This window comes from Pinus tabuliformis, chromosome 1_2 (genome assembly GCF_031772625.1).
Source record: "Pinus tabuliformis cultivar Carrire ecotype Pingquan chromosome 1_2, CPIR1, whole genome shotgun sequence".
Taxonomy (NCBI): Eukaryota; Viridiplantae; Streptophyta; class Pinopsida; order Pinales; family Pinaceae; genus Pinus; species Pinus tabuliformis.
In genome coordinates, this window is record NC_142298.1 from 569,999,626 (window position 1) to 570,071,714 (window position 72,089).

At 35.7% G+C, this 72,089-nt stretch overlaps 1 protein-coding gene across 1 annotated transcript; it reads right to left on the reverse strand.

The window, feature by feature from the left end:
* Positions 1–24,194: 24,194 nt before the first annotated feature.
* On the reverse strand, positions 24,195–24,632 carry LOC149206880 (uncharacterized). The gene has a single exon (XM_089397818.1). The coding sequence runs from the start codon at positions 24,630–24,632 to the stop codon at positions 24,195–24,197; it is 438 nt and encodes a 145-aa protein (XP_089253944.1).
* Positions 24,633–72,089: the final 47,457 nt, after the last annotated feature.

Here is a 72,089-nt window from a genome sequence, read left to right on the forward strand (position 1 = left end):
GGACCAAAGAGGGTGCATGGCGCAAGTCCAAAGGATGGATAGAAGAGATTCAAGCCTTCAGAGTGTTCTCATCCATTCAAAGGTTTTGGGAGGTGCATGGCGCATTGGGGAAGGCTGAAGTGTTAAATTTAAGGCCTTAAGGGTGTGCTCATGTGCTCTTTGCCTCAATGGATTTTCTTTGAAACCAAAATTTGTCTATGTCTGGGAGATAGGACAAGGGGTGATCATGATGAGTTTAAACATAAAACTATGTGTGACTCATATGAAATCATTGAGAAAACTTAGACAATCTTGAACAATGATAAATATACATAAATACACCACTTCTTACACATTCCCCAATTACAACGAGTGCAATGTGTGCGACTACAACCCAAAAGTGTTGTTTTACTACAACAAAGATGTTATGACCATGGAATGCAATTAGAGATGTTCTAATAAATACAACGACACTTGAGAAAATTCAGGAACACTTGAAACACATATCATAACATGAGACAACACTTGATGATCAAGGCGACACTAGATACAACAATGATAGTAGGCTCCAAAATTCGAATGTAGTGAAATTTTGGAGGGTGTTGTTGCAGTGAAAACTAACTAAAAAACTTGAGAATTTGAGTTGGGAAATTCTCATCATTATGGAAACTAAATTTTTGAAGTGGTATATATATATATATATATATATATATATATATATATATATAGATAGATAGGTTTTTGAAATTGTTCAATCAAATCTTTTAACTTCGTGTCAATTTGAGATTAATTATCTTCCTACTTGTTGCTATTGTTTTGTACTTTACATATATATAATTTTTTCTCGCATTTATGGTTCTATCTCTAGTTGGGTGCATGACATCTAAAATTCCATCCTTTACATAGAATGGTGGAAACTTTTTCTGAGGGGGAGTATACTTTGAGCTTGGTTTCTTAAAGTGGGACTAAGGAGCTTATTGAGAGGCAAACACTTTTTCTTTAGCAATTTTGGCCTTTAATTGTGCTTACTCTATGCCCTTGATATATTTACTAAGTTTATTTCTTATGTTTTCTTTCAATCTTGATATGGAAATTTGTAGGAGATAATCATATGGTAAATCAAGCATGTGAGTAGCCAATGCATGTGAATCATTAAAAAAAAAATCATCTACAAGGCCCAACATTTGTAATTGATTGAGTTTATAGAAAACTCCCTTTCCTTGATGTTTTGAAATATTAAAAAATAACTTCTTAAATGAATCAACATTTGTAATTGGTTGAGTTTGGAAAAAAATCCTTTTCCTTGATATTTTGAAATATTTTAAAAATACCTTCTTAAATGAATCCTAGACTATTGATTGGGCATTTGAGTGGCACCACAAGAACCAATTACACATTTATTTCTATAAGTGAAATGATCATTTTTTTCCTTTTCTTTTTCATCGTACATTTGTTGTAACTAAAAATAAATTTTTAGTCTATTTATCCATATTGTTCTCTCTTTATCATCTTGTCTCTAAAATCTCAATACAACATTTTTTAGCTTGTGTGTAAATCCATCAAGGGATGAAAAATTAGATGAATTTTTTGGCAACAAAAAAGGGGGAGTAAGCCTCGAGGGTTAGGTCAATTGGTTGAGTCCTCTTTGTTAAAACCCTTTGCTATTGAGAGGTCACAGGTTCAATTCTCTCGACACTCTTAGGGTCAGATTCATGGTTGAGCCAATAGAGAGTGGTCACTTTCGGTGGATCTACCTGGTAAAAATATTTTTTGGATGCAGCCTTCACCGATCACATTCATGTAAGCCTTTTATGAAAGGAAATTATCCTTAGCATGTGCATGAATCCTACGGTTCCATATCAATTTGTTTTTGTGTGAGATGAGGGGTTCCCAGTATTGACTCTAGTAATTTCCATCCCATTCTCACAAAGGACAACAAATCACAAGAAGGATGGATGATGTGAGGGACCATGAAAAGGTGTTATGGTTCAAAGGTATCATTATTTGGTTGCATCATCTACTTCCCACCTCTTCCAAGGATGTTTCTGTATTAGTTATTTTTTTGGAGGTGGTGGTGTTTTTTCTAACTTGCTCTCCTTTGCAACCAACAAATTTTACCTATCTTCTCCAAATAGTGTTTTTTTCTACATGTTATGGGCCAAAAGGAATTCCATTGAAGCACTTTGTTGTTACGCCCATGGACAACAATATCATATATGGAAAGACCACAAAAGTAAAGAAGGAGATTAGGGAAAGCATAAACCAAATGGAAATCATTTTTTCTCAGTTTAAAACTCACTAGGTTGTGAGACCATATGGACGCATTGCTGGAGATCATGCCAAAACATAGGAACACAATCTAATTTCTTTGGGAGGAAATTCACAAAGTGAAATCCCAACTAGCCTCAATTCAGGATTTCAACAAGGAGGAGATCATTCCATGCCAACAAGGTCCAAATTTCATCTACGATCTTTGCATAATATGTGGCACTAGGACTCCCAATCCCGAATCTAGTAGCTTCAACTGAAAATATAATTGTTATTAATGATTAGCTTTCATGCCTTCTATATCAATTTTTCTTATGTTTGCTAAAAGTCATTTTAGGCATCTTTTACAAATCATATACTTATAGGAACCTATGGGTCTATGTAATAGAATCTTGGTATAGAAGAGTTAACAAGATTAGAATTTCTATGAATTATATAGGTGAAAGTTGCTCTTCTAACTCTAGATGTAATTGGGAATTCCTTGGGTAGTGATTTTGCTAATATAAAAATTTATAATTATCGTTAAAAAAAAGTTTCTTTGATATTTAATTCACTAAGATTTTTAATTCATTTAACTTATCACTTAACTCTTTAGTAGATAAAGTATTGCTTGTTTTATATTTTTGTATTGTCTGTGGTTGCTAACGAATTTCTTGAAGTTTCTGACTTCCTCATGGAGAAATAACCTTATTACAAAGGTAATGGAGCCTTAAGAAGGTATAGGAAAGTGCGAACTAGTGGAGAACTATTTTTCTAGGATCTTAGAAATAATGTGAACTATGTGGGTGAGATTTTGATTTATGAGGAAAATAGGTTTGATAGCATGGGAATTACTTTTTAGTGAATTGAACCTCCACACAACTTGCACATAGCCCACACTCATGCTATCACACATTTACTATGTTGACTCTGCATATGTCTCCTCATGAGCCTTTAATCAAGTCATTACATAACTACCACACACTCCATTTGCTTATATCATCACATAACCACAAAATCTCTAAAATGGTTATGGAAGTGTAAGACTTGCAAAATTATTCAAGCGATGTGCTGAAGGGTGTGAAGGCATGGCTTACATGTACCTAATAGCCTCATACCTAAGAGCCATTGATCAATGTTCACAGCCTGATCAATGAATAATGCTAGGCATCAAGCTATCATTGTTCAACTGCACATCACTGTCACTGCACAATGTATACCAATGCTTCGAGATCAAACTGCTATTGTCGCCATTGTATATCAACTCTGAATTACCATTGTACATCACAACTGAATCACTGTATTGGATACCATTGCATGTCACTGAAATGTTCTACTCACAAATGAATAAGCATCAAGGCTCATATGCAAACAACCATATCATACTTTACTCTATTGTACCAACCTCCTTCTAAAGTTGCAATCATCTAGAATTGTTGTCAAATAATGGCACAAACCAAGGTGCCTCTGGTCATCCCAATGACTTGCAATCAATGCTCTCAAACTTTTTCCTCAAAGACATACAAGCATACATGTAAACATTGTTGCTCAGTTGGTCAAGCCCTGCTATCCATTCTTACGTCAATATGTTGTGCACTTGGATAATAATGCCTTCAACACTTGTTGTCCTGCAAGGTTACAATTGCGTTACTATACACAAACCCTAGGTCATACTATAAGACAAACCCTAGGTCATTATTGTCATATGTCTATGTGCTTCAATCTATAGGTCAAATCAATCAGTCATACCAAAGTTAAGGTGTCAACTTAATGTCAATGTCTTATCTAGCTGTCAGATCAATGATAATGCACAATGTCATATGGTATATTAGTCAAGTGTATTTAAAGTCAAGACACTTTGTAAATTCATTGTTCCAATTGATGTATCATAATTAAGTCTTATTCAACAGGTTAAGTCAAGGTTAAGGTGTCAACTCGAATCTAGATATTATTGTCATATCATAATAAGGTCAAAATAAAACATTAAGGTATTGTGTTTGGTCAAAGTCAAGACTAATATCAAGTAACTACATGCACTTACATGTTAACAATTTAGTGGTTATGTATTTGTTTCACTAATATAACAACTTTAGGTCAATTTTAATTGTTTTCCCCTTACCATTGTATAAGGAATTACAATCTCATTAATGTTATCAAATTCTAGGATAGTCACATAGTCTTGTTTACAACTACCTTGTTGTCCATGTCAATGTTGTTACTGTCATAATTAAGTTAAGACAATAGCAATGTATTATTATAACGAATCAAGTTAAAGCTATGCATCTCATCATAGTACTTGTCAGGTTAAGTTATTAAACAATTTTCATGTTGCGAGTCAAGTTCATTAGGTGCTTAACTGTTACATTCAATTTTCTTAATGGATGCTAACACATTGTCGTAGATTAAACACAGTAATTTTGTCACATCCTCAATGATTAAGAACAATGTTTTGCTCAAATAAAAATTTCTAAGTCATGTTAAGTAACGAATTCTTTAGAAGAACAAAAATATTCCTAGTCACCAATTATTTCATTAGTTATATCAAGTCAAAGGATTGCCAATAATTTTGTCTAGCTGTAAAAAACTGTTAGTCAATTTCACTTGTTGTCCATTACGTTTATTGTCAATGTTGTCATTGTAAATCAAATGAGTCAAATCAAAGCAAGCAACTTAACATTTTCATGGTGAGGCATTAATGTTATATCTATGAATTCATATTTTCATGGCTCACTATGCTATGCTGAAGGTGTTGTTGTAACAGAGCATAACACCACTGCTTAGGGCACAAATTTGTGCTTCAAAAAGGTCTAGGTATAGTAGCGAATATCAACCAAATGAAAAGAGTTTTAAGGGATTTCACAAAAAAACCAAAATAATTTATGTTTAAACCTCCAAATCAACAAGAACCCATAGAAAAACTACCCTGAACCCTTCACAAAAGAAGTTGTTGTCTTCACATGGGCTGAAGGTTTAAATGGGAGGATAGAAGGTTGTAATATCCAATACAAATTAATAGTGAACTTACTTGGAGGTCATGAGAAAGAAATAATTTTGTGTCCAGTCAATAGGAGCTTCACTACCCTAGCTTCCTTAGGAGAACCAAACCTTGAAACTGCCTCAGAAGACCAAGTTCGATTTCAGAGAAATTCTAAAGATATACCAAGTATTATTCATGCTTTTAGGAGGACATAATAGATCTTAGTTTTAGTGTGTGGAAGGGGTTCATACTTGACCATTGGAAGAGTTAGAATCTTAAGAAACCATATTTTTACTATTAAATAATTATTATCTTATTTAATAAAAGCAATAATTACTTACCTTTGTTCCTAAGCTAACCTAGTTAAGAAGGGATTTTAGTTTTAAGGGTGAAATGGGTGAATTATCATTTAATACTATACAAAAATAATATAATTTCATTAATATTAATAAATAATAATATTTGTGTTAAGGATCTTGCCTAAAAATATTTTCAATTCCACTAGAAATTTGAAATCAAAGATTGACTTAGTGCATATGGTCCTATTGTGAAGTCAATGATTGGTTTATTGTCTTTGGTTATTGAATTTATGTAACTTATACATGGTGATATTACGGTGATAAAAAATTTCATATATTTAGTACTGTAGGAGGAGGTGTCATGTTACTACCCCTTAGGGTATTAGCCCAGAATCTGGGGTCATCTACTTCAATTGTGAATATCTCCCAAACTAGGAGGCCTCTTAGGGCATACCAAATATCAACAAAAAAATATTTTCGAGGAGAATATAATGAAATATATTTCTGACCCAAACACGAGGATTTAACCTAACAAATTCCCTCAACAAAGTCGAGGTACATCCCCAGTCCAGGGAACCCAAACCCTACGACTTGGGTTTTCAACCATCCAACAATATAGTTGTTATCTTGATGTAATCTGACAATTACTAAGAAGCGTTCATTAGCCATTTGACATCAATGAATTTTTTTGTGGTCAAAGTCAAACCCAGTCAACTCCATGGGTTGGCATCAATGACAACACCATCCAAAAATCTCCCCCTTTGTAATTGATGGAAACACATGTACTCCTCCTGTGAGTAAACCCCACCCCCCCCTGACATCATGCTTCACCTCCTTCTCAAGATTTCAATTCCTTCTCAAGTTTTTCTCTCCCCTTTGGCATCAATAGCAAAGAGTTACTCCCTCTGACAATTTGCTTGCTTCATGTGGACCTATTCTCTACTCGTGCTCCCCCTGATTAGAAGACTTCTTGTAATAGTCTATTATTGAAAATCCCTATGGACTTGTAATCCTACATGTGCTCCCCTTGACATGTTATGCATCATATATATTGCCTTTGGTGAGTATGATAACCTGTTATTAATGTCGATACTTTGATGATCGATCATTGCAGACCTGTATCCTATGACTGTTCATCTCCCCTTAAACATGTTATAGATTTGACATATTTGACTTGAAGCTGCCATTTTATCCATGCTGTTTGTTTGTCAATGGTAGTGGCGAGCCAAACCATTCGCAATAGTGAGTCACCTAATAGACCATCTTGACTTTAGTCATTATCTGAAGCAACTGCTAATTCCTCATGATCTTTTATGAATCCTGAAAGCATTTCTGTTCGGACTTTCTTGTCTTTCTGCACTTCTTGTTGATCCTGCACCTGTTCTTCATGTATTTATTCATCTTGTACCTATTTCCTCTTCCAAACCTTCTTATTATCGTCATCAATATTCATGATTGGTTCCATTTTGTTCCTACAGTGACGAGCTACATGTCCATAATTGTGACACTTGTAATATTCCATATCTGAATCGTACCTACATTCTTGAGCTATGTGTCCATGATTATGACATTTAAACAATTCAATGTCATCTATAGAAGATGCCATTTGGTATCTGTCTCAAGAACTTGCAAACTTTCTTCTGGGGTTTTGTAGATAATAATTTTACTGGCCAAAAAATTCATAATCCCTAACCATATGTCCATAGTTAACACACAAAGAAATAACCATTAAATACATGTGAATACATGAATGGTTCATTAAGATGCAATGGTCCTGATAGTTGTACATGTCAACAACTTTATAATTACTGGTCATATGTCCACAATTAGCACACAAAAACAATAAGTGTTAAATAAACGAACATACCTGGAATATTTTTCATTCATCTTTGGAGGTGGTGTTGTAGTATGTTGTCATCCTTTGTTCTTGATTGCTTTAGTCTCATTCTTCAGAGTTACAATGTTCTTCTTTGGTTCAGTCATCTTCTTAATCTCACTGTGTGAAGATGTGGAGATTGTACCTGCATCAATTGGAACCTTACCTGTTATTTTTTCCAATTCATTATAAGTCTTGTCCATAACTTGTAAATGGTCCATGTATTTGAGCTTGTTGATCTCATTAAGTGCTACATCAAGTTATTCTTTCTTTTGAGCAAGATCTTCTTGAAACCATCTTTTCAAGGTCTCCCTTATTTTTTCTACTTCTTCAACATGTAGCTTGATAAGAGAAGCCTTTTCAACTTCTCTGTTGAGTACCTGTATCTATTCCTTTTTCTTATTAATATCAATCCTGAGCTTGCTTAGTTTAGCTGAAGAGGTTTCTAGTTCCTTTTTCTTTTGGTCAATTGTGGATATGTATCTTTGATCAAATTCCTTCCTTTCAATTTCTGCTTCCTGCATATGTTGTTTGAGCCTGCAAATCTCTACAAAGGTTGTGTCAAGTTCTTGTTTCTTTTGTTGGACTTCTCTCTTGAGGTCTTGTGGCTCTATATTCTTTACTTATTCCAATTGAGTTATAAGTCTGTTAATCATCTTCTTAGACTCTTCATTTTCCTTGACGAGTTATTTTATTGTCTTCAATTCTGCTTCAAAAAGTGTTGTCTTTTCCTTTTGACTTTTGAGTTCCTTTATCACCTTGATCACTTTCTTCTGAAACTTTATCTTACTCATTTCTCCAATTTCTTCATCATAATCAGAAGGATCCAAATTTTCAATAACATATTGACCTGAGTGCTATGTTGAATAGATATTATGAAGCTTTTCCCAAAGAGCTTTAGCTTTTGTCATTGACAAACTTTTGTTTTCACAAAATTTGGCAAAACATTCAAAATTACATTTATGGCCTTTGAATTGTACCTTTTAGATTTGTCAGTAGATGTGTCTCCAAAAACAACTGATTCCCATACTCCATGTGCATGCAAATGTACTTCCATCCTAGATTCCCATATCCAGTAATTATCTACATCAAAATCAGGGGTTGGTACACAATATTCACTTTCTTTAGATTTTGTTGTACCTATACCTTCTTTTGAAATCATTGCAACCTGCTTCTTTGACTTTCTCATCTCTATGCTTTGAAAACTACCTTCTAGTTGTTAAGTTGTTATTGAAGGAACCAAGCTTTGATACAAATTGTTGGAAATAATGAGAGGGGGGGGTGAATTCATATTTCTTAGAAATTAACATTTTTTAATATTTTTCATAGCACTAGTTAAAATTTTGCTATTATTATTGTTTTCTTCAGATAATAATCCATAATAGATAACACCATATAACAATACATAAAGATAAAGCAATGGACACAAATATTTTTAGGTGGAAAACCCCCTTTGGGTCAAAAACCACATGAACACCTCTCTAGTAATTGTCTTCTTCTCTCTTTAAAAGAAATATTAATTACATCAATATTTCAGCTACAACTGAGGGATGCATCAACCCCCTAATTCATAAGCCACAACCTATAGGATGCTATTAAACCCTAATAACCCGCTACAACCAGAAGGCACCCCAACACCTTGTAGATTAGGCCACAACCTGATGAGTTCCCAGACACTCTGTTTACCAGCTGCTATCGGAAAGGATGCTTCACTACCCTGTTAGTTTATCAACCACAACTGAATGTATGCCACAATGCCTTGTACAATCCACAAATTTCCCTAGCACCACCCTTCTTCCTTGAAGTGTTCTAAGGCCACAACCTGAAGGTGATTCCAATCACCTTCCTTGATGAGCTAGAAGACCATGTTTTTCAATTTCCAAATTGGATCCCCTGTACTCTGAATCAATGTAGAATAGCTATAAGGAATATGTAGAATAGATATTGAATATTGGTAGCCATAGATCATTGTTCACAACCTGATCACTGCATAATGCTACACATCAAGCTATCACTGTTCAAGTGCACATCACTGTCACTGCACACTATATACCAATGTTGCCAAATCAAACTGCTATCGCTGATCACTCTTAATTGCCACTGTACATCCTAACTGAATCACTCTATTGTTTGCCACTTCATGTCACTGCACTACTCTGCTCATGAATGAATAAGTATCAAGGCTCTTATGCAGACAACCATATCACACTTTACTTTACTGTACCAACCTCCTTCTAAAGCTGCAGTCATATGGAACTACTATCAAATAATGGCACAAACCAAGGTGCCTCTGGTCATCCCAATGACCTGCAATCAGTGCTCTCAAAAGATGTCTTTGAAGAGCTATCAACATACATGTAAACATTGTTGCTTAGCTGGTTAAGCTCTTCTACCCATTCTTACGTCAATATGTTGTACACTTGGATAATAATGCCTTAAACACTTGATGTCGTGCAAGGTTACAATTGCATTACTATACACAAACCCTAGGTCATACTATAAGACAAACCCTAGGTCATTACTTTCATATGTCCATGTGCTTCAATCTATAGGTTAGGTCAATCAGTCATACCAAAGTTAAGGTGTAAATTTAATGTCAATGTCTTATCTAGCTATCAGATCAACGATAATGCACAATGCCATATGGTATCTTAATCAAGTGTATTTAAAGTCAAGACACTTTATAAGCTCATTGTTCCAATCAGTGCATCATAATTAAGTCTTATTCAATAAGTTAAGTCAAGGTTAAGGTGTCAACTCGAATCTAGATATTGTTGTCATATCATAATAAGGTCAAAATCAAACATTAAGGTATTGTGTTGGGTCAAACTCAACACTACTATCAAGTAGCTACATATGCTTACGTGTTAATAATTCAATGATTAAGTAGTTGTTTCACTAATGTAACAAGTTGAGGTCAATTTTAATTTTTGTTCCCTTATCACTGTATAAGGAATTACAGTCTCATTACTATCATCAAATTCTAGGATAGTCACATAGTCTTGTTTACAACTACCTTGTTGTCCATGTCAATGTTGTTACTGTCATAATTAAGTTAAGACAATAGCAATGTATTACTGTCACAAATTAAGTCAAATAGATGCATCTCGTCATAGTACTTTTCATGTTAAGGTATTAATCAATTGTCATGTTTCTAGTCAAGTACATTAGGTGCTTAACTATTTCATTCAATTTACTTAATGCATGCTAACACAATCTCATAGATTAGACACGATACTTTTGTCACATCCTCAGTGATTAAGAGCAATGTTTTGCTCAAATAAAAACTGCTAAGTCATGTTAAGTAACATATTCTTCTGAAGAACACAAATCTGCCCAATCACCAATTATTTCATCAGTTATATCAAGTCAAAGGATTATCAATAATTTTGTCTAGCTATCAAAGACTGTTAGTCAATTTGACTTGCTCTCCATTACATTTATTGTCAACGTTGTCATTTTCAATCAAATGATTCAAATCAAAGCAAGCAACTTAACATTGTCATGGTGAGGCATTAATGTTAGATCTATGAATTCATATTTTCATGGTTCACTATGTTATGCCAAAGGTGTTGTTGTAATAGAGCATAACACCACTCATTAGGGCATACATTTGTGCTTCAAAAAGGTCTAGGTACATTAGCAAAGATTAGCCAAATGAAAAGAGTTTTAAGGGATGTCACAAAACAACCAAAATACATTACGTTTAAACCTGCAAATCAATAGGAAACCATAGAGAAAATACCCTTAATACTTCATAAAATATCTCACTTTCTTCATAGGGGCTGAAGGTTTAAATGGGAGGACGGAAGGTTGTAATATCCAATACAAATTAAGAGTGAACTTACCTTGAGGCTGAGAGAAAGAAATACTTTTGTGTCCAGTCAATAGGATCTTCATTTCTCTAGCTTCCTTAGGAGGATTGATCCTTGAAATTTCCTTAGAAGGCCGAGTTCTACTTCAGAGAAATTCTAAAGATATACTAAGTATCATTCATGCTTTTAGGAGGATGTAAGAGATCTTATTTATAGTGTGTCGGAGGGCTTCATACTTGACCATTGGAGGAGTTATAATCTTAAGACACCATATTTTTACTATTAAATAATTATAATCTTTTTTAATAAAAACAATAATTACTTACCTATGTTCCTAAGCTAACCTAGTTAAGAAGAGATTTTAGTTTTAAGGGTGCAATGGGTGAATGATCATTTTAATACTATACCAAAATAATATAATTTCATTAATATTAATAAATAATAATAATTAACCTTTAAGAACCTTATTTAATATTTGTGTTGAGGATCTTGCCTAAAAATATTTTCGGTTCCATTAGAAATTTGAAATCAATGATTGACTTAGTGCATATGGTCCTATTGTGAAGTAAATGATTGGTTTATTATCTTTGGTTCTTGGAGTTATGGAAATTATATGTGGTGAGGTTACAGTGATACACAATTTCATATATTGACAACCGTAGGAGGAGGTGTCATGTTATTACCCCTTGGGGTTTTAGCCCAGAAAATGGGGTCATCAATTTGAATTGTAAATATCTCCCAAACTAGAAGGCCTCTCAGGGTGTACCAAATATCAACCAAAACACATTTTCGAGGAGAATATAATGACATAGATCTCTGACCCAAACTCAATGATTTGACCTCCCAAAAACCCTCAAAAAAGTCGGGGTACATCCTTAGTCCAGTGAACCCAAACACTAGGACTTGGGTTTTCAACCATCCAATAGTATAATTGCTATCTTGATGTAATCCAACAATTACTAAGAAGCATTCATTAACCATTTGACATCAATGAATGGTGTTTTTGGTCAAATTCAAACCCATTCAACTCCATGGGTTGACATCAATGACAACACCATCCAACAACATTCCATCTCTGACTTAAGATTCCATGCACTCCACGTACATCCACTTCATTGTATTGAAATTTTTTAATTACTCATGTTAACTATATTAGTCCCAATCCTACTATGCACATAGAATATTCTTAGTATGCATGTAGGAAGCTCTACAAGAGCTAATATTAACTAGGGTGAATATTACTATCAAACCAATATCCTTCTAGAGGATCTCTCTAGAAGATGTTTTTATTTATTTAAATCACCTTTATGAAGAGATTGAAGCATTCAAGTTTGTTTGTTGTAGCTTAGTGCAAAATTCATGTGAGTTTTGTGTGTGTGCTGCTTTAGTTGTAGATGAGAATTATTGTCTCCTTTGTCCATTAGGCTGGTATGAGGGCAAGTTCTAAAGAAAGGTTACAACAATCCTTCATTAGTCATGTGAAGGGTTTCTACTATTGATGATTCAAGTTAGAGTTTCTTTTGAAAAGGTTGCCACAAGAGAGAATTGGCATCAGGTGTACTAGTTGTAACTGATGCCATATCCATCAAAGGAATAAGGAGAATCATTGCGAGCTATGAGCTATCATGATTTGTGAGGTGACCTAGCTCAATTATTAGATTAGCCCAAGTTTATAGGAATAAAGGAGTGGAGTGATCATAAAAGACTTTAACAAAGAACAAGGCATCCTATATTTATTTATGCAAGATTAATTTCCTTGTTTTGCATGGTATTATACAATTTTGACTTTTTAGAAAATTATCAAGCATTGATTTGTTATTGAGTATTTTTTGAGATTATATGGTTTGGGATATTTTTGTTTTTGTTTTTTTTTTTAATATTGCATAAAAACTTAAAACATGGGCAATCAAGGATTAAAAAAAGAAAAAAGAAAAGAAAGGAAAGTTAAAGAATATAGAGAGATTAAAGAAAAAAGATAAAATATTTTTTCTAAAGTTTGTTATTAATTCACGTAATTTTCTATGAATTTGTCTTCTTTTCCTCATTGGTCTTGGAGAAGGGAATGAGCTCCCTTAATAATTATCAACATGGATTTTTTCAACAATTCTTATCTGCCACCACCTCCTAGTTCCTCTAGTAAAAATTATGATTTTTGGAACATTAAGATGAGAACTAGAATAAGTGTAGAAGGTATATGTTGGCATTATGACACAGGTGTGGCGCTATGGCATAAGTGTTGTCCTTGATGGCAACTCACTCAAGTGGCAAATCACAGTTCAGGCTCTCAAAATGATAGAAAATGAGATACCCGCAGGTGTGCCGAACAAAAGCCGCGGACCCGCAGGTGCTTCGAACAAGAGGTGCGAACATACCCGCAGGTTCTCCGAACAAAAAGTGCGGACGTCAAATTCACACACTTTCATGCAGAGAAGCGCGCGCACGTGGGAAATTTTATGATTGATCCATGGTATTTAGTCTGACGTTTTTGATCCTATGGTTTTGGTCCGTGGTTTTTGTTTCTAAAGTATTGAACCCCGGTTTTGGGTCCCTTGTATTGGCTTTCTATGGTTTTGGTCCATGGTTTGAGTAAGGGCTTGTCTATAAAAAGGAAAGGAGATCATTTGGCTGAGCACTCATGTGTTGAATATCTTAAGGAGAGCAAGATCTGAAATTCTGGTGATTGGTTGGTGAGTGATAGCTGGATCTGAATCAAGGAGAAACCTGAGCTTTATAAGGCGGATCTACTGATGGGTCGAGATCTCCTTGGCGCATGATCAGATCTGTAAATTTGATAGTCTGGGGTATACTTGAAGTCTGAAAAACTCTATAACCGCAGGACCGCAGGTGCGACACGGTGCAGGTGCAGAGATCCGCAGGCCAGTGAAGGAGAAAGTGCGGAGATCCGCAGGTATATCAAGGAAAAGGTGTGGAGGTTCGCAGGTTTTGCACACCGCAGGTGCGAAGTTCGCAGGACTGACACAGTGTGGGCGCGGAGACCCACAGATTAGACTCAGAGAAGTCGCGGATGTGCGCAGGTTTCTATTGGTGAAGTTGTGGACTTTTCTTGAAATATGTTTTAACTGCTTCTTTCTGTTACTATTGTGTTCTGGGTTTTGAATTAGTGTCTGGTTACTGGTACTGTGTTCTGAGAATTTATTGATTCCGTAGTTGCACAAGGAAGTTGATTAATTGCAGTTTGATTGATATTCATGGATCCAGTCTGAAAATTCATGAAACGTAGTCCTTGAGAGAAAAGAGAAGGTTGTATCCTTCTACAGGTTGAAGCCTGTGTGCTGGTATAAGACTGCACCAGTACAGAAGCATTGTAAAAAGAAGTTTCTAATTGAAATAAGATAGAGACATATTGCAGCAGGTGGTTTTCACCCACATTGGATTTCCACCTTCTATCTTGTGTTCTTTGGTGTGATTGGTTGCTCTATTTTTCTTGTTCCTGTTTACTGTTATACAGTTCTGACACTCATATTAATGATCCACATCTGAAGAATATATTAAATTATAACTCTGGAAGGTATACACAAGTTTCATTAGTCAGAACTGCAAATATTTGTATAAATTGAAAAAAGTTTGATAATACTGATTCACCCCCCCCCTCTCAGTATTATTTCCAACAGTATATGGGACGTTGTCTTGAATGGGTTTGAAGAACCCTCAAATCAAGTAGTCTATGGGGCCATTATTCAAGATCAAAAGGATTGGCTCATGGAACACAAGAAGGATGATGCAACTACATTGTTTCTTATTCAACAATACTTGGATGATAATATTCTTCCCAAAATTGCAATAGAAACTAGGTCCAAGGAGGCTTGGTATTATGGAAATGGCATACATGGAAAGGTGGGGGGGGACATCAATCAAAATCAAGCTAATTCATATAGAATTGCAATTGATGATGAAGTGACTATTGTAATAGGAGAAGTAGAAGGTATTATTGACATTGAAAAAATAATTAGAGAAGTTGTGGAAGAGTTGTTAAAGTAGTCAATGATAATGAAAAATGGAGACTACTTTTGTCCTAAACACTATAAAGAAGTTTGTTGTGGAATAAAAATGCATGTACAAGATGTAGAGCATGAATATGGTAAAGAAAGTGAAATCCCCTATACAAATTCACATGTGAATGATGAAATTGAAGTTGTATATGAAATTAAAATGACCTTCATAGCAATAGAAAAATGTGAGGAGAATCTAGTTGCAAATAATGTTGAATTAGCATTTCTTGAAGAATGAATTGCAAAGCCCAAGTATGATGAAGATGAAAGTGGCTATGAAAAATTTGTCATAATTGTAGTAGAAGAATGAAAGCAAAAATGAATGCAACTATCAGGGTTGTTGAAGTTGTTGCTATAATGGAAGAGGAGATGAAAGAAAATGAAGATTTTTTTTTTTTTATATCTTACAAAGGTTCACATAAATGTTCAATTAATAGTAGTTGAAGTACAAAAACTTGCATAATAAGCAGCAGATGACCAGAGTATAGATAAAATTTGAAGAAGAAAAATAGGATAATGATGCTGAAGTTTTTTGGACAACTATGTGTTCTCAATGAAATGTCCAACATTTCGAGTGAACACTTCACCCTAAATATGGGTGAAGTGTTCACCCAAAAAATTAGACATATCATTAAGAACACACAATTGTCTAGCAATCTTCAGCATCATCATCAAATTATGAATTGTTGTGTTGGAAATAATACTGAGAGGGGGGTGAATTAGTATTATCTGATCAATAATTTTTATTTTCTCAACCAGATTTATATACGCTACTTTTGTAAAGTGAACTAGCGTGTACACGCAACTATGATTAGAGAAACTAGCATACACCCAGAAAACTTATGATTTAGAAAATTTATCATGTGTTGATCTTTAACCCTTGCATCAGTAACTTATTAAATAGAGCAGTAAAAATAGAATAAACCATCACACATAAGAAACACACATGAACATCAAGATTTAAGGTGGAAACCCAATGTGGGTGAAAACCACCTGTTGCTGTCGTCTCTGTCTTCTTTTAATAATAAGAAAATATGTTTACAATCTTCTACTAGTGCAGAATCATACTAGTATGTAGGCACCCACCTGCAGAAGGCTACAACCTTCTCTCATTTTCCAACTTCTACTGGAAGGGAGCTGCAACCCCTAGCTCTTGTACTAGCCAATGTGATTACTAGTATGTAGGCGCCAACCTATAGAAGGCTATACCTTCTCTCTTCCTCCAGGGATCACGTTTCATAAATTTTCAGACTGGATGCTCCTGGTACACAACAATACACGTGAAGGCCTCATTTCATCAAAGTTTCATACTGGACCTATCAGAAACTTTGAAACTCAAACTACATCAACCAACAATAGGTTAACCTGAACAATAAGATCACTGTCACTAGAACACTATACTGAACCTAGAAACCTACATCATCATTCAGAATCAGCTTGCATCAGAATGTACATGCTACTTTACTGAACCCAACCTGCGTGTATACAATACTTCCTGTAATCAAACCTGCGTATACCTTCAAAACTACTGAAACATTAAACTTCTGAATCAATTCTGTACCCACCAACAATATACTGACCATCTACTGTCTATTTACAGAGCTTTACATAGGCAACAACATAGATCACCCTTCTCATTTATACAATCAGTCAATCAGATTCCAAACTCCTTATGCATTCAGTTTTACATTCAGATCTAAGAAGACTTCATTGACAAATAGCAGTAAAATAGCAGCACTAATCTGATAGATCAGTCATCCTTGAGTATCAAGATTTTCTTTTGCATATGCTACTTGGAAGAGCCAAACCAGCGTGTATACACGCCTTCACAAAAGCGAACCAGCATACAGATCTGCAAATACTTACTTATAACTTCGATGAAATTCCCGACTTCAGACATACCCAGATCATCATATATAAAGGATAAAACATGTGTTAGCAATCATATCTAGCCCATCCATTATCAGATCACATAATGATAAGTCATTATGATCCTGATCCATCATTAGATCTCATCTATCATCTAAATCTCAGGTGCATATTTAGTCTAGATCAAGCAAAGCATCAGAAACCCATAACATTCATATTTTCTTTTGATCTAACACTTCATAAGATATTCATTACTTGTGCACTTATCCCTTTGATCTTCTCCTCCTTATATACTCAGATCCTTTATCAATACCTCAGACCAAAACCACTTAGGACCGGTAACTTGGACCAAATACCTAGGGTCAATACCTCGGACCAAATACCTTTGACCAAATACCTCGGACCAAAACCTTGGTTTCCAACATGTACGCTCTTTTCCTCCTGTGGGAGTGCATGTATACGTATACGCTCTTTTCGTTTTGTGGACCAGCGTGTATACAATGTTTTGACTAAGTGGACTTGTGTATACTTCTTAAACTGCTTTACATCAACCTTTTCCTTTACCTTCTTTATTCTGATCAATAGACCTTAGTTCCATCTTCCTGTTCTTCTATACCAATGCCTTGTTACCTCTAAATAGACCTATTACACTGTAATTTGCCATATTAATTTTGAAATGTTTCCTTTGAACTGCCCTGCATTTTGTCACATCTGTAAACACAATTGCCATGCATTCTATCACATCTGATATCTCTCCTATAGATTCATCTAGTTACCATATACAAGTGAGTTGTTCTGCTACAAGTGGATTTCCATCAAGTACAACACATGCATCATAATGTCAACAAAATCTACATGCTAAAAAGGAAAAGTAGTTTTGCATATTATAATGTTTGGAGAAAAATAAAGAAAAAACTTGTAGAGAAAAGAACTAAGGACAAGTTGCATCAACATACAAAAGTAAAGGAAGTAAACTAAGAGTGTTGTAAGTCTAGTTGAGACTTATACCAATAGGCCATCGTGTTATGAATTTTGTAAGCTCATAGAGGCATTATTGATGATTAACAATAGTAATTAAAGAGGAGTGTTGAAATTTTATACCATGTTAACTATTAGACTCTTAGTTCTGCTCTGCATGTAGAAGCATGCACATGTAGAAGAGTCTCAATATGCACATAGAAAGATCTAGAAGAGTTAAGATTATCTAAAGCGATTATTATTAGCAAACCAAGATACCCTTAGAGGATATCTCTAGAAGAAGTTTTTGTTGAGTTATATGTATTCTCTCAAGTAATTCAAACATATGAATTTCGTAAGCCACAACTCACTTGTGTAATTCATGTGGTCGTTTATTTACTTATTTTCAATGTTTCTCTACGATAGTAGATTTTGTTTGTGTCCTCTATTCAACAAAGTGGTAATAAATTAGATTTTCTGAGTGCATGGATAGGTGAGAAAATGTGAATTAGTGAGAAATGGGGTTCTAGTTGGATATGATACATACTAGAAGGGACCTAATTTATGTATATTTAATATAAGTTAAAATTATTATTCAAGTGACATTACCTCACAATGAAAATCAACCAACATTTATATACAACCATAAGTGAAAAGTCGTAACTGATTTGCATTAACTTTTTCTAATTATAATTATTATTGAGAACTAAAATTTATTTATTTTGGTATATTACAAATAACTTGTTGCTATCTAAGTCATAAGTAGGTATAATAGTTTTTCTGGTTGAACATATATTGATGGTTGGGTGGTAGAATTCTCTTGAACGAACACACGTCTTGTGGTGATGTTGCTTGTGAGTTGCATACATTTGATATTTTTGGAAATGGTTGTAAAGTTTATACTTATTTTTAAAGTAAAATAATATATGTGAATTTCAGTGCAAAATAGAAAAAAAATAATAACATTGATGAAATATATAATGGTTGGGAAAATTAATTCAACGTAAACTACATCAATATCTTCTATCTTCTTCAGTATAATAAGAAAAAATACACGAAGAAAATAGAAAAATGCACAAACAAGATAAACCAAAGGAGAAACAATATAACCAAAGGAAAAACAATATTTCATTTCTACAATGTAAACCACCCAAATTTATTTTAAAAATATTTATGTAATATTAGATAGATAAATATTATGAAAATTACATCAAGTCATAATTATCTTAGACTTTAGATATAATAAAGGAATTTATAAATTATTGATAATTCTTGCTTAGTTCCTCCTCCACATGTTGAAAAGTGTAACTAGGTCCGATCTTCATAATGACATGTAACTGTGACTCTTGTAAATGATGTAATGAAGAAAAATAAAATATTGTTGCAAGCCTTGCTTCATGGGTTTCATGAGCAAGTGATTTTAGTTTAGATGGCTCCCATTGAGAGACTTAGGATTTGTCAAAGAGTCAATGTCATGTATAAAGATATGTCAAATGTAATATAGTAAAATATTCCTCCAATTACAAGCGCACAATCCTCTTCCTATGTCGGCCTCAAGATGAATAAGGGAACTCATGTCAGCTCACATAATCGAGACACATCGGTTCATGATCTCATGTCGGCTTATATATTTGGACATACCACTATATATACAAGGGCAGTGTCTTCACATAAAGACACAGTTCATATTTTTTGATCTCTTTTAAGTTTTAGAATATCTACACAAGTTGAAGGGATTAAGGATAAAGGGTTATCTTCATAAGATCTCAACTGCGACATCTAGGAGAGATGATAAGAAGATAATCACCATTGTTCTAAATGCACTAACTAGTGAACAAGGTAACAAATGTCCACGGGGATAAGAAAGTTACCTCATTCGATAACTTGTGGTTTCTATGCAAGATAGAAGAAGTCATGTTGAGGGAAAAAGTGTTGAAGATTAAAGGACACAAACATTTGTAGGAAGCAAAGGTAAATTTGGAAAATTTGGTCCTCAAAAAAGAAAGAAGAGCATAGCTAAGATTCAATGTTATGGATGTAAAAATTATGAACATTATAGGAAATATTATCCTAAAGGGACAATATCAAAAGAAAGAGAAGAAGCCCATCTCATCGAAGAAGTGGAGGAAGCTGAAGAGAAGAAGTTCAAGGAAAGAGGAAGTAAGAGATCTCTACTATGCTGAGATAGTCTCCCTCATAAAATGTCTTGACATAGATTCTAAATATTATGTTATATGATATGGATATAATACATAATAAGATGCATCATGGCATCATGGAAGCATTAGAAACAAGAGCTCATGACATCACCATAGGAAACATGAATGATGTCTAGAACAAAATCCTTGGCAGTAAAATATGAAGGATATAGCTCTTGGGAACCTCATTGAAAACTTAAGGAAAGGAATAAGTCATCCAAGACAAGGCTCATCATACATCGAGTCAAAAAGGAAACATCTACTGGATAGGGATATACAAGATCCTCAAGATTCTCTGATGGAATCCTCATCAGAGGGTTCACCGATCTAGAAAGGAAGCAAGTGTTTCATTAGGAACTCCAACTTATGGAATTCATGGGATGATGGTATGATGACATGAGAGATGTAGCAGATAAAGGGGTTGAAGATATTTTCAATCAAGGAAGCTACTAAAGAAGCCTAGATGACCTAAAGGTAAATGAGGTATGTATATTTGTATTTAATATTATAATGTCATGTCATATGGTTGCAGGTAACATGGATCACTACTTCTATCTTGAGAAGCATGATCAAAGAAAAAATGATCTCCTCCACTGAAAGGATGCAGGAAGGCATAGGTCACACTAGATGGAATCAACATAATATGTCCTCATATGAAGTATGAGATGATTGAATACAATTAAGGAACTTTGATTAGAAGCTTTTGGAATGAAATGTGTGAAAAGAAGGAAGAGATTGTGAGGTATGCAACCATGGTAAAGGCAATCAACATCCAGAAGACCAAGAAACATTTGACTAGGAAATCTCCTAGAAAGATATGAAGACTCTAATGGAAGTCTGAAAAATATGGAGACCCTTGACAATGGATATCTTTAGGAGATGTGTCAACATGTATGCAGGATGTTGATATCTAAAGGAAGATGTCATGATGAAATACGATCACAAAGTTAATTTTGATCTGTGTTCATTTCTTATTTTTGAAAAAATATCTAGATGGGCTTATGCAGGACTGCTAAAGGGAATAATTGCGGATGACTTCCAAAAGGACCATATAGAAGGATCTAAGATCCTTCCGAAAATATGGCATGAAGAAAGTAGCATGACATGAAGCAAGGCCAGATGAATATTGATGGATCACTTTTTGATGAAAGGAATGATGACATCACTGACTCATGGATGAAAGTGATGGATGGTTCGTGCCTTATGAAAGAAGCCACAAAATATGAAGACTCCTGGACAAAGAAATTCATGACATTGAAGGAAGGATCTCTTCAAGAAATTGGTCGAGGAGCTGTTGTAGGTCCCTAATCAAGAGGGAGTATGGAAGAAAGTTTCTTACTTGGAATAAACTTGGAAATTCCTAAGCTAAGAGGGAGATTAGGTACATTCCTTCTGTAGGAATGAGTACATTCCATTATTGGAATTGATATGTCCTCCCTAATTGAGAGGGAGAGATAGACACATCATTCTAGTCTTGATCCGGATTTAAGCAGGAACGCAATAGATTACAGAGATAACCATAAATACAGAGATGCGATAACCATAAAAACAGAGATGCAGCGAAAATAATACTTCATTTCATTAATGGAGAATACTAAAATATGCTTACAAATAGAAATAACCCAGCTAGGGCGATGGTAGCTTATCTCTGAGAAGAGATGTGTCGGCTACATGCCTCTGAACTGTTTCGAACTATTTTTACAATGAGGCTCGAAGGCCTATTTATTATTCAGAAACAATGGAAAACCCTTCACATTCCAAAACCTAACCCTAGAAGATGAAACACCAAATTGTGGGCCCAGTTTTGGGGTGAGTTGGACAGCCAACTTCCCGGGGTCACGAATTGGTCGTATTATCTCCGTTTGACGCACATGAGAGCCCGTTGGAAAGATCTCTCCGAGGAATACAACAGAAAAGACGATTTTTATCAGAAAAATCTCTGGCGGTGGATTTCCCAAAAAATGTCGTTTAGGGCCTCAAAACGGCTCCGGAAGTTTAGGACCCGAAAAACTGCTAAAAATAGTAAACTGCGCTATAATTAAGGAAAGTGAAAAACTAAAAGAGACAGTTGTGGGGGTCCAAATGGGATAGGTGGGTGGCCACCAACATCCACCTGGATCAAGTCTTCACCTGGGAAGACAGAATGGGGGATTGGGTATCATCTGGTATTCGATACTCTTTGAGGATGAGATAGGGCATCCAAGATAAGAGTATTTGTGAACCGCTATTCTTTGAGGATTGGGTATCCAAGATAAGAATATTCCAAAGAAGGTCATACTCTGTGAACACTTGGGTGGAGTATGTGCCTTGAGAGACAATGATTATGGTCTTTATGAATCATTGTTCTCTCCAACATTGTGCTTTGATCATGTGGATATAGATGTTACTCAAGGCCTTGCTATGTGACAATGTTGGTTGATATGATGCTAGACAGATGGGTTACCAATCTGATTCTTCTTATGATAAATTATTCAGATTGAGAATGACCAAGTACCATTATGAATACCTCCCTAGTTAAGAGGGAGTGTTGAAAAGTGTAACTAGGTTCGGTCTTCATAATGGCATGTAATTGTGCCTCTTGTAAATGTTTTTTTCCCCTAGGAAAAATCATAATTTTATTAATAATAAGAAAATTACATTTTGTAGATGCTGAAATGCATATCCATAAGCAGGTCAAAAGCTGTTGTCCAAAAGAAAGAAACCGGAAAGAAAATGACCAAAAAGAAAATAATATACAGTTAGGGAGAAAATTTAGACTTTTCTCCCCTTTTTCTTCTCGACCCTTCGCCACTCCCCTTGAGTCAACAAGGACGAAACAAGTGCAAGTGAAGTGTCCTCCACTAAACGAGGATTATCCTTGTCTGAATCTGAGTGGTCTGAAGTGTGATGTCTTTTGGCTCCACTAGTGTCCATTGTATCTGGTATCTTCTCCGACAAAGAGTCCATCAGATCTTGTGATACTAATTCCTCGGTTTCTGGTTCCTTGTGTGGCTGATTGTTCTCTTTGGGAATGGGGTGTTCCTTACCCTCTTCTTCCTCCTCATCAGGGTCATCCGGGTTTGGTGGGGGAAATTACCATCCCTTGGGCTGTTTTCCTACTTTCTTCTTCTTACGCATATCTTTCTTGGCTTCTGGGTATGTATTTTGAAGATGTCCTATTTGGCGGCAAATTCTGCACTTGAATGCAGTATTTTCGTAATCTAGAATCTGTGTCCAACACCTCTATTTATACTTTAGATGTATTTGATCTGGTAGTCCTTTGCTGAGATCTACTTCCACACATATGCGTGCAAATGTGTGAATTTTTTCCTTCGTTCTTTCTGTGTCCATTTTAATGAATCGCCCAATAGTGTTGCCTATACCAGAGAGGACTTGTTGGCTCCAAAAATGTAATGGAAGGTTATGTAGGCGAACCCAGACCAACATCCTAGATACTACCATTGTATTTGGATCAAATTCTGGGAACCATGGAGTAATGAAGAGACCCGTGGATCCCATGAACCATGGTCCTTCCCTCATAATGATATCCCTTTCCTCTGTTGTACAAAATTTAACAATAAAGAACCCTTTAGAGCAGAGATGAATGTCACATGAATTGGTCCAGGTTCTGAAGACCCAAAGGAAAAGGTCCATAGATTTGGGCCAAAAACAGTTGAATCTGCAGATTAATGCTTGTTTTTCAAAAGATGAACAGTACTCATCTGTCTCTAGTGTATCCATATTTAATTTTGGGGTAAAACTCAGTTGTTCCACAATGTATGGGGCAGGTGTTGTGCCAGCTTGTTTTGTTGTTGTAGCTGGTTTTTTTCCTTCGAGAATGTTCTTGAAGGATAACCCTGCACTTTTTTGCTTTTGATGTGTTTCTGGAATTTTTGTTGTGCTGCTTCCTATGCCACTGCCTGGAGGATTTATTTTGCGATGGTCTGCCGCGCCTCCCCTCAGCCTCAGGTTGAGAGTGATGGTAGACTCAGGTAAGATTTTGTAGTTCCAGAAGAGATTTGTAGTCTTGGAGTACTCTGCCTCCAAAGATCAAAACCTGTGAATCTGTAGGATAACCAGTATGCTGGAAGATACTGTTCTTCAAGAGCTGTACAGATGTGGTTACCTGTACCCAAACTAGATGTGTCCTCCCCGAAGGGGTTTTAATAAAAACTTGAAAAGGAAGAGGGTTTACCAGCGATTTAGGTTCTGGTTCTAGCTGAGTGTAAATTTGCCCATCCGCTTCAGATTCTCCGCACATCGTTTTATTCCCAGAGATTTCCTTCAGGGTTAACTGCAAACGCTGAGAAAAAGCTGAGTGGCCGAGTTCTGGTTCTGGCTGAGTTTCTCTAGCTGCTCTGTTAGGCAAATGTCTGAATGGAGGTCGCGATAGGCCCAAAGTTACCCAAATCGCCCCCTTATCCATTAATCCCCGAATTGCGGACTATGGATCTCCATTTGAGACTGCTCTCATACTTACTTTTCGTGCTTCTTTCATCATTATGGTTTCCACAGACTCCTTCCTGTTATCCATAAAACTCAGAGGGTATGTGTCAGAAGGTGGGATTTTGGGTCGATAGGCTTTGAACCATTTGTAACTGAAGGAGCCACACCGGGATCTGCGTTCTTGTTGCCCTTCCAGGAATGTCATCTGTTCCGCCGGTGACTCTATTTCCTCAAGACCATTCTTCCAGTTCCTCGGAATGGTGTCTTTATGGGCTTGCTTCCATAAAACCGCCGTCAAATCCACACCAGCGTTGACTATAGTTGAAACCATCATCTTTCTGAGGACATTGGACATCTCCTCTCGCCTCTTGTTGGCCTTCTTGTGAGTTCCCAACTTCTTCTTTGCAACTTTAAGAGCACATTTATCCTTCCCCACCTTTAGCAGCACAGTGATCCACTTCTCGTAAGGGGCAAAACCGACTACTTCTCTTATCAACTTCCTCACGAAATCTGTCCGTTTTTTCCTCTTCCCTTTGTTGGTGGAAGGGCGAGGAGCGAGCTCGCGCTTAGTGACTACATGCCCTCTGCTAAGGCCTACAAAAATCCCTGATTTTGATTGCGCATGCGCCATGGTTGAACCCTCCTCCCTAATTCTCCCCAACTAGTTATTCTCGTCGCTTTTTTTACTTGTTTTATGGTAGCATGCCTCTTGTAAATGATGTAATGAAGAAAAATAAAATTATTATTGTAAGCCTTGATTCATGGGTTTCATGAGCAAGTGATTTTATTTTAGATGGATCCCATTGAGAGCCTTAGGGTTTTTCAAAGAGTCAATGTCATGTATAAAGATATGTCAAATGTAATATGGTAAAATATCCCTCCAGCGACAAGCACATAGTCCTCTTCTTATGTCGGCCTCAAGATGAATAAATGAATTCATGTCAACTCACATAATGGAGACACATCGGTTCACAATCTCATGTCGGCTTATATATTTGGACACACCACTATATATACAAGGGAAAGCTCTTTGCATAAAGACACAATTTAGATTTTCGGATCTCTATGAAGTTTTAGATGGGTGTTATAGAGAGTAGTTCAGATCTCTAGAACAAACTTCACATGTCTCTTATTTTATTTTTTTGGTGGAGAAGGCAAAAAGGAATTCGGATAGGATTCAGATGGGTGTAGTAAATGGGTCAGATGTAATCACATTCAAAGGGAATACATATCCCTCTATATTTCGGATGGATAAGACAACAAGACAGTTTCGGATCTCCACATAAATGTCTCTCTATATTTCAGACAATATAGGTGACTAAATGTTGAAGGGAATCAGATCCCTCTAGAATCATGGATCAAAGTGGCAACAAGTCTAAGGTGGCAACGAGACAGAAGCTCGGATCATATTGGCAGTGAAGAGGTTAAAATGAATCAATCGAAGGAAGATAAAAGGACAACTAGATGCTACCTTACAGTGATATGTACCTTTGTCACAGTGTCATATCAAAGTGGACTAAGGTGTCATATCTCTGTGATAAGAGGCTTGTACAGGAAACAATGTCAAGGTGGTGATGAAGATCTCGATATCAAAGCAATAATCAAGATCTCAGTGGAAGAATAGTCAAGAAGAATTTTGACAAGAGAATGTGTGTCTTGGTCTTGAAGTGGCTACTAGGACAAGGATCTTGGTCTTGGTATTCATCAAATAGAATCTCTATAAGAAGAATTTGTGTGGGGTTTCCTGTCAAAGAGTGAGAGGCTTTGGCCTTGGCTCATAGCCTACATGTTATGTCTCTTGTGTACTTATGTTCATGCATTAATTACTATTTGATGAACAAGAACACTAATAATCTAACATGAAGAAGATCCTAATCTAAACAAGTAAAAAGAATTCACAAGCAGCCATTAATAAAAGAGAAATCACCTAATTCTTATGCCTTAGGTTTCTCAACACCACACACTCATAATTATTTGTATTGTCATAATTATGTGTGTTTTCAAAATAGATGCAACTCCCAAAAAAAAATTACCATTATCTTAAATTCATATGGTTATGGAAGTCAAAGTAAGTGGTCATTAATTAATGATTAAAAAGGGGAAGGAAGGTATATGTAGGGATGAAATTTTACGAGTAAATTGCTTGTTATAAGCTGATTTTCATTTTAAATACAATAAAAAATTTCTTTAGCTACTAACAATATGTGTTAAAATGAATATTAGAATTACAGAAACCAATTGGTGCTTCAAATTTGAAATTCCTACCCTGGGTGTATGGTTTGTTAATTAAAAATAAAAAAACTTTCCATTTCATGGCAGTGGCTCCTTTCAAATATAGTAAAAATTTTCTTTAGCTATCAACATTATGTGTTAAAATGAATATTAGAACTATAAAAACAACGGGTGCGTCAAATTTGAAATTCCTACCTGGGTGTATGCATTGTTAATTTAAAAAAAAAAAACAAAAAAGCTTTTTCATTTCATGGCAATGGCTCCTTTCAAATATAGTAAAAAAATTATTTAGTTATCAACATTATGTGTTAAAATTAATATTAGATTTACAGAAACCAACAAGTGCTTCAACTTTTAAATTCCTACCTTGGATGTATGTGATATTAATTAAAAATAAATAAATAAAATTACATTTCATGGCAGTGGCTCGACTCACATTGACTCACATAAACTTTACAAGGTTTATTTTTTTATCAATATTTTCAGGTCCCTGATATATCACATGGGAGGTTTCTAGGACCCTCTATTTTGATTGTTTTTGTGTGGGTAAGGATGGAATCAATTATAATTAAATAATGATTTATTAGTAAGTGCATATATATAAGGAAAGGTATTATTTTCTTTTCAGATATTTTTTTTTTTATAAGCTTGGTAGGACCTTTTTCATTCATTTTCATAAAAAACAGGCACGTTACATCCATATCCATATGGTTAAGTGGCCTCAACCTACCCATTGGGAAACTAGGTCTGTTGGCCACTTTACTCTATTATAAGTCGTCCAAAAACAAAAGAGTTTGATACTGTCTATCATAGCTATATATGTCTAATTATCCTTAATTCTCCTAGTGATTGGATAACTAAGACATAATATCAAAGTCTGCAGAGCCTTCATCTATACAGAGAAAAAATAAAAAAGTCAAACTATGCAAATCATACTACTACTCATCGGACGAGTCCACAGGTGTTGGGTCTTTCGCACTATAACCTAGCAATTTCATCTGAGGGATATGTGGAATATGGTTCTCTATGCAGCTGAGGCGGGCATTCTGTTGCTGAATCTGGAATTGTATGAACTTAAATTCCTTATGAATTTCTTGGAGTTCGGGATCAGTCTTGGAGGGACCAACTGAAGGAGTCACCAAGGCTCTAGCCACAATATTCTTCATCAACTAGTAAAGATAAAAAATTTGTTTGTATTGAGAGGACCGACCTATGGAATGTCCAGGGTCTGGCATCAGGTCTCGCCATTCCTCCACATTCAAATCCATGCTTGCTTCTTGTTGGTTTAAATCTTCTTCCCACCCAGAGATTAATTGTCGGATATGAGGTTACGTATCAGTTTGATAGGCCTGATAGCGTCTTGAATAAGGCTAGAGGTGGATTTATGACCCCATCCCCTAGTTGGACGTGCCTAGGGTTGGTTTCCTCCGCGCCTCTAACCAACACTCTAATTCCTCCCCTGACCTCCCCTTGACAAGGTGTCTCTGCCAAAGGATGGACACACCATATTGCAACTCTGCCAACCATGAAGGTGAAAGGAAAACTTGGAATCAAATGCTAATACCTCTAGCTTAAAGCGAGAAACTAGTGTAGGGTCTTGGCGTAAACAATGATAATTAAAACCTGTAGAATTTCCATAGTAGAATACCACATAACTATAAGCTTTAAGGCTATAAACCATATTTTTTCCCATGATTATGAGTTGAGTATGCTTGAGACAGGCCGAACATAGCAACCCATGGCTTTTTGAGCCTTCTTGAAGCAAAACCCAGAATCCATTCGGGTGTATCCTTTCTCAGGAGACCCCTCTTCTTAAAGGGAAACAAGTACATAAAAAATACTAGATAATGGAAAAAATCACCCATGCAAGAAGTATAGACCAAATTCCATTACTTAGACCCCCAATACATGCACATCTAGAAAGAAAAATTCCATAATAGACAGAGACAATTATATTATATCCAGACAACCCATCAGAGAAAAAAATTATTTCCTCCCAAATTTCATGGAAGATTTCCTTTCTAACCCAAGACACCATCTCAGAAACTCATCTCCAGTGAAGTATCTGATAGAATTGAATCACAAGGATAAGGGCATGAGAAAAACACAATGAGTTAACATACCCGTAGTCACCATCCATAGGGAAGAGGGTAAGGCTGTCTACACCTGGATGGCGGACCTCTAGAGGTACCTTCGCATGCAACCAAAAGACTGCAAGTAGACCTGTGAAAATACCAAAAACAATACCTCCAAACAACCTGAGCTAATAGCATAAAATCCTGGCAAGGAAATGTCTGGTCGACCTCTTTAGTCACCATTAATGTAAACCATGTGCGTTTCCACCTTGCAGCTAAAGGCGAGTATGTGAGGGTCGTAAAACAACCACCCATTGTCCTTTCTCATTAAACTTCTGTCCATGGCTAAAATCTCGATAGTGCCCAACTATCTTCTCGCACCCTAACCAGAGACAGGTATCATTTTCTTGTTACTTAATATTTATTGAGTTATTTATTATTAATATTAAATTTATATTTATATTCAGGGGTGTAAGTTAATTTGTGATAAAGTATGTTAAGGTTTTTTTTTTTTTTTTAATGATGTTAGTTTAAATTTCACATCACCTATGTGTTGTGTTTAGGAGGTGTGCAATGCATCTAAATGATATAATGGTAGTGGTCAAAATTGACCTGATGTCAAATGAACACGAGCTCAACCTATTTTCATTTAGAATGCACACACACACATCTAATCTGTTACGGTTATGGTGTGCAATATAAAGTGCTATTGGGAGTCCAAAAAACCTTGAAAGATGAATCCAATAGTTAGAACATTGTATTTAAATGTATATTATATCAATGAAAAAGGAATTCAAGTTTATCATGCAATTTTGTTTTATAGTCCAATTATATATATATATATATATATATAAGAATGATTGAATAGATGTTGGTGAAATGTTTAGTTATTAATTTTATATAATTATAAATTTTTTTGTTTGTTTGTAAATTAATGCTTTATATTACCCAAAAAATTAAGGTTACATTGTTTTTCTAGATTGCTCCTTGAGGATATTAATCCTCCTCAAAATAAAACTCGTCATTATCGGGTATAGATTCCTCCAAAAGACACCAGATGCAAAGTTCCCACACACAACAAAACACCATAACCGAAACATATATAAATAACAACTAAGTACATCATGATAGTCCAAAGGGCTACTAATTGGGCAGAAAAAAAAAATAGAATGCGTCCAACTGCAAAGCCATATGGTCGGAACACTAATAATTTTCTGAAGACGAGATTTCCATTCCATCACACTCAAACCCGGTGGATCTGGGGGATCCCCGCTATCAAAATCGCAAGCAATATGCCCCTCCACACGAGCCAGATTGGAGTCAGTCTTGTCTAGACAAAAATGTTGATTTCTAAGCATCCTTTTAATTTCTTCCAGCATGAAAAATACGTTATACCACTCCACTTGCTTGTCTTTGAGGACCAAACCCAACATAGTATTCATTTACCAGTGCAAAGCCACAAAATTCCGATATTGCTTCTTCCTACCCCTGGTGTGCTCAGGATCAGGGACCCAAGATGACATGTCCTCCATCATTTATGAATTGAAATGGGATTATCTCTTAACCCCTTCTTGAGTCTCTAATTTACAAATTTCCTTCCTTGTATCCGGCGGAACAATGTTGAAGTAAGTGGTAGCCGAGTTGTGAGCGAAGAGTCTCGCTCCTCTCTACCCCTGCAAACCTCTGTCCCCTCCCACCCACTTACAGTGGATTCACTGTCTTGGCAGCATGAATGAGACTGGGAGAGCACACTTGGGGCACCCACTATAAATTCCTCTTCCTGCAAAGAAACAAGAGAAAAAACTAGACACACCAACTACAGAACCAAGTTTCCAACCCACCAAATTATCCCCAAAACACAAGACAAAAACATCATATTCAATAGAAGCGCTTACGTGAGGAACATAGGTCATAAAAACCTCTATAGAGGACCCATTCCCTAGAACCATTAATCAAAAGAACAGAAACATAAAAAGCAAGGAACCCCAGATGTCTAAGACTCTCAAACACTCACAAGAATCAATCCCCAATAACCCTTCAGACCTTTGTTTATAATTCATGGAATGATGTCCACATTCTTTAACCCAGACAATAGCCCCTTTCTCAAACATTAACAATTCAAATAAGCCCTTAAACAAAGGACGCATGTAGACTACCAATCCTCCCCAACCACAACCCAAGGACTGAGACTAGCATTCACAAAACAAAAATAGTAAACCCTAACACCTCTGACCCTCACACAGAACTACAATTAAGTGAAATAGCCAAAAAGAATCAAACTAAATTTCTACACTACGAGAAGCAAATGACGCTCTCACTAGCCCACTGTATTCCCAGGTTACAAGCATCTAGACACAGGCCAAAATTCTAATGGTACTCTGATGTTTCCGCCAATACCCTTGCGGGATAGAGAGCTCTTGCCTCACCAACTCAATTACAACCTCAAGCCCGAACACAAAACTCTCAATGTTTCCAATTGGAGTAGAACACAAGCATCAAGAGGCCAAGGGCCAACCCTCGCCGCCAGTCAAACCACAACCCTCAAACTCTAGACTTTCATATGACATGAATTTAATGGCCATTTCCACTTAGGGATTTGCATGCAATTACATGTGGGGGTTGGCCATGCCCCCTAAATTAATGCATATCACGTTCGGGGATGCGGGCACAACCTCCAAAGCCCCATCGAGAAATATAATCATAAGATTGTTTTTCAATATTAAATTTATATTTTGAATATAATTCTGTGTAAATAATTAAATAAATATTTATGCAATGTTTGATTATTAATTTAATTTTGATTAATTAATATAGATTTGTATTAATTATGTATTTATAATGTTTTCATATTCATAATGCTTTTAGTCTTGTCACAAATTTTCATAATGTTTTAATTTTTTTTTATAGTATTTTTTATTAAATTCAATTATTTGAAAAATAAAAATAATTTTTATATTATTTAATACTCATAAATTATAATCTTTGGTTGATCAAAAAGTGAGACCCTTTGTGCCTACTTGGATGTGAAACTATCGAGAAAACAATAAATATATATATATATATATATATATATATATCACTACTCATTGTTATGGGTGTTCTTATTTAGTATGCAGTTGCAGTTGTTCTTGGGTTTATGGAATTTTATATTTTTTTTCTTGACTTTATTTAATTGGAGTCATTATTGTTGGAGTTTTGATTGGATTTGGTGATGTGATCTATGTATCTATTAAGTTTGGACAAGAAATTAACTTGGGTTTATGTTTGGTATTCAATCAACAACCATGAATTTCATTCATTTAAGATCATTTTATACCTATCGGCAATGCAATGGATTCAATTACCAAGTAATTTTCCATTAAAAAATCTATTTATTTATTTATTTATAGAGTACCATCGGTATTAATAATTGCAATTTTCATTACAAGCAATGGACCACTATAATTCTTTATGGGACAAAGGCAATCATTGTAGGTCATGAATTCTATTTGAGAAAGGAAGAAAATTGGTTGGTTTGAGGTTTATGTAGAGTTTGGAAGGTTAATTGAGAATTTAGAAATAAGAGATTTTTGCCATGGAATTGTAATGGCACATTGTTTGATTTAAAATGCAGTGAAATTGAAGCTTGAAAGTGTTGGAAATGCAATGAATTTTATGATGATTCAATTAGTGGTTGGTCTTTATGTTTGTGTAGGAGAAAGCTGGTTCTATTGTTGGATTTATACAATGGAAAGGTGGTTATATGGGGTTTATGCAATAGTTGGAAGGTTTTGCAAAGTGTCAAAGATAAAATATTTCTCTTTCTTATTTTTTAACAAAAATTGTGAAGTTTATGCTAGAATGTTTGATCCATTTTATATGGTCATTCATTGAGGTTTGCTAATTCCAATATTGATGTAGTTGTTTTCTAAGACAATGTCCACAAATAATATAAGTACATTTTTTTGGTAGTTAATAATTCTATTGGTATTCCATGAAATTACATATCTAATGAGTTATTGCATGCCCTTGAATTGCCAATAGGGAAACCACATGAGTGGCAATGTAAGAGGTTCTTTTCCATGAGTAGTTTAAGTTCAAAATTAATACACAAACAAAAAAAACAAAGTGATGTTGATATTATCTAGTAAACTAAAATATATAGGTGGGCAAGTAGTATAGTAATGAGAAAAACTATAAAACCAAAAAGTTTTCATGAAGCTATGAAGAAAAAAAGGATCCACCTTAATGGGGTGTTCAACATGCTTGCTAGTATTTACTAGGCTTGAGTGAGTTTATAGACATGCCTTAATATGTTCCAAATTTTTGTCCAAATATTTTAGTTGGAGATGCATCTGTCTAACATGAGTAGTATTTCATCCTTTGCTTCATTTCAATCCAAGAGCACCTTACCTGAGCGTCTTCATTTGCCAATATAGTTCTATAATGTGAAAATACTAGTTATGTCCTCCTCTAGTGTGCCCTATGTTAAGAACCCATGTATCCACCTTTGATATAATTTATGAATCAAAGAGATGGTCTCTCTCTTCAAGATCATATGCTGAAACTGGTAATGCTCTTCCTGTATATCCTGTTGGTTCCATAGGGGCCAGACTATGCATCTACTGCTCCTTATTAAGCTATTACTTTCTCCTCTACTGCTCCTAGATCTTAGTAGACTTTCGCTATTAGGTCGTCGTGGTTATTTTCTCTACACCAATAGAAACCTCCTCTCCCTCTCCCTTATGGTCGAGCGGCCTAACGACACCTCTCCCTTGTGGTCGAGCCTGCTTGCGCATCCTCTCCTTATCAGTCGAGCCCCTGACGGACCTTATGGTCGAGCGGCCTTACGGCTCCTTGCTGTCAGATTTTCAGCCCTCAGCTGAGCAGACTGTACAATGTCTGACCGTCCTTCACAGTATATGTTTTCAGTTTCTTTATGATCGTCTGCCTCATTTGGTCCTGTGGCTTTCCGGGGCTTGTACTTCAATGAAGGCTTATCCCCAGGCCTATTTTATCTCTTGCAACTAGAACAGATTGAGGCATGCTACTGGAATCATGTTTTCCAACAGCATCACTTTTGGCATCTTTCACCGAAGTGACTTCCTTCGTTGTAGATAGCATCCTTGAAGCACGCAGTGCAATCCATCGTTTTACACCGCCAACTCGCATTCTACGCTTCGCCCGCCCTTATCGATCGAACAAATAAAGACAGAAACGGTCTGGCTCTTCCAAACTTAACGACTTAACAAACGATGTTCACTTGGCCGTGTAAAACATGGATTAGCATTATGTTATCCCAACAAGTCATCCTCCATCCAGATAGAGGATTGGGATAAGTGCTATATGAATACTTCGGAATCAGATATGGGATGTTTCTCTCCATTCTCCGTGAGCCACTTATTTCTCCGAAACGGGATATATAAGTGATTTTCTTATTCCTCCCCAGTAAGTCGGCGGCGTTACACCACTGGGATACTTCGAATAAACTGGAGTACATATGGGATACACCGGTGCTAAAACCTCTTCCCGAAATCTCTTCCAAACTGTTGGGGTCGTTGCGGGGCTTCCCCCTTTGTTGGTGTGGAACCAGTTGGTTCCGTGGTTTGGGAATTCTGCTGATCCTAGGTACTCCATCACGGCATGGGGAAATATGAAAAGTGAGGAAGATCAGGCATAACCGGAAGAATTGTGTGGAATAAGTGGATTTATCCGGTTGGGGCATCATTTCTCTGGTTCTATTTATTCCCTTTCCTATATTATATCTATCCAGAAATAGACTCTCGTACGAGTAGTCAAGGTATAGGGATAAATAAGATATAGGGCTTCGGGTGGTCGGTTATTCGTTTACCAACGGAAAGCATGGGAGATTGTATCGAGATATGATGTATACGATATTATGCTTGCTGCCAGGGCCAGGCGTTTTCACGTTATGAAAAGATCCTCTCCCTTACGGTCGAGCCCTGCCTTCCTCTCCCGGGGGTCGAGCAACTAAAGTTTCAATTTACTTATTGGGTGGGGGGGCTAACGGTCGAGCCCCTCTCCTCTTGATGGCGGCCCTCTCCCTCTCCCTTATGGTCGAGCAACTAAAGTTTAAATTTACTTATTGGGTGGGGGGGCTTAAGGTCGAGCCCCGTTGCCGGTCCTCTCCTCTCCCTTTTGGTCGAGCACCTAAAGGTCCTCTCCTTAACAGTCGAGCCTGCTTACGCATCCTTAACAGTCGATCCTGCCTCCGCATCCTCTCCCTATGGTCGAGCGCCTCCAGACCTTATGGTCGAGCGATAAATCGATGGCGGCCAGTCGAGCCCCTGCCGGTCCTCACCATATGAATAGTGAGTGACTCCGTCCCTTATGGTCGAGCGGCCTAACGGCACCTCTCCCTTATGGTCGAGCCTGCTTGCGCATCCTCTCCTTATCAGTCGAGCCCCTGACGGACCTTATCGTCGAGCAACTCAAGTTTCAATTTACTTATTGGGTGGCCCCTCTCAAATAAGTAACTAAAAAAGTGATGGCGGCCTTTTAGTCGAGCATTTGTTACCTCTCCCATAGGTCGAGAGTTCGACAGGCTCACCCTCATCCATATGATGGATGAACGATAAATCCCTCACCCTGCCAGACCTCTCCTTATTAGTCGAGCCCTGTTGCCAGTCCTTAACAGTCGAGCATGCTTACGCATCCTGCCGGTCCTTGATGCTTATTGGGTGGTGGGCTTATGGTCTCTATGGTTGAGCCTGCTTACGCTTCCTCTACCACTATGTCGAGTGTGCTAACGCAACCTCACCCATATGATGGATGAGCTTCCAAATCTATGGTGGCCTTGACAGTCGAGTGTGCTATGATGGTGGCCCGTTGGTCAAGCAACTCAAGTTTCAATTTACTTATTGGGTGGGGGGGCTAACAGTCGAGCCGATGGCGGCCTTATCAGTCGAGTGTGCTTACGCACCCTGCCGTTGATGGCGGCCTTACCAGTCGAGCAACTCAAGTTTCAATTTACTTATTGGGTGGGGGGGCTAACAGTCGAGCCGATGGCGGCCTTATCAGTCGAGTGTGCTTACGCACCCTGCCGGTGATGGCGGCCTTACCAGTCGAGCAACTCAAGTTCCTCTCCGTATCAGTCAAGCCCCTCTCCTTGCTTTCCTAACGTCAAGCAAGCAATAAATTTATTTGACTTATTGGGTGGGGGGCCGTTGGTCGAGCCCCTACTGATCCTCTCCTTATCAGTCGAGTCATGCTTACGCATCCTCTCCCGTGGGTCGAGTCATGCTTACGCATCCTCTCCTTATCAGTCGAGCCCCTCTCCTTAACAATCGAGCATTCGTACCTCACCCTCCCGGTCCTTGACAGTCAAGTGTGCTTACGCACCCTCACCCATCGGAATGAGTGAGTGACTCCGTCGATGGCGGCCTTAACAGTCGAGCATTCGTACCTCTCCCATAGGTCGAGATTTCGACAGGCTCACCCTCATCCATATGATGGATGAGCGATAAATCCCTCACCATCAGAATAGTGAGTGACTCCGTCCCTCTCCTTAACAATCGAGTCGATGACGGCCTTATTAGTCGAGCGTGCTATGCACCCTGCCGGTCCTCACCATCGGAATGGTGAGCCCCTACCAAGCCTCTCCTTAACAGTCGAGCCGATGGCGGCCTTATTAGTCGAGCGTGCTACGCACCCTGCCGGTCCTCACCATCGGAATGGCCCTACCGGGCCTCTCCTTAGCAGTCGAGCCCCTCTTCTTAACATTCAAGCATGCTTACGCACCCTGTCGGTCCTCACCCTGCCAGTCCTTGATGCTTATTGGGTGCGGGAAGGTGATAGGAATTAGGTTCATGGGCGGTGAAATAGATAGGAAATGCTTTCTTTATTCCCCTCAAACAAACAACAAATGCACGGATCTGTACCTTGAATCGTAATAAAAGAGAATCAATCTGTGTTAAAGCTCTCTATGGGTGGTGTGAAGGCATCCCCCCGCCAGGTAACTGGTTCTGCCCTTCCCGCTAGGGAACTAACTGGTGGATCATAACCTTCCCAGATAGGGTTATCAAACTCATGAAACTCATATTGAATGTCTAATAAAATTTGATATTGAAACTTCCTAGTTGAGAAATTATCTTGAAATATGGCCCATGAACCTCCCCTAAATGCATAAAATCCTACCCCTCTACTACTTCTGCCACATTGCCTCATCATATTTGAGTCATGGAGTAACAAAGCAATAGAATTGGTTGCATAGAGAAAGGGACAACCAAAAACCCACCTAATACATCCAAAAGCCCAATTAGAGAATCATCATTTAATTTTCTTCAACAACTCATGCCTCATATGATTAACACCTATCTCACCTTCAAAAAACTTATCAGGCCTTTGCTCCAAAATATCATTCTTTCTAGGTGTCTCTCCTCCAGAAATATTATCAACTTATTAATCATTTCATTTGCTCCTTTGGATCATGCCTCATATACTTGCCACCTGTATCCCCTTTCAAAATATTATTGGGCCTTTGGTTGGAAACATTTATTATTATATTATTTTAGATTGCAGCATGCATGTGCCATTCGATTAGTACTTTGCCTCTTGAACTTGCTTAATTCGCTAAATGTTTTGTTTACTCTAATGCTTCATGATTCTCTAATTATATATATTTAATAAATATTAAAATTATTATTCAATTCGACCTTACAATGGTAGTAAACCAACATTTATATATTGCCATAAGTGAAAATACATAACCTCTAGCAAAAACCTTTTTTATTTATTATTAACAACTTGTAATAATTTATTTTGGCATATTACAAGTCCTCCCTTGAAATGATTTATCCACAAAATCAGTAAAGATGAGTGCCTTGATATAAAAAATTAATTTTCCCAATTAGCTTCATCTTATGGAAGGTTCTTCCATTTAATAAGGTATTTTTCGACACTTCTTAAAAAGAAAATTTAGCTCAAATGTCTAAGATTAACTTGGGCTCTAGAACTAGCTTCCCCTCTTCATAAAAAATGGGTTGTTCTAACCATATCAGTTGTTGGACCCAAATTTTACTTTAAACATGGGACATGGAAAACATCATGTAATCTCCTCTTATTATCTAGATCTATGGCATATCTTACTTGGACTACCCTCTACTAAATTTAGTAAGGACCATAATACTTGAGTGCATGTTTTATGATATTTGTAATTTTTTAGTGAGTTCTATTTGTAGGTTGGAGTTGGAAAAACAACCAATCTCCTACTTCAAAATCATCTTATTTCTCAATTGATTTATGGCCTATTCCAAATAATCCTTGAGGATATCAAGGATTTTATTATAAGTAGCTACGTAGTTTTTAACTATGATAGCCTTGAAATTAGTGAAAATAAACTAATTTATTGATGGAGGTAGATATCCATATAAGGACTCAAAGGGAGTCATTTTTTTTGAAGTCTGATATGTAGTACCATACCACCATTATTCCAAACGTATCCAATAATGTAGTTATGACTAATGATCAATCACAAAATTCCTCAGCTACTCCTCAAGGTACTTATTTACCACTTTGGTTTGTTCATCTATATTTAGATGGTATCATAGTGCTCTTGGTTAAGGTAGTCCCAAGTTGGTAATAGTTCCTTCTGAAAGTTGTTGGTAATCTTGGTATCTTTATCACTAACGATAACCATGGGAAACCCATAGATATTTATTACATACCTATCAATGGCACGCAATGTCTTATTAGATTTTGATGAGATTCCAATAAAGTGAGAATTTTTTATTAATTAATCTATGATTACAAATATGTTGTCTTTCCAATATGAGGTGGGAAGACCCATGATAAAATTTGTAGACATGTATATTCACGTTTTATCAAGAATATGAAGGGGTTGAAGGAGACCCAAAATGTGACTAATTCAAACTTTTATCCCTAACAAGTATCATACTCGACCATCTGGTTTTAGACATCCATCTTTATTCCATTTGAAAAGAAGGATTGTGGTAAATTGTAGTAGGCTTTGAAAAATCCAATATGGTTCTAGTTAGAGAATCATAATTCTATTTTAAAATTTGGAATTTAACTTGGAAGAGTTGGGTACAAATATTCTTCTTTTTTACAAAGCATGCCATTTTACCAAGTAAAATGTTGGATTGTTTCTTTCAACCTCAGGCTCAATTAGCTTCCTTATCTCTGCACTTTTCATCTATTCGGGTTGAAAATTTGATATACAATTAGGAGTGTACTAAAATAACACATAGTGTAGCATCATCCTCATATTTTCTTGGTAGGCCACTAACAACCAATTTTTCTTGGCCTTTTTTATAAAGAATCTCGAAAAAAAAAAAAATGCATACCCATTTTTGTTGTTTTACTGATATATTCTTCTAGTTTAAGATATGTTTTAAATTATTGTGGTATGTTTTGACCAAACGTTATGTCTCCTAGCAAGTCTTATTTCCATTTTTACTAAGCATGAACGATTGCTAATATTTCCTTGTCATGTGTATATTTTTTTCTAGTCATTTGGTTTTAATCCTCAACTTTCAAAAGCAATGGTGTGATTATCCTACATAATCACGACTCTTATTCATGCTCCAGAAGCATCAATTTCAAGGAAAACTACAGGGAATCCAAAAAAGGAGCGGCTTTCATTGAAGTCTCAATCTTCTTAAAATAGTATTTTGCTACATCAATCCATCTAAAGGCATATTTTATCAACAATGTTGTTAGCGAAGCCATAATTATACACATTTTTTTTAGAAATGTTAAGTGATACCCTATAAGACCTAGGAATCCTCATAATGATGTGATTATTTTGTGGCTATGGCGCAATAATTTCCATAATTTTCTTTATCTCTACCTCGATTCCTTATACAACATTGTTATAATTCCATGGACCCTAGGTCTGATTTATGCTCTATCTAGAAAACATAAACGCATTGAAAATGCCTAAATTCAAAAACTTTTACACAATGGAATATACCAACAATTACATCAATGTATAAGACACAATATTTATGCCCAAAACTTGTTTTATTATCAATCCATTAATAAGAAAATATATAGGGATCCCATACCAGGGATAATGGCTCTTTACAATCCCTGAACAATGCCAAATATCAGGTCAATCCCTTTGACCAAACATGTAGGGCTGATGATTTTTCCTCTAAGCCTTTTCTAACCAAATAACAACACTCATAACACCCTTTATGCTGCTATAGCAAACTAGGTCTTTACCTACCCTCCTTAAATTACCGAAAGAACTATCTTCTTGCCTGGTAGTCCTTGTACAACCTTCTTGTAGAAAATACCCACCTTTTCTCTCCACGGCTAACCTATTTTCCCTCACAACCAACCTCTTTAGCCTTTATGTAACCTCGATTTTCTCCCTTAGGATGATAGGTGTGAGGGACCATGCATAGATGTTATGGTTTAGAGATACCATTATTTAGTCACATTTTCTAATTTCCACCTCTTCTAAGGACGTTTGTGTATTAGTGATTTCTATCAAGGTGGTGGTTTTCTTGCCACCTTGTCCTCATTTGCAGCCAACAAATTTTACCTCTATTCTCCAAAGAGTGTTTTTAATGGTTTGCAAATTTCTGTGGTGTGGTTTTTGAGAAGCTGAATTCGGATATACCATAGTATTCATCTTTAATTTGTCGATGTTTCGAGTCTAGACCAAGACTCATCATCATGACTGATTTACAAAGAAGAGGAGCGGGAGTCATAAATATGTTTAAGTGAGTTTTTCAAGTTGGGAAGCCGACGATTCTAAATGATTTTAATTTGAATTAATTATTATTACTATTATTATTTTTCTTGTATGTTTTGGGATGAAAGGTATTCCACTGAAGCGCTTTGTTTTCAAGCCCATGGCCAACAATATTAGATGTGGAAATTCCTTAGGAGTGAATAAATATCAAGGAAATCATAATCCAAATGGAAATCATTGCTCATAGTTTAATACTACTTAGGTTGTCAGCCTAGATGGACACATTACTAGAGATCATGCCAAATTAGAGAAAACATATCTAGGAGCTTCTTGAGGAAATTCACAAAGTGAAATTCCAACTAGCTTCAATTTAAGAGTTCAACAAGGAGGATATCATGCCAACTAGATCCAAATTTCATCTACGAACTCTGCATAATATGTGGCACTAGGACTCCAATACTTGAACCAAGTAACTTCAACTAACATTATAATTGTTATTAATATTAATTTTTCTTATGGTTGCTAAAAGTTGTAAAATTTTAGGCATATTTTGCAAATTTTATACTTCAAGGAACCATTGGGTGTATGTAATAGGAGCTTGGTATAGAAGAGTTACTAATATTAGAATTTCTATGAATTATCTAGGTGAAAGTTGCTCATCTAACTCTAGATGTAATTGGAAATGTCTTGGGTAGTGATTTTGATAATATAAATATTTACAATTATTGTTAAAACTTAACTATTTGTTAGATAATGTATTGCTTGTTTTAGATTATGTATTGTATGTGGCTGCCATTTTTTTTTTGAAGTTTCCGAATTCCTCATGGAGAAATAACCTTATTACAAAGGCAATGGAACCTTAAGAAGGAAGAGGAAGGTGTGAACTAGTGGAGAACTATTTTTCTAGGATCTTAAATATAGTACAAACCATGCAATCTAGATTTTAGTTATGAGGGAAATTAGATCTGATAGCATGGGATCTTTTTTTTTAGTGAATTGAACCCCTACATCTCTTGCACATAGCCCCCATTCATTCTATCATACACCTACCATGTTAACTCCACATAGGTCTCCTCATGAGCCTTTTCTCAAGTCATCACATAACTACCACACACTCTATGTGCTCATACCATCACACAACAACAAAATATCTAAAATGGTTATGGGAGTGTAAGACTTGAAAAATTATTAAGTCATGTGATAAAGCGTCTGAATGCATGACTTACATGTATCCAAGAGTCTCATACCAATATAAGTTCTCCACATTCCATCCTCCACTTAATCTTCCATGCACTTCACACACATCCACTTCAATGTGTTGGATTTTGTAATTACTTCCATTAACTATTAGTCTTAGTCCTACTATGCATGTAGAAGAGTCTTAGTATGCATGTAGGAAGATCTAGAAGAGCTAATATTATTATCAAACCAATGCATGTAGAAGAGTCTTAGTATGCATGTAGGACGCTCTAGAAGAGATAATATTAACTAGAGTTAATATTATTATCAAACCAAGATCCTTCTAGAGGATCTCTTTAGAAGAAGTTTTTGTTTATCTAAATCACCTTTATGAAGCAATTGAAGTATTCAAGTTTGTCATTTGTAGCTTAGTGTGAAATTCGTGTGAGTTTTGTGTGTGCACTTATTTAGTTGCAGCTGAGAGTTTTTGTCTTCTTTGTCCATTAGATTGGTATCTGAGTAGGTTCCAAAGCTAGATTACAACTTGTTGAGAAATCAATGCTTATGGGAATTAGGGTTTGATTCCTCTTTCTTGATAATTACTTGTGAATTATATTGGATTCTTTTACTTCTTTATTATTTTATCTTTCATCGAGAAATTACCAAATTATATGTATATGAAGACCATAAGAACAAGAGACATAAGATGTAGGCACTCAATCAGGGAAAAAATATTCAAGGGGAAAACCTAGTCCAACTCTTGCTCTAGTAGATTCAAATCAAGATGAGACAATCCAAGACCCTTTAGACCTAGACAAAGACTTCCTCCAATCACTAAGTCAACCCTTCCATCCAATAAATGATCCCTATCAAAGTCTCAAAGTGACAGCTTCCTAGTAGCAACTACAATCTATAATTTCGGCCCCTAACAACATAATTTTGCCCCGCCAGCTACATAATTTAAGACCTGCAATAGATTCAGAATTTTGACCCCAACAACTACCTAGAAGCTTCACACATGTGAGAGACAGATAGCCCAATAACTCGTTTTAGGTCTTCCCAGCTTCTTTCGTCCTTCTCCAACTACTTCACTCTCTTTTTATGCTTCTCTTCCTTGTAGATCAAACTTCTTGAGTGAGTGCTCCAAATTTCTTGAAATGCCTCTCAATATATAGTCTTTTTTCTAGGCCGAATTGACCTAATGTAGGCCGACTTCATAGGGACAAGGCAAAATCGGTGTGGAGTTGAAAAATAACCCTTTTGACTAAAGAATAATTATTTTTACATGATACAAAATCCCGAGAAGGGTCTAATAAAAATGACAATGACTCTAATGATTCAAGAAAAAACCTAGAAGCCTTCAATGGAGGCTTTGACCTAGAAAACATTGACCCAAGCATGAAACTTATGTTTTAATAAAAAAATTTATTTAATAATAAAATTTATTTTGATAAATACAATTATGAAGATCGATACTTGTTACATTCTTCAATAGTCCCTCTTAACTAGGGAGGTATTCATAATTACATACATATAAAGTTACATGGAATATCTCAAAATGATATGAACTACGAAGAGTTCTAGCACACACAATGTTGCAACTTAGATACTTAACAAGGGTACTCTAATTGGGTGGGAACTCAATCCTTAGCCACTTTATGTACCATCAGGATTTTATGCTCTATCACCAACCTAGGGATCTAGGTGTGTATCCAAGGTCGGAGCTCCATGACCAATGCCACCCTCCCTACTTCAGGATCTAAACATCAACACATAGGTTGACTAGATGTACTCCCAAGCATCTTGTTGCCACAAGATTCTTCATCTCTCCCTATCAACTAAATCTGTAACATCAACCAATCCAAGCATGCTTCTAAAATATTCAAACTTCTTATTCAGAAGAGATTTCATCAACACATCAACTACTTGTTCATCTGTCGGAATATATTGTAGCTTCACGACCCCATCTTGTACCAAACTCCTAATGTAGTGGTACTTGTTGTTGATATACTTCGTCCTAGCATGAAATATGGGGTCTTCAGACATATTGATGTTGCTTTGATTATCACAATTTATAATGGTAGGATCTAGAGGCTTTCCAAACAAATATGACAATAGTTTTCTTAACCAAACAACTTCTTTTCCTACTTCACATGCAGCAACATATTCCTCTTTAGCACTACTTAATGCAACAAGATCTTGTTTTCTACTCATCCATGAAATCATTGCGTATCCCAAACTGAAACAACCACTGATAGTGCTTATTCCATCATACTCACTACCACCCCCATAGGAATCGGTAAAACATGTTAACTTGACTTCCTTTCAATCATACTTTAGGCAGTGATGGATTTTTCCACATATGTATCTCAAGATATGCTTCGTAGTTATCCAATGGTCATGACGAGGCTCGAACAGAAATTGACTAAGCGCATTTACAAAAAAACATATATCGGGTCTTGCATTCACCAAGTACATCAAAGATCCCACCAACTTATGATAGCTTGTAGGATCAACGAGACTAGAGTTTTAGCTTCTCAACTTCTTGAGATTTGTTATCATGGGAGTAGTCATAGGCTTAGAATCCATCATATCGAAATTTTGTAACAACTCGATTACGTATTTACCTTAACTAAGATATATTTCACCGAGTTTCTACCAAACTTCCAAACCCAAGTAATAGTGCATGAGTCCTAGATCTTTCATTTTCAAATTTTGTTGCCAACATTTTCTTGCATTCTAGAATTTTGTGCTCCACATTTGTAATAAAAAAAATCATCCACATATAGTAGTATAACGACAAGTTCATTCTTCACTATCTTGATGTAGAGGCTTGCATTGGCATAAATTTTGACGAACTCAATCCTTAAGAGATATGCATCCATTCTTGCATACCAAGCCCTAGGAGCTTTCTTCAAGCCATATAGATCTTTCTTGAGTCTACAATCATGTGTATCCCTACTATTTATTTCAAATTCTTCTAGTTGTTCAGTGCATACTTCTTCATCGATGGTTCCATTTACAAATGTTTTTTTGACATCCATTTGATGGATATTCCATCCCATAGTAGTATCTAGTGAAACCAAAGATCTTATAGTAGTATACTTGGAAATAAGAGCAAAGGTTTCTTCATAATATATTCCTTCCTTTTGTGAGAAACCCCTTGCAAAAAATCTAGCTTTGTATTTTTCTATGCTTCCATCAACGACATGTTTGATTGTGTAAATCCATGTGGAGGTGACAATATTTTTGTCACTTGGTCTAGGAATGATTTCCTAAACCCCATTCTTCATGATGGATTGATATTCTTCCCGCATCGCCTTCTTCCATTCTTCTTGATGAGTGGTTTCTTCAAAGGTAGTTGATTATGATTTTATTAATTTCGTTATGTATGTTGCTTTTCTTGAATATCTATTTGGTATTTTTATTTATCTAAAAGATCCTTTAGTTGATCCATGTTCTTAAACATATTCAAGTGTAGCTTGTAAACAATTTGGCCTCTTCTTCATTTCGGGATGATTCTAGGTTGAATAGGCTCACTTTGTCCTTCTTCTTCTTCTTGGTTTGTATTTTTCTTTTCATGATGCTCTTCTTCTTCAAATAGCAGTATATCTTGCTCATCAGATTCTATTGGTATATCCTTGGATTTTTGTAGGCATGGTTTTCATCAAATATAACATCCCTAATAACTTCGATTTGTCTTCTTTCCTTGATGTAAATTTTATAAGCCTTTGATGAAAGGCTATAGCCAACGAAGATCCCTTTTATGTTAGTAGAGTCCAACTTCTTTCACTTTTCTTTTGGAACATGGATGTATGCGGGACACTCAAATATTCAAATCTACCCATGGCTTCTTCCCTATGAATATTTCTTCTGATTTCATATTATCAAGTATTCTATGAGGACTTCTATTTTGTACATATACTTATGTCATGCCTACCCATCCCCATAGAAATTTTGGTAGATCTTGATCAAATATCATAGTCCTCATGCATTCTTCAATGGTTCTATTCTTCTTTTTTGTAACTCCATTTTTCTCGGGGTTGTAGGGAACAATGAGCTCCCTCTTAATACCTTCTTCTTTATAATATGCAATCAACTCTTTTGAAGTGTATTCCCCTCCATTGTTGGATCTTAAAGTCTTTATCTTTCTTTCCATTAAGGTATCAAATTTGGATCTAAATTCCTTGAACTTTTCAAATACTTTGTCCTTTTTCTTGAGAAGATAGAGCCATGTCTTTCTAGAGTGATCATTAATGAAGGTCACATAGTAAATATGGCCTCCAAGAGATTTATTAGACATTGGCCCACACACATTGAAATGAATGAGGTCTAGTATCTCCTTAGACCTTGTATTACTACTTGTAAAAGGTTTCCTAGTATTCTTTCCCAAAGCACATCCCTTGCATACTCCTTCATGATCTTCCTTGATGTTGGGGATGCCTTTTACCATTTGACTAAGAGAGGGTATTATATTATAATGAATATGCCCATTTATTCTATGCCATAGTTCGATAAGGTTGATCTCCATGTGAACTAGGGCTTGAGGAGATGTTGTTAAAACTCTATATAGTCTTCCTTCACGAACTCCAATAACCTTTGCCTTTTCAAGACTTGAATAATTTCCCCAAACCAAAACTTTTCCATCTACAAAAGTAACCCTATCTCCTTTATCTTCTAAAAAAGAAATAGAAAGTAAATTCTTTTTCAAACCTAGTACATACATTAGGGGAATTTTGAGGTCTAAAATGGACCTCCTAAGGAAATTATAAAATAATAGTGGAAATCATAAAATAAGATTAGATTACATCATCAAATTTTAGAGGGAAAAAAGGAAAAACTATATCTTCAACTCGTATTTTCAACTTATCTCCCTATGGGTTTACTCAAATTTCGAGCTGAAACACTCGTTGGATGCAAAATTTGATTCTTCATTCAAGGAGTACTCATGTTGCATAATTTTGATGGACCCTACTACACTAAAAATGAGAAATACATGAAAAATGTGTTTGCAATCATGTTTTTGCATGTATTTCTCATTTTTCTTGTAACAGGGTCTATTGAAAGTATGCAACATGGGTACTCCTTGGATGAGGAACTAAATTTTGCATCCAATGAGTATTCCCAATCGAAATTTGAGTAAAACCTTATGGATATAAGTTGAAAATAGAAAAAGTAGTTTTATTAGTTTATTATTTTTAATCTTTTTACTTTTTTACTCTAAAAATGGTGAATCATCTCCCATGGTTGACGTCATCATCTTGAATTCTTTTGGCTCTTATAAGGATTATTTTGGTTGTACATTTTTCTTAGGAGACCCATTTTAGACCTCAAAATTCTCCTAATGAAGGATGTTGTTGAGGTGTAGCTTTTCTCCACTTTTGAGATTCAATTATGTAGTTCCAAGGCCCTTGACTGTATATTTGTTGTTGTCTTCTTTCTCCACTTCATGTGATGTTGGTTCCTTTGATAGAGTATGAAGTTGTCCAGTTTCTCCCGTCATATGTCTTGAGGCTCCACTATTAATGATCCATGTGTTGTCATCATCAAGAATACATGTAAGAGCAATCAAGAATCCTTCACTCTTGACTCTCCTAAGATTTTAGATGATGCTTCCAATCCAACTTCCTGCAACTTTCATGATAATGAGGCCCATCTTCAAATAAATTTCCATAGAGGGAGGAACCTATTATTCCAAGATTTCTTTTCCCTTCTTCAAATGATTTCCAACAAAGTGATCTTCAACCTTATTCTACCTTAGCTTTGATACCATGTTGAGAAATCAATGCTTATGGGGATTAGGGTTTGATTCCTCTTTCTTGATAATTACTTGTGAATTATGTTGGCTTATTTTACTTGTTTATTAGCTTATCTTTCATCAAGAAATTACCAAATTATATGTATATGAAGACCACAAGAACAAGAGAAACAAGATGTAGGCACTCAACCAGGGCAAAACCCATTCAAGGGGAAAACCCAATACAACTCTTCCACTAGTAGACTAAAATCAAGAAGAGACAATCCAAGGCCATTTAGACCTAGACAATGGCCAACTCCAATCACCAAGTCAACCATCCTTCCAATAGATGAACCCTATCAAAGTCTCCAAGTGACAACTTCCCAATAGTAGTTACAATCTAGAATTTCACCCCCCCCCCCCCCGGCTACAAAGTTTGAGACCTACAGTTGATTCAGAATTTCGACCCCAAAAACTACATAGAAACTTCGCACGTGTGAGAGATAGATAGCCCAAGAACTCGTTCTAGGTCTTCCCAACTTCTTTCATCCTTCTCCAACTAATTAACTCTATTTTCCCGCTTCTCTTCCTTGTAGATTGAACTTCTTGAGTGAGTGCTCCAAATAGGTCGAACTGCCTCTCTATATATAGCCTTTTTATTGGGTCGAATTGCCATAATGTAGGCCGACTTCATGGGGACATGACCAACTTGGTGTGGAGGTGACAAATAACCTTTTGACTAAAAAATAATTATTTTAACATGATACAAAAGCCTAAGAAGGGTCTGATAAAAATGACAATGACTCTAATGACTCAAGACAAAACCTAGAAGCCTTCAATGGAGGCTTTGACCTAGAAAACATAGACCCAAACATGAAACCCATGCTTTAATAAGTCATTTTCTTTAATAATAGAATTTCTTTTGACAAGTACGATTATGAATACCGATACTAGTTACATTATTTGACACAACCATCCTTCATTAGTCATGTGAATTTTTTCTATCATTAGTGATTCAAGCGAGAGCTACCTTTGAGGATGTTGCCATCTGTTGAAAGGAAAAGTTACCTAACCTCTATTTGGGCCAACATAGTAGTTTCCAGAAGAGAGAACAAGCGTTAGGTATATTAGTGGTAATTGTTGCCATATCCATCAAAGGAATAAGGAGAATCATTGTGAGCTATGAGTTGTCATGAGCTGTGAGTGTGACATAGCTCAATTATTAGAGTAGCCTAAGTTTATAGAAATAAATGAGTGGAGTGATCATAGAAGATTTTGATAAAAAAATAGAGCATCCCATATTTATTTATGCAAGATTAATTCCCTTATTTTGCAGGGTATTATGCAATTTGGACTTTTTAGAAAATTAGCAAGCATTAATTTGTTATTGAGTATTATTTGAGATTATATAGTTTTTGATCTTTTTAAGTATTTTTTAATTATTGTATAAAAACTTTAAAAAAAGGTGATGAAGGATTAAAATAAAGGAATAAAAAGAAAAGAAGTTAAGAGAATAGGGAGAGATTAAAAAAGAGGAAGGTAAAATCATTTTTTTAAATCGATTATTAATACACACCATTTTCTATGTTTTTTTCTTCTCTCCATCATTGGTTTTGGAAAGATATTGAGCTCCCCTAAGAGTTATCAACATGGATTGGTTTAAAAATATCGATCTATCAACACTTCCTAGTTTTTTTTGGTAAAAAGTATAATTTTTGGGACATTAAGATGAGAATTAGACTACATGTAGAAGATCTATGGGATATTATCTTGAATGGGTTTGAAAAATCCTCAAATCAGGTAGTTTATTAGGTCACGATTCAATATCATAAGAATCAACTAATGGAAAACATGAAATATGATGCAATTACATTGTTTCTCATTCAACAAGACTTGGATGATATCATTCTTCCCAAAATTGGAGTAGCAACTAGGTCTTGGGATATTTTGGAGATAACATATAATGAAAGGGGGAGCAACATCAAACTAAGTCATAGAGCACTATAATTGCTAATGAAGTGACTATTATAATAGGAGAATTAGAAGGTCCTGATATGGAAAAAAATAATTGGAAACATTGTGGAAGAGTTTGCTAAAACAATAGATGATAAAGAAAAAATAGAGACTATTTTTGTCCTGAACACTACAAAGAAGCTTGTTGAAAAAATTACAAAAGAAAAATGTGAGTATGTACAAGATGTAGAGCATGAGTATGGTAAAGAAAGTGAATTCCATTGTACAAATACATGTGTGGATGATGAAATTGAAGTTAAATATGAAATTAAAATGGCTTTCACAACAATAGAAAAATGCGAGGAGAATCTAGTTGCAATCAATGATAATATGATTATGATGACATATCAACATTTCTTGAAGAACGTCATGCGAAGCCCAAGTATGATAAAGATGAAAGTGGACATGCAAAAGTTGTCATAACTATAGTAGAAAAAAGGAACAAAAAGAATGAAGGAAATCATCAAGGTTTTTGAAGTTGTTGCTATAGTGGAGAAGAGATGTAAGAAAATAAATATGTTTTTTAATCTTATAAAGGTTCACATATATGTTCAATTAATAGTAAATGAAGCACAAGCACTTGCAGAAGACGAAACAAATGAATAAGACAAAGAAAACACAGAAATATTGAAGAAAAAAGACTAAAGCAAAACTAAAGTTGAAGAGGAAGAAAATGTATGCATATTATAAGAAGGTCATCAACCCCACCCTAGAAGATCAAAAGTATCTCTCTATTTTAACTAGCTCAAAGAAGAAAATTAATATAGCAAAGATTGGAACGAATTCTCATGAGCTCCATAGTGAAACTGGTCGTTGGGCAGTTCCTAAAACGCCCTAGACGGAAAGGATCTGCCATATATGTGAGAATAGGAACATCGAGGATGAAAACCACTTCCTCTTAGAGTGCCCCGCGTATAACCACATTAGATCTCCGTTTCACAATCTTTGCTACAATACTGACCTTCCTAGCCTTTTACAATGTCAAAATTATAGTGAGCTTGGGAGACTTCTCTCCAAGCTTTTTGAGCATAGGAATAAAATCTTAAATCAAAATAGATGATTTGTTTCTTTAGGTCCGATAGACCATTATTTGGTCTCAGTGGACGTTAACCATCATCATCATCATCATCATAAAGTTTGGAGCAAAAAGAAGGAAAAACTTATAGAGCATAGAACTCACGACAAGTTACATCAACGTTCAAAAGTTATATATATATATATATATAATTTCAAAATGTTGTAAGCCTAGTTGAAACTTTTGTTGAATTCTATATATTTTCTCAATCGATTCAAGCATCTAAATTTCATGAGCCATAGCTCTCTTACATAATTCATGTGGTTATTTATCTACTTATTTGGAGTGTTACTTTACTATAATAGATTTTGCTTATCTCCTTTATTCAACAGAACGCTAATAGCTCTGACTTAATAAACAATGAATATGATACATATTAAAAGAGACATGATTTATATATATTTAATATATATTGAAATTATTATTCCAGTGATTCCACTTTACCGTGGAAATCAACCCACATTTATATACAACCATAATTGAAAAGTGGTGACCCCTCTGCATTAACCTCTCCTAATTATTATTGACAACTCAAATTAATTTATTTTGGTATATTACAAATAACTTATTGCTATCTCAGTCATAAGCAGATATATTAATTTTTTGGTTGAATATACATATAGACAGTTGGGTGGTGGAATGCTCTTGAATGAAGACATGTTTTGTGGGAATGATGTGAGTGGTATACTTGTAAAGAGATGTGATTTATGGAAATATTGGTATATTTGAAAATAGTATATGAAAAAGTGTATGATTTATGGATATATTGGTATATTTGAAAATAGTATAGGAAAAAGTGTAAAGTATATATATATTTTATAAATAAAATAATGTATATAGATTTAAAATAAAATAATAAATAATAATAGTACTGATAAATATATAATGATTTATTGGTCGTAGTTTAATGATTATGTTTTTTGTCTTGAAAGTTATGGAAATTTTTGTCATATTTTGAAAAAAATTGGCATGGATTTTTGTACATCTAAGTAAAACTTATCAAACTTCATAATTTTAGGTGTTTTAGAAGTTTTTGATGGTGTTGAATATATTTCCACCATTAAAAACATGATTCAAACACTGCCTTTACAAGATTTTTGAAAATTTTTTGCCCGAATTCTCGTCACTTTACTACTTTTGGTCTTCCGGACAATTCCTCCACTTCCATAAACAACTCCAATTTATTGTAAAAAAAATAATAAAATATATAATAATTTGTTTTAAAAACTTATATTTTATCTTCCACAAAAAATATTTCATTTCTACAATGTAAACCATCCACGTTTGCTTTAAAAGTATTCGTGTCATCTTGGATAGATAAATATTATGAGAACTTAAATATAAAGTTGTTGATTTAATCATAATGTGATTACATCATGTCATAATGATCTCTTTGCTTAAAAGGAATTTCAATATTATTGATGATTCTTGATTAGTTGGTTAATAATATTTGTGTTTTCAACATACGTGTAACTAGCCAAACGACACCATCATCTTTTTATTAATTTTAAAATTAATAATATTCAATAATATTTTATAAAGATATTTATAAAATTCACACTGATTACCGGTACGGAAGTTAAAGCAAGTGGCCATTAATTAATGATTAAAAATTGGGGAGGAAGGTGTATGTATGCGCAGTTAATTAAAAGTCAAAAAGCTTCCATTCCATGTTAGGTGGCTTAACTCGCATCAACTTTACAAAGTTTAACTTTTTTATCAATATTTCTAGTTCCCTCATATATCACGTGGGAGGTATCTAGGACGCTATGTTTTGACTATTTCTGTGGGTAAGATGGAATCAATTAGAAACAAATCGTTTTATTGGTAGGTGTGTATAGGTAAAAGGATCAAGAAAGGTATTTTTTTAAAAGAAATTTTCTTCCTACTTTATATTTATTTAGTATTTATTGCTTTGCGGTTATAGTGTATTGATTTTGTATTTTTGTAATTTTAATTAAAGTTTTGGGAAATTGTTGAATATTTCTATCTTCCATAAATTCAAAAATAATGTTTTAATTTTCTGGAAACCTTATTTCTAATTGTCGATTGGCTCAATGACTCTTAATTGGACATAATTCTCTTGGTGGGAACATTTTGTTTTTGGCATTTGTCAGTGTTTGACAATTCCTTTAAAAAAATACTAATTTTTTGAGTGGCTATTCTACCGGTGAGTGTTCCGACACTAACAATGACATTGATACTATTATGGTATTGCTCTGCCCAATGATGACATAATTGATGTGATTATAGGTCCTTTACGTAGGCCAAGGGGGAGGGGGAGTGAGGGTGCATGCTGGCTAAACAAATCTCAAATTAATATTTCCTTGTGCAGAGATGACTATTACTTTTACAAATTTCCACGTCATATATCAACTATAACTTTAACATTTTATTAAATTCATGAAATTAATCATATTTTTACCAATTAATCATTTATTTCAAGGCATGTAAACTTACACATTTGTTAACACCTGGTGTTAAGCTTTTAAACCGTGTGCGGAGCTTTCCGCACAGTGAAAGGACACAATTGCATGTCCTTTATGTAAGTCATGTGGGGGGAGGGGGTAAATAAATCTCCAATTAATATTTACTTGTGTGGAAATGACTACTACTTTTAGAAATTTCCACATCCTATATCATACTGGTAATGACATTATTGAAACTATAACTTTAACATTTTATTAAATTAATGAAATTAATCATACTTTTACCAGTTAAGGTAATACTCATTTAACAACTCCAGTAATAATAAAAACCAAAAACCTCGTCGTTTTTCTCGTTAATTATTCACGTGGACCTTCGTCATCTCATAAATCAATTATATTCCAATATTTTATATTATTAATTGAAAGTGGACATTCAAAATCATGACAACACTTGCTTTAAAATTTCTGAAATTAGAAGGTTGAGTATAGGGGAGCTTCGCATGTAAAGCAATGTGTGAATATGAAATTCAATGAAATTATATTTTAAGGTCCACGAGACTAAAAATAGTCTATGAGACCATTAGTTCCCTGTTTTCCACTTTTTGCAATTCAATCATTTTCCAATTCAAATTGATGATGACCTGGCCCAACCTTCCAACAATCCCCTCACTAAAAAGACAATGCAAAGAAACTGATGCTAACATGTTCTCATAAATTTCTCTGATGTCTTTGAATGCATCACATTCCAAAATGAAATGTTTTTCTGATTCCACAGCCCCAGACGTACAAAATGTACACACCCGTTCTTCCCAAGCTTCTTTAGGCCTTTTCCACCGTCTTGTTTCACACTGAAGTTGATGTGAGTTGGTCTTTAATTGAGCAATAAGAACCTTTTCCCTCCACGAAATGCTAGCTCCAATGAACTCTTTTTGTTGTAGATCACATGTAGGGTTGAATTCCTCAATGTAATATTTCTTCTTTCTCCCCAACTCTTTTCCCCATACCTTTTTATGAAACTTCTCCATAACAAAATCCTTTAGCTCCTTGTTATTTGTGGGATAGGCATTGAGATCGATATTCCATTTTTGCATCCATGTGTAGTTTTGTTTCATCCATGTTTTCTTTCTTTCACTCATGCCTTCATTGAAGATAACATTAGGCCATCTACCTACTCTCATTTGCTCGATTCTTTTTAGATATCTTATGAGACACACCATAGCAATTGCTTCAATGGGAGATGCTCCTATTTCACTCAACATTATCTCATAAGGTACTGAACTTTTTATTTTGAACTTGCTCATGATCAAGCATTTTTGGATTTTCTCAATTTGTTTCCATTTTGAAACGGGAGTGCTGCTAGCCCACAATTCACACCCATATAGTGTCATTAGACAAACTAGGAGTCCAAAAAGCACTTTAATCATTTTCCAATCCCATAACTCAGCCTCTCTACATCTGTTTTGAAGAACATATAATGCTTTCCACCCTCCTAAAATTCTCTTCTTTCTACAGTCCTCCCAATTGAGTTTGTTGTTGAAATCAATCAAGAATGTTGTCTTCAAAGAAGAAAGTATGTTGGCTCTGCCTCCTTTTGGCACAGTAAAAGCTTCGCACAAGTCTAGTAAATATTTTTAAGGTTTATTACAGTAAAAGCTCCGCACACGTCTAATAAATATTTTTAAGGTTTATTTCTTAGCATGGTATGGGGAGCTAACTGGGTGAGAACAAGTATGTGTGTTGTTCGAAAGACAATTTTCCACATTGGTAATTGCATTATTGAAACTATAACTTCAATATATTATTAAATTCATGAAATTTATCAAATTTTTACCAGTTAATCATTTATTTCAAAGGATGTAAACTTAAACATTTGTTAAAACCCGGTGTTTAAAGTTTTCAAATAACGCGCACAGTGAAAGATCAGAAAGCTTCGCACAAGCAAAACTTCACACAAGTGTAGTAAATATTTTTGAGGTTTTTTTCTTAGTGTGGGCTGGGGAGCTAAGTAAGAGAAGACTTCTCTCACTAGTCACTTTTAGATACAAGTTACTCAACAATAGTGATGAGCCTCCAAATTACACACAAATTAAGGTCCATCTAACCTTTCTTAGGCACATGAATGCTATATTAAATCTCTCTTTCTACACTTAATAATGTTTTTTTAGCTTTAATATGTTCTTAGGAGGGTTTAAAGATAATTGCATATTATGTGCCTAATATTATTTATTTTTGTAGAATATTGAGAGAATATGGAGTAAATTCTGAATGAGATAATATAGGGACTTGCTCCCTACTATAGGATGGACCAAGATTGGATAATACATGAACAATATGTTATAAAATTAATGCACAAATTTTGGAGCTCCAGTGATTGAGAAAATCTAGGAATGTGTTCCATGTGATTTAATGCAAATTCCTATTGTTGGGAACTAGATCCACTTTTTGAGGGATTTTGGAGGAGAAAGTTGTCCCCTTTCAAGGAAAATGTAGAAATTCCTTGTAGATTCAAACTGCAGATTATAATATGCTAAAACAATTGACTTGAATATACTCTACTCATCAGCAGAAACCATAAAAAATCGATGAAATCACGAAACATATAAGAGAAATAATTCAATCACACATAACACAATGATTTTCTCGGGAAAGCCACAGCTAAAAACCCCTACTATCTGTATATTGCATTAGTCAGAAAATATGAGAAGATTACAATTCTTTTCTCAAACCTGAGCAACCTCTACATTATCACTATCTATCTCATTGCTTCCCAGACAAGCTCAAGCCAATACATAACAAAATTCTTGTTTTCCCAAGTCCCTATTTCCTTGCGTTGTTCCCTTGGGAATTAGCCCCTATTTAATTGGGGAATTCCACAAATATGAATTGCGCAATCATCATAGGCCTTCCTCTGATTGCATGCACGATCAGTTTAATTTAGATGATTTTACAACTAACAGTACATTGTCCTTGTACTTCAATCTCAATGGGATCTTTCTCTCATCTGACATGCATGAGTTAATTATGAGTGAATCTTCAGTTTACTATTTGATCACTGCAAGTTACACCCCTCTACAGTAGGTTATACCTCACTACTAGACCTCCCATTAATTCCTCCATCAATTGGACCTAGTTTAACTAACTTTAACTCAATTGGACTGAATTAAATAATTACAACTCAAAATAAATTCAACTAGCACTCCTAATTGTAGGAGACACTCTACATAACTCTAGTTAGACCCTCAACTTGAATTAACTGGGCTAACTAAGTCAAATTAACTTAGTTAACTATTACAAGTTGTTATGAGATGTGGAATTACAATTTAATTCATAATTTAATTCAAGGACAAATTAAATTAGGATTTTCCTTGTTGCCTTTTCAATAGAAAATTCTTCCTTGTCACTTTGTGTAAGTATCAATTCGAATTTGCCTCTAGAAGCATGCATTTCTTAGTCTTCTTGTGAATAAAATGTATTATTTAACAACTCCACTTTCAGTTCTAGTAGGGATGTACTTAGATTGATTCAAATAATGAAGTTTGGTGTTATTTTTAGCTTCTAAAGTTTGGTTTCCTTCATAGGAATCTGAATTTCCTTGGGTTTGGCCATCCCAGGAGCCTCAAATCCCTCTTGTAGAATTTATTTATTTGCTTTGAATGTCTTTTTCACTTGTATCTCTTATTTCTACATTTATTATTCTTGCTTCTTTTGTTGTAGGTCATATTGGTTAAATGATTGAAGTGAGTTGTTTTGCAAGTTATTTACAGAGTCATAAGCATGATGCATCCTTAAAATAGCTTTTAAAAGTTGCATTCATCGTTGAGCTACTTGGATTGGTTTACTAATTCACAAATCTAGATGTTCTGGAAGTCCCTTGTAGCAAAATAGTAGTAATTTTTTGTTTTTTTTTTAGAACACGTTAATGAGCTTCATTTGAGTTGATTCCACTTGTATTGGGCCATAAAAACATTCAATTTATTAACAAAATTAACCCCATAGAATTTTCATTTGATTAGGTTAGACATTTGGTGGGTTAGCTAGCTCGCTAGTTCTTGAATTTCCAGTTTTTAGAGTAGTAATTTTCTGCTATTTTTTAGCACGTCTCAACAGGGGTATTTTGGAGTAATTCCACTTGGAACGGAATCCTAGGACAACCTACTTAATAATAAAAGAATCCCCATCTCATTTTCATTTAATTTATTTGGGCATTCAGTAAGTTATCTCACTCCTATCGAAAAACAGGGCCTCCTATAGCACCTCCTGTAGCAGTGTTGTAGCACTCCTGTAGCATGTGTAAACTTGACCAGATCTGCTCCAAAAGCTTGGATTTTGTCCCTTAGGCTTGAATAATGATCCCTAGGCTTTAAATCCAGAATTGAGGAAGACCAACGACCACTTAGGATTTTCCTTTTTACCCCTGCAACACAGCTCAACAATTTGGGTTAATGGACAAATTTATGAATTCGATAGCACAATAATGATTTCCTTGATTGCCACATGAAGTATCTAATGAAATCTGTCAATGGATCTAAAATCTTTGGAATGTAGTGATTGATTACATTCTCTTTCCTTCATGCATGTTAGATTAATTTACTTTCTTTATTCTTAAGCTAGGGTTTCTATTTCAAGCACTATTATTTCCATTCCATAGACTAGGTTTCCTTTTCAATGCAACTTTTACATTCTGCAATGAGGTTAGTGTTTGATTTCATGATATTCATTTCATTACATCAAATCGACTAAATAAGGACACATTTCATGTTTCACATATAGTGCTGACACCTCTTAAGTTTGTACAAGCCCCGGATCGATAATTTAAGTTGGTAGCCTTGGGAGTTGCAACATTCTTGTTGCAATACTAGGGCTCATCACTTTTTTGCGCCGTTGCCAGGGAGGTGTCAAAGTATGCATTGTTTTCTTCCCTATTTGATTCATTTCTTTTAATTTCTGCAAAAACATACAAAAATTTCATTAGGCATCTTTCATTTCAAAAACAAAATATTGCATTGCATTAGTATTTTCAATCAAAAAAATCATAAGGATAAAAAAAATTCTTCAATACCACACCCCCCATTTGATCACGTGGTGCAGTAAGAATCGATCATCATCCACTTTTGTAGGTAGAAGAAGGAGAGGTGGCAGAGAAGGTAGAATAAATGGATGGAGATGATGACAATGAGGAAGATCTTATTGGATTTCCCATTCAAGATACTGATAACAATGTTCATATGAAGAACATCCCTCCATCTTTCCTTCCCAACTTCCATGGTATGAGGTCAGAGGATCTGGAAACCTTTCTCTTTGAATTTGAAATCCTTTGTAGATCTTATGGTTACTTACTAAACACTTAAAAATTGAGATTTTTTCTGGAAACATTGACAAATAGAGCTCTTAAATGATTCAGTGTAGGGACTAATTCAAAATGATCATGGAATGATATGCAAAATATATTTCTAGAAAAATATAAAGATCATGATCTTAAAGAATAAATCTTTAGAATGACTCAAAAAGAAGATGAGAGCCTTGAGGATCTAATAGAGAGATTCATGTATAATGTTAAGAGGGAAAAATTACATCATTTAGGATTTGACACGCTAAAAACCATCTTACTTAGAACAATTAGGGATGAGTGGATTGATTTCCTTGATATCATGAGTAGAGGTGATGTATAACAATTATCATTTGAAGAAATTTGTGAAATATGCAAACACATATCAAGAGGAATGACAAGAGTAAGTAAAACAACATGAAGATTGGTAAGTCAAACTACACTTGGAGTTTTTCTTGATAACTTTAAAACAAAATTTCTTAGCAGTCTAAGTGAACAAGTAGAAATGTTAAGAATCCAAGCTGAGAAAAAACATGTTTGATATTTTTGTTATCCATGTAGAATCACATGTTATTAAATATTTCCCATCATTACCAAGGTTGAAGGAAGTTTACCAAAAGGACAATGGAGTAAGTCAATCACCAAAGCAACTATGTTATGTAGCTCCAAGAACACTATGACATAATAGTCAACCTGATATGATGCAAGAACCTAATCCGCAATTTCAAGGTTATGCACATCCATCTCAAAATAATTGGCACACACCCTTTCCTTGACAACATTGGCCATCTCAACCCCAAAAACAATCTTGGCAACAAGGTTGACAATGAACTTATTGGAAAAATCCATAATATCCTCAATATTTTCCACAATATCCTCCATACCCAACTCCATGTTTTCCCTACCATCCACCTCCACCACAACCACAACCCCAACCACATCCATATCAAAGATCCACTCTCACTCATGTGAAAATTTGACTAACCTCGAATCTTATTGCAACAACTGATGTTAATTCGTCTAATTGTTAATTCAATTAAACAATTTACTTGTTATGTGCTATGACAAATATCAAATTAAACACACTGCAACCTTCACAAAATAAATATTATGGAAGAAATAAAAATGATGGAAGAATAGATGCACACACACACAAATACACAGTCAGTTTTGGACTAAAGTCCCTGGAAAAACCCAATTTGGGAAAATCGGAGTAGCAGTTGAGGGTTTTAATATTATGTAGTAGTAAATCTGAGTACAAGACTATGGATGCTCAAATCTAGCAATCCATACAGAGAAACGACTGCCAATAAATCTAGTGAGAAAAATCTCACTCCCACAGGTGATCTGACCCTGACCTTAGCTCAAGTTGAGTTTCTCTTTGTTGCCTCTACGCAGTCACTGCGTCAACCTACACAGTACTACGTCCTCACAACTCATAACTGCTTTCTGTTGGGAAAAATGCCGAGAGGGGGGGTGAATCAGTATTTTCACTTTCACAATTATCATTTTCCTTTTCAAACAGTATATGTTACTTTACTAAAACCAACTGGCATATGTCTGCGACTATAAAGAATGAAATCAGCGTATATGTAAAACAACTAATTCAAAGTCTTAAATCAGAGAGTGATGCATTAAATAGTAAACAGATGCAGTAAATCAACACACATAAGCAACACACATGAACACCAGGATTTTTCAGGTGGAAACCCAATGTGGGAAAAACCCACTGTTACTATCGTCTCAATCTTAAATATTCTTATAATAAAAAGTGTTTACAAATTTTGTATTGGTGAAGACTTTTCTAGTACACAAGCATCTATCTGCTGAAGGTTACAACCTTCTCTTGTTTTCCAACTTCTACTAGAAGGGAGCTCCAACCCCCTAGCTCTTGCACTGGCTTATATGTTTACCAGTACGTAGGCCCCCGCCTACAAAAGGCTACTACCTTCACTCTTTCTCCAGGGACCACGTTTCATAAATTTTCAGACTTGATACTCCTGATACATAACAATACAATATGAAGGTCACATTTCATAAAATTTTCATACTTGACCCATCAGTAACATTGAAGCTCAAAATCAATCATTGGTTTCTTCCTCTATATCATTTTGATTTGATACAGGAAAGTAATCATCGTCTTCCTCATTGTCATCTTCCTTTGTTGATTTTACTTGTTCCAGATTTCTGCAAGCTTCATCAATTACAACATCAATGCATTCAACAATTTTTCGAAGTCTGTTGTTATAGCATTTGTATCCTTTACTTCTAGATGAATAACCAAGAAGTATTCCTTCATCTGCTCTGGGTTCAAACTTACCAAGTTTTTCATCAGTCCTTTTGATGAAACATTTGCTTCCAAAAACTCTAAAGTGTTTTATAGTAGGAGGCTTACCATACCAAAGTTCATATGGAGTTTGATCACTATTTACCCGAACATGAGCTTTGTTGAGAATGTTTACAGCAGTATGTGCAGCTTCACCCAAAAGGTGGCAGGAGTTCCAGATTCATCAAGCATATCTCAAGCCATTTGTTGAACTATTCTATTCATTCTTTCCACCACCCCATTTTGTTGAGGAGTTCTAGCAACAGAGAATTGTCTTTTTATTCCATTTTTTTCACAAAATTCAAAAAATTCATCTGATATGAATTCTCCTCCTCGATCAGATCTGAGACATTTGATTTTTAGATCTAATTAATTTTTAGCTAAATCTTTGAAGGCTTTAAACTTTTCAAATGCTTCATATTTATGCTTTAGTAAACCAAGCCAACACATTCTAGAAAAATCATCAATGAATAAGATGAAGTATTCTTCTCCACGAGGTGTCTTTTTCCTTGTTGGACCACACAAATTAGTATGAATGAGTTCAAGTGGCTTACCTGCTAATCCTTCCTTGACATTGAAATGAACTCTGGTTTGCTTACCGAATTGACATGGTTTGCAGATGGTATTTTTTGGGATGTTGATATCTGGAAGTTCAGGAACCACCTTGAGCCTGCATGCTTTTCTTATTTGAGAAAATCTTAGATGCCCCAATCTTTTGTGCCATAACTAGTTCTATTATGTTTTTCTTAGATAACATTGTTCTTGACCTCCTTTTAGTATATATAGATTGTTAGGTGTTCTTGTACCTTTGATTATGGTCTTTCCTATGTCAAGCTCATGAACCACACATTCTTTTGATCGAAATACAACTTCATTTCCTTGATCACACATTTGACTAACACTCAACAAGTTATGCTTTAAACCATCAACATACATAACACTTCTAGCTTTAACCTTTTCTTTTAAATAAACAAAACCCTTACCCTTAATGACAACAAGTGTGTCATTTCCAAAAGAGACATTCTTTTCCTTTTCTAAAGCTTTGTAAGAAAGGAGTTTATCTTTATCACCTGTCATGTGTTTAGAGCATCCGTTATCAATGTACCACTGATTTTCTTGTCCTTCTGCAAATAGAGCTATGCCACATATTTCTGACTGAAATTCCTTCCTTTTCCATACCTTGGAATTTGATGATGTTTGTTCCTTTTGAATTGTTGGCCGAAATTTTCTCCTGCATTCAGATTCTTCATGACCAAAGTTATTGCAAAATGAACATTCCATTTCATTTTCAAGAGGAGAAAAGTTATTATAAGAGCTTTTCTTGATTCCTGTCATGCTCCTTTGTTTTCTTGCTTCTCTAGTCATGATAGTCTTGTAAGAAACACATTGAGTAGCTTTATGACCAAATTTATGGCATGAAAACATTGTCCATTAAAGAAGAAGTTTATGTGATCATAAAATCTTTTGGTGTTGTTCACCTTTTGATTGGTGCTTCTATTGATGTTCACCCTTGGAGTAAAATGAACATGATTTACCGGGGGAGTACTTTTAGGCTTTTGTTGAGAATTGATGCATTGTTCACTAGTTTTTGTTGCATCAAGATAGCTTCTGGTGCTGATTGAAGGCTTTTCTGGTTGGGATGTTTCTCTAGTGCATCCAAGACCAGTATTTATAAAAGGAGAATGATGAACCTTGATGATTTAATCTAAGGTTTCTGATCCTTTAGCAAATCTAAGATTGAGAGGTTTTGTCTTCTCAAGTCCTTTTCTTAGACCCACTACTTCACATTCTAATTTTTCATTGTGTTTTTCTCTTTCAGTGAGTTGATGTGTCAAAGTGTCTATGACCATATTCTTTTCTTCCAAATAGATTTTAAGTTGAGTGATTTCTTCAATAAAATCTTCCTCTTCTAAGCCATCCATAAAATCATCATTGTCATAAGCCATGAGTAGTTTAAAATATTGTTCAGATCCATCTTCATCACTATTAAACAAGCTGTCACTATATTCATGAGTATAATAACTTCTTCTATTGACAAACTGTTTTCTATTACCTTTTGCAGACTCCTTTCCTTTTTCATGATTATCTTTATGAGGAAATTTAGCAGCATAATGGCCAACTCTACCACAAGAAAAACATTTGAATGGAAGCTTACCTCTAAATCTTTTAGAACCTTGTTGAAGCTTCTTTACAAAATTTACCTCATCTTCTTATGAAATATATCCTGATTCCTTGAGATCTTCCTTTTCTTTTCCCTTTGTTGAAGCTTTGAAAGTAGCTTCTCTGATATCTGATGAACCTCCTTTCCTCATTTCAAAGGCAGTTAAAATTCCATGAAGTTGAACAAATAGATTGAAGATCCTGCGTCTCTTTTATGGCAGATACTTTTGACTCAAATTTAGAAGACAAGGATCTCAAAATTTTCTCTACTAAAGTAGCCTCCTTTATTTCTGCACCCAAATTCTTCATACAATTTACAATCTCATCTACTCATAAAAAGTAATTGGCAATACTTTCATCACTATGCATCTTGAGATTTTCATACTGAATTCTGAGAGTTTGGAGCTTAGCACATTTTACCTGGAAGTCTCCTTCGTAGCTCTGAATGGTTTTGTCCCATATTGCTTTGGTTGTGTTGAGCTGCATGGCTTTGACGAATTCTGATTTTAACAGACATCCCAATAACACATTGACGACTTTGGCATTGTTTTCATATGCTTTCTTTTCTGCTGGATCTGTGGGAACTGCTGCTAGATAGTGGTATCCTCCTTCCACAATTGCCTAAACATCAGCTCCAAGTGACTGAAGATATGCTCTGGTTCTTATCTTCCAATATGCTAAGTTATTTCCGTAGAAGATTGGTGGTCTGATACATCCCATGGCTTCGTGATTGTTCATCTTGAGAGATCTCCCTTCAAGCGATCAAGCTTCTTCTAAAGGACCTGCTCTGATACAAATTGTTGGGAAAAGTGCTGAGAGGGGGGAGGGGTGAATCTGTATTTTAGCTTTCACAATTATGATTTTCCTTTTCAAACAATATATGCTACTTTACTGAAACCAGCTGGCGTATGTCCCCAACTATAAAGAATGAAATCATCATATATGTAGTAAATAGCTAATTCAGAGTCTTAAATTAGAGAGTGATGCATTAAACAATAATCATATGTAGTAAATCAACACACATAAGCGGCACACATGAACACTAGGATTTTTTAGGTGGAAACCCAATGTGGGAAAAAACCAACACTGTTGTCGTCTCAGTCTTCAATCTTCTTATAATAAAAAGTGTTTACAAATTTTGTGCTGGTGTAGACTTTTCCAGTATGCAAGCATTTATCTGCTGAAGGCTACAACCTTCTCTCGTTTTCCATCTTCTACTGGAAGGGAGATCCAACCCCCTAGCTCTTGCACTAGCTGATATGTTTACCAGTATGTAGGCGCCAGCATACAGAAGGCTACTACCTTCACTCTTTCTTCAGGAACCACGTTTCATAAATTTTTAGACTAGATACTCCTAATACATAACAATACAATATGAAGGCCATGTTTCATCAAATTTTCATACTTGACCCATTAGTAACATTGAAGCTCAAAATAAATCATCACTATAATAACTACATCTACCAACAATCACTCAATCTGAACAGTCATATCATTGTCACCAGAACACTGTGCTGAACCCATAAACCTGCATCATCAACCAAAACCAATTGCAACCTCAAAAATCATATATCATAATGTATACGCTACTTCAGTGAAGCCAACCTGCATGTATACGCTACTTCCTTTAACCAAACCTACGTATACCTCCAAAAATACTGAATCATAAAAACCTCTAAATCAACTGTACCAACCATAATATTCTGAAGATCTCCTGTCAAATTACATAGTTTTAAATAGACAGCAACAAAGATCACCCTTCTCACTTAATCAATCAATCAATCAGACACAATATCCTTATACATTCAGTTCTGTTTTTAGATCTAATGAAGACATCATTGACAGATAATAGCAAAACAATAACACTGATAAGATAGATCAGTCATCTCTTGAACAACAGGATTTTCTTTTGCATATGCTACTTGGAAGAGTCGAACCAACGTGTATACGCGCCTTCACCAAGGTGAACCAATGTATAGATATGAAAATAATAACTTATAACTTCACAACTATTTCAGACTTCAGTCATACCCAAATCATAACATTTATAGGATAAATCTTGCGTTAGCATTTAGATCTAGCCCAACAATTGTCAGATCATACAATGATAAGTCATTTCAGGCTTCATGATCCTGATCCAACATTGTATCCAAAGGTGCACAAGATATTTCAGATCATATCATAACCATACCCCTTACAACATAAAATATACTTCAGATAGAAGTATTCATGAAAACCCTGTTACTTGAACATTTAGCCCTTTGATCTTCTCCTCCTTATATATTTTTAGCCTTTCTCAATACCTCGGACCAAAACAACACTTAGAACCTGTGGTATTCTTAGATGGGATCAAATAACCATTACTCCGCTCAATATTGTGGGCTAATACCATGGTATTGACCCTTGGTATTCTTTTAACCTTAATTTTCCATCCCATACGCGCTTTTCCTTCTGTGAAAGTGTGTGCATACATATACGCTCTTTTTGTTCTGTGAACCCGCTTGTATATGCTACTTTGACTAGGTGAACCTACGTATACAACTTAAAATAACTTAAAACATTATTTTTCTACAATTTCTTGATTCGGATCTATAGTCCTTTGTCCCATCATCTTTTTCTTCTGTACCATTACCCTGTTACCTCTAAATTGACCTCTTACAAAGTGAGATGCCCTTTATCAAATCTAAACTGACTTGAGAGTGGTTTTCCATCAAGTACGATACCTGTACCATAATGCCAACACTTCCCTCCTACTATCTGATTAGTTGATGTCTGGAATATGGATCATCTTGGCCTCTGGACTCTCTTTCTGGCTTTTGACACTGAATCACTGCTTCTCCCCAACAAAATACTGAATCTCCTCTGAAGCACCATGCTACCTCCGTGTGGCTCTATGATGCCTCTCTGTGGGACTTACTGCCTCTTAGCAGTGCACTAACCGGAACTGGAAAAACTTCCTTCGGCCTTACTATCCCTACACCTCTCTCACTACTTCAAGCTCACAAGTTCTCTCTTTGGCAACTCAGCGCTGCTACTCTAGAAATCGATCTGCTAGTGAAATCAAACTGTCAGTGTGTATTCTCCAAGTGCCCATCAACTTCTTCTTATAATCCTATGTTGAAACTTCAACGACCAAAACTAGATCTTAATCTATGGCTAGGATTAGCTTGAAGTCGATCTGAGTGAGTTTCTAAAAGATTCACACCATAACTTAATTAATTGTGATTAATTATTCATATTCCCTGAGTTTAGACTTAGGAAATATTTAAAAATGATTAATAATCTAATTAAGTCATTTCTAGGTGGGATTTCAAAAAACAATTTTTGAGTTTTGGAGATCTCATGTATTCTAACTTCTCCACAAAATTTTGTGGCTAGAACACATCCGATGCTATAAAAAAATAACACTCCCTCTTAGTGAGGAATATGTTCTAGTGTTGTTGCCTCCTATAGTATCACCCTATCTCTTCCTCATCTCCTATCACACTACTGATGCCTAGCTGCTAGTGCCCACCAACTACTGCACAATTCTAATATGTGTTGTATCTGTGATGTTGTTGACTCGATTGAACTGCTACCAACACTGCATATGCACAAAAACTCCCTCGCCATCTAAATTTGTTGTAACTAAAAATCATCCAAAATACTGAATCAACTATGATCAGTATGATGCATTTGTCTCCCGAGTCTCTGACTACTGCTAGTATATGCACTGCCACTAAAGCAGCTGCGTTACTGCTGACTCTGCACTGTGATATCTGCACTGCTGCCAACTCTGCATTGTGCTCCCCAGCATCTGACATGCAAATAGACTTTGCATCTATCACTCTAGCATATGATTGAATCTACTGCCACTGATCCATCCTGCTACTGACTATTGTGGGCTCCTATAGCAAGGTATTGATTAAGGAGGTCGACCTCCTCAATAATCCTGCCCATCTGTAGCACTCTGAGGCTACAACACCAAGTCACCCCACTTCACTCTTGATGGTATATCAGCAAACATGGCGAAGTCTTCCTCCAACCTAGATGAAAACCTAACGATCTTTGTTGACGCTGCCTGCTGGTCCTACTTCTCCTCCTTATCTTTCTTCCTGAGAGGACATTGGGTGTTGTAATGGCCAAGCTCACCACATTTGAAGCATTTGACCTTGGAAATGTCCTTTTTTCTCCTGCATTGCTCTTGCTGCCCCTTTGATGCAAGGGTCACATTCTCCTCTTCCTTCACTTACTTCGCTTCATCTTCTCCTGTTGCATATCAGGCCACATTCGATCCCATTATCGTAACTTGTCTCTACCCGGAATACTGTGGACGAAGACTTGTCATTCTTCAGAAACACTATTTAGAGCTAACCGCGCCCATTTTGTAAGCTGGGGCGTTAACCCTACTATAGATAATTGATCTCGAGCATCCTGGATCCTAGTGAGGAAGTGGTATATGTGCTCTCCTTCATGCATCCTTGTATATCTCATATTCTCCTCAAGATACATCTTTTGTTGCTTGGAAGATCCCTGGTATAGCATAGCAAGATATTCCTGCATCTACCTGGCAGTGTCTTTGCCCGCTATGTGAGACACCATATGATCTTGAATCCCATCAAGAATCAACCTCTTTTCTTTCGCCATCTCCTTCTTATAGGTAATCATCTGATCTACATCTGTGGGTATAGCATCATATTCATCTAAAAGACAAGAAATTCTTGCCTTCCAGATCACGTAGTTGGAGGCCCCATCCAACGAATCCTGATCTATCAAACCTGTTGATGCCATCTCTGTAAAAATTTGAACTCCTCCTCTTCTCCTTTGCGTAGCTGCTGACTGGTTCTACGCACTCCTTGTTGGAGTGGGAAATCATGCTCACAACTACTATTGCTCTGTAGTGAAAAATCAAACTTCTGGACTAAAAGTTCCCTAAGGAAAGAATTTCCTTAGTGTGTGCTCTTCCTTCCTCCTGACGCTATTCTGCACCAGAAAACTGCTGCAAAATAACTGTGTCCCAGCTGAAGATATGCTCTGCAAGGAAAATATTGCTTCTCCCTCTGCCTTTGGTTATCTTTGATCTGGAAAATTTATTCTTTGTTGACTCTCTCAAAGAAATAAACTTTTCCTCAAAAAATTGACCCTCCTGGCCAAGGAGTTGCGCTGCCACTAAGGATTTCAAACTACTGCCTACACAGAGCTACGAAATTCCTCTTCCATTTTTCTACTGAGCTCTCCGAATTACAATCTGTGCTCCGATACCATGTGAAAATTCGGTTAATCCTCCAATCCTATTGCAACAACTGATGTTAATTCTTCTAATTGTTAATTCGGGTAATAATTTACTACTTGTGTGCTACGAAAAATATCGAATTAAATACACTACAACCTTCACAAAATGAATATTGCAGAAGAAATACAAATGTTGGAAGAATATATGCACACACACACAAATACACAATTATTTTTGGACTAAAGTCCTCAGAAAATCCCAACTTGGGAAAATCGGTGCAACAACTTAGTGTTTTAATATTATGCAGTAGTAAATTTGAGTACAAGACTATGCTCAAATCTAGAAATCCATATAGAGAAATTACTTATGATAAATCTAGTGAGAAAAATCTCACTCCCACAGGCAATCTGACAATGACCTTGGCTCAAGTTGAGCTACTCTTTACTGCCTCTGCACAGTCACTGCATCAGTCTACATAGTATTGCATCCTCACAACTTGGAACTGCTTTCCCTCTCACTATTTGATCAGCTCTTGTCTGGAATATGGATCCTCCTAGCCTCCGAAATCTCTTTCTGGCTTATGGCATTGAATCACTACTTCTCCTGAGAAAAATAAGAAATCTTCTCTATAGCATTGCACTGCCTCTGCATGTTGAAGAATCTAGGGCATCTGGGTTATAGTGAGATTCTTCTGATGATAATAATAATTTGTGAAGTACTTTTTACTTTTATTATTAGCACAATATTCTATTATTATTATTAGTGTGCGTTCTCTTACTTCATCAAACAGTTACCAAAACAAAAGAAGACAAGAACACAAGATGTTGGCTCTCAGCCAGGGCAAAACCTCTCTCTCCTAGAGAGGAACACCCTTCTTTAAATTTCTATTATTGAACCTTCAATTGAAAAATGTCAAACCTTAGACCCTTGACCAGTAGATCCTCCACGCACAAGACACAGTCTCTCTTCCTTTTGTCCTTCAATTAATGCCTTCTTCTACTTTTCACCTTGATCTCTTGTTTTGCACTTCTTCTGGAAACTGATAGCTCTTTTCCAGCAATTGCATAAACCCTAGGTCTCCTTAGAGACCTCTTCTTTGGTGTCTTCCTTTCCTTCTCTACTTCACTTGAAAATATTCCTTTTCCTTGATGCTTAGGCTAGAGAGTGGGACCTTCCTTGAGAGATATTTCCAAGTTGAGAGGTTGATCCTCTTATCCCATTGTAGGTCTGATTTCTTCATGCGTGTGGCTGATCTAGAGCTTGAAATAAACCCTTTTACTTTCTCCTTTCCTTCTCTAGATGTGGGGCCTCCTTCACTTGAGATAGAGGCTTATTTAGAGCCTTTTATTACCCCAATAAAACTTGATTATGTTGTTGCACTTGTGTATCTGATATGATTGCAAAGATACCCTCTCTCCTTCACACATGTGATAGAAAATAGACCCAAAAAAAGTCCCCCCAAACTCGGTTTCCTTTTCCTCTTCTTCGCTTCCCAAGAATCACCTCAATTCTCCTTTTTTCACACCTCTTTTTCGTCCTTCCTTCTTCGCTGATTTTAGATATGAGAAGTGATACTTTTGTGAGGTCGAACTACCCTATATATAAGAGTTTGTCCCTCCTATTGGGCTGACTTGAGCTAGTGAGGCCAACTTGTATTTAGGTGCACCAAAATTCATTCTTTGAGCCAACTTGAAGAGGAGACTTGTCTTTGCTTTGGAGGATCACTTTTGACACGTATCTTTGACATAATCACATACGTTACATAGTGTAGCATGCCCTAAAGGGTCTTCAATAATTACATTTACTCTTGAATTTCCTAGAAGCACTCAGACATGTACTTTACCTATCAAATGGGCAAGAAACACATTCTTGATAATTACACAAATAATAATTCTTTTCTTTAACAAGTACAAAGATCAAAATTACATTTATGAAGACCGAACCTAGTTACACTTTCTTCAACACTCCCTCTTAACTAGGGAGGTATTCATAAATCATTAAAAGGTGTTTGGACATTTTTAATCTGAAGAACTCACATAGGAGAAATCGGATTGGCAATCCATCTGTTACAACATCATAGTAACCAACATTGTTTCCACAACAAGGCCTTTACTGACAACTCTATCTCTCAATAGATCAAAGCACAATGTTGGTGATACCAATTACTATAGACACTTTCATAATTGTCTTTGAAGGTACACACCCACTCGGGCATTCACTGAGTATGATCTTTTAGGACTATTCTCATCTTGGGTTCCCAACCCTCAAATAATATCAGTCATCTTTCCTACTCTTCTCTTGGCTTCCCTACACATCCTCAAAGAGTATCAGATGCCAGATGATTACCCAATCCTTCATTATTTCTTCCCAAGTGAAAACAAGAATGTTGTGTCTATCTCTCCCTCTCAACTAGGGAAGATATTCCCATTCTTGTGAAGGAAATGTACCCAAGCTCCCTCTTAATTAGGGACTTGTCAGAGCTCCCTTTCAACTAGGGACTCTCCTTTCCATTAAAAACTTCTTCCTTATGGGTCCTTCAGTTGCTTGATCACTTTCTTTCCTTGATGTCATGAAATTCAGTCAAGCTTCTTATTTGTAGGGCATCAACCATGAATCACTTTCCTTATTAGTTCATCATGTCATTCCTTTCTTCATGGAATAACTTTCTTCATGGAAAGTGGACTTCTTGATACATATATGGAACCTTCGTCATATGGATACTACTTTTTCATCATGTTTCTTTAAGGAATTTCCATCCACCACATGAATGCTAATTGTACTTGCACTTACAACCCTTGTTCTAGCAACCCTGCATGAATCTATCCAGATATTATTTAAGAAATCAAAGCATAACAATAAATCAAATAGTACCTTATGAGATGGCTCTTCATCATGACATCTTGTTGGCTTGAATCATCAACATCTTGTATTTTCACATCTCCAAGGCCTTTCTAGGTGTCAAGGGTCCTTTGATCTTTTTCTTCCTTTGTCAGAATTCTCATGCTTACTTTCGGGAGATGTCTTTAACAAATATATCAGATATTGATTCCTAGTTTCCATGGTATCCTTTTATTCCTGATCTCTTTATCTCATATTACTCTTTATAGATTTTATTTGTCAACCACCTCATACTCCATATGAGGATATTTCTCATGTGGACCTTTATCAATGAGTGAACCATGCCTTCATGCATTTTCCTCAATGAGAGAGATCTACCCTGTTCTTGACCATGATACAAGAGAAATTCCCCATACTAATCGATACAAATGATTACATGACTTTAACTGAAAACATAGATGCATACATATCTCATCTTAGTTCTTTCCTTGATCATCTCAACTTCCTTTGAGAGCTTCCTAGATTGAGATAGCATAAATGTCCTTTGCTTTGCTACACCTTTCCCTTCCTACATATCATCCTTTCCTAAATCCCCATGAGGGGAATTAATATCGAGACATCTTCTTTTCCTGAAAGTCATGAACCTTCTATTGAAGATTCCACTGTATGATCCTTAAAGTCCTTATCCTATAAATGCTCCTTTTTGTTGATGATAGTGGCTTTCTAAGATGATTATTCTTGATCATGATTATTTCTTTATGCATTGATGAGGTTATGAAATGGCTTCATCATTCCTACATGAATATCTTCATCTGATCTATTTCTACATGATGCTCCTATATTCCTTAAGATGCCATTCCCATAAACCATGCATTCTATCCTACTGCTATATGTTCCTATGATACCCAAAACTTTAAAGAAGAATTTTGTGAAGAAGTTGATCTCAATCATAGTAGAGATCTGGAGGGTCCTCCTTATTCTTCTTCTTATCTTCTTATTTCACTTCTTGGGTAATGTGGGCTTCTTCTCATTTTCTCTTGTTGTTGTCCTTCTTTAACTTAGGAAAATTCCTCTTATAGTGTCCACATTCTTGGCAGCCAAATCAATTGACTTTGGACATATCTCTCTTACCCTTTCTCTGTGGACCAAACTTGCCAAATTTCCCTTTTC

Excerpts from the sequence above, each read along its gene's own strand:
- LOC149206880 (XM_089397818.1), bottom strand. The coding sequence starts at position 24,632 with ATGGATAAGGGGGCGATTTGGGTAACTTTGGGCCTATCGCGACCTCCA.